This window comes from Oryza sativa, chromosome 5, assembly GCF_034140825.1.
Source record: "Oryza sativa Japonica Group chromosome 5, ASM3414082v1".
In the NCBI taxonomy this organism is placed as follows: Eukaryota; Viridiplantae; Streptophyta; class Magnoliopsida; order Poales; family Poaceae; genus Oryza; species Oryza sativa.
The window spans coordinates 12,114,890-12,186,978 of NC_089039.1; the positions used below are offsets into that span (position 1 = coordinate 12,114,890).

The following is a 72,089-nucleotide window of genomic DNA, read 5'->3' on the forward strand; positions in this document are numbered from 1 at the left end:
GAAGCTTATGACATGTGTAAGGTAAAATACAATTCTAACATATCAACATCACCTCAGGTTAATGAGAGTCCAAATAACTTTTATAAACATTTACATGCATTTAGGATTTAGGAAAGGGAAACACATATAAGACATAAGTCTTGCAAATTATCTAAAATAATTCATGCAAGATAAAATCGTGGAAAAATTCATGTAGGCTCTACTTAATGTTGGTATTTCTTAACGACATTACTAGAAATATAATTCCCAACAATGACGTAGAAATACTTCTGGTATATTATGGTTACAGAGTTCATCCGCAAGCGTATGGATATACCATTGTAGCATTTCACCCGAGAGTATTCCAAGGGTATCGTATTTATTTCATCCCGTGGGAAGATCATGTAGAGAGAACTCAACTAATAACTTATATATATTACTTGTGATAATCATATTCTAAGCTAGGGTTAAGATAATCCAAGGGTAGAGTGACACACAAGCATTACTACTCATCCTCATAATAATTAATCTAACCTAGGTGAAAAGAAAAAAAAGAAAGGGAATCTATTCCTATACCTCTAACATACATAGTATACATACATTCTAGTTAACTGGTATACTAGCTAATACCCTCTATCCGATGCCCTCCTGGTACTTCGAGAAGCCACCCTGACTGCCGAGTTCCTTACGACAGCCCGTCATGACCATCCAACCGGGGCTAAATACGGAGGAATACCCTCCCCAGGAAATTAACTTAGGATTATATATAGGCGAGGAGGAATACCCGTACTGAGGTGTCACCATCAGCGGCCCACCTCTCATCCGCAATATATAACCCCAAATAATGATATCCCGTAATCTAGACACCACGTCTAAACGACCAGATACTACTCTAATATCATCGTCATGACATAGAGTAATTGCATAAGCAAACACTATACCCGCACCAAAGCATCTCCCAGATAAGCTAGCCGTATATTCAGTATAACCAGAACATAATGTAAAGTAGGTACTCATATACTCGGAAAGTATTTCAATACCAGAAATGTATTTAGAAGAGTATTCTAATAAAAGTACAAAGCTTACGAAAGAGGAAAGGAAAGCTACTAGAGCCATACCCGAACTCTTCCGAAGGCTTCTGGACTCCTAATTCTTATTCTAATTCTATTCCACTAGCTAGATACTACTAAACTAAACTTGAGAGGAATGAGAGAGCTCTTGCTTGAGGTGTGTGTTGAAGTGAAGAGAGTGAACTCCTTAAATAGGCAGGTAATGACGGTTATGGTGGTTGGAAAAGTCGGTAATACTCTCCAACCGCCAAAGGGAGTGAATCTCCACCGTTCCCTCAAAACCCTGCATCCATCGGCTTCACGGGAGGTTCGGCCTAACCACCAGGTTCGGCCGAACCTGGGGCCTGCCCAACTAGCCCACATTTTGGCTGATGGCCTCCTCTGCTGCTTCACTTCGTAGACTTGTGAATTTTGGCCTGATTCGTCGTGTCAATTCTGAGTTCTTGGCCATTCATACATAAGTCTGGTCTTCGACATCGTCCGATTGATTTATCATTTAAGTTGATGACGATTCTCCTTCATTTTATTGTCATTCTCTGCAAAAGGTTAGTAGACCCAATACTAGTGGAATATTATTATTCTAACATATTTATGCATTGTAAGCATCACTAGTTCTCTCCTGTTTTAGTAATATTGACGGTCGAAACTGATCGATAACGACCGTCAACACTTAACATATACAACTCACTGTAATTTTGGTATAATTTAATAACTAAATTTGATACCTCGAATAAATCAGTCAAACCAATCAAATAATAGACTAATTATAATTCCTAATCGGCTAAAACCATACTTTGTCTAAAAGTGCATTTAACTACATGGAAGTGTATAGGAGAAATAATTTATTCAAATACTAGGTTAATTATCATAAATAAATATAATTTTCCAGAATTTATCTTCTATTTTTGGGTCTCCTTAAAATCCAAACTATTTTCCAAAAAGCCCCCTCTTCTTCTAATTTCTAGGAGTAATCTATCCATAATTTTTAAGTGCAACCAAAGAAAATGAAATCTAGGTATAATCATCTACCTCCAGTAAAATTAACACTAGTTAATCTGGTCCACACATTAAGTTATGAAGCTACAAAGTTAGAGGAGGAAAATAATTCCGGAAATTCGTCCAAAAACCAAACTCACCCATGTTTCTACCCACACCTCTCTCTTCCACCTAGTTTACCACGACCTGGGCGCGCTTGGCAGCCACTTGGGCTTGCCCTCTCCCTGTCCAACTCCTTTAACCGACCAGCAGGCATGAGAGAGGGAGGAGAGGCGTTCTGGGCGTGGCCGACGCGTGTACACGACGTGTCGCCGTCCTCAAAACGCCGAGCTCACTTTCAACTCTTCCCAGTTGCATCACCTCATCTCCATTACCACTTCTGTGTAGACCAAATCGAGAGAGAGGGATCGCCTCGCCTCCGCCGCCGTCATCCTTGCCGTCGGCCCTGAAGACGATGGCCATCGCCACCGCCATTGTGCCACGGTCATCGCCTTTCCACTTGCGTTCCATTATCACCTCTCCAAGCCTATTTGATTCCTCTAAGTTTCATCCCATTGGTGCAGCGGATCGTCGGGAATGTGGACCTCGCCATCGTTGCTCTGGAGCACGCACCGAGTGCCGCCGTCGGGTTCTTGTCGTCGTTCCGACCACTGTAGACCAAGCCAAGCCGAGCCGTCATGCCAAAATCTTCTCCTTGAAGTACTCCTCAAAACCCCTCAAGAAATCCCAGGCAATGGCACAGCAAGTGCGGAGATCGGCCACCGTCTTCTTCACCTCCGGTCGCCGACGACGCCATTGTGGATTCCGCCTCCTCCGGTGAGCCATTATTCGATTACTCGCGCGCACACCATCTCTCTGGCCTCAATAACGTCATGGACTCACATGCATGATAGTTCTTGGAGCCGATTGAGCCGTCGCCATTCACCCCGGATGTTCTTGCCGCCGCCGAGTCGTTCTGCTTGTGGTCATCGCTATCTGGACCTCGCCAAGTTTCTTTGGACGCTCGGTAAGCATCCTAGGATCCCATAGAGGCACATGCATGTAGCTAAATGTCGCGACCGAGAAAATTTGCATTTTCCCGAACGCTAGTGTATTAATCCCTGTCCCAGGAAAAGCCGGGGTACACCACACAAACATGATACAAAAGGCACATCTTTATTATATCGATAATATTTACATTATTACAAAGGCACTTAAGGCCTGATAATCAAAAATAAACAGCAACGGACTAGCGGGCCTACGGCTCCATCTTCACAGGCGCTCAACTGGGGTATAAGCCAGGACTCCACCTAAGACTTCTTTTCCAAAGCTTCTCTTACTGGAGCGGGGGGGGGAGATTGAGCAAGAATGAGTACAACCACAGTACTCAGCAAGTCACACCGGCAGATGCATGATTGATGCAAGGGGGTACAAGGGGTAATAATATAGGGGTTAAGTTTTGCAGAAAACGGCATTTAAAAGTCACTTAGTTGCCCAAAGCCATTTTATAAAGACGATCCTAGAGCTACACAATATTATTAATCAAGGCTGTGAACCCTCACGAACCTGCCTTAACCTAAGGCCTACAATGATTCAGACCGAACTGGCAACCCGACCCTGGGTCCCAGCTCGTCCCAAGCCAACCCAGGCCAACCATTCCACATTTTAGTTGTTAAGCAAATTTTAAGAATTAAAACACTAACTTGGGTACATTGCTAGGCTTGCCCATAACCGAGGGCGCGGCTATTCGAATAGATTATACTCTGATCAGAGGTGTACATCTTTACCCACAAGACACATCTTCCTCACGTGTAATGTCACATCGTGATTTTTGTTTCAGGATTTATAAATTATTTAATAAATTAATAATAGAATTTATAATAGAATGATCTTTAATTTACAAGTGAAGTTAAATGTGGGAAATAAAATTTCCTAAATATAAAGCATGGATGGATTTAATTTTTATTAAATTCTCCATGATTAAGTCAACTCTCTGAAATTTTCTCGGATTTTTCAGAGCTCGATTCCTAAATGATACAAAGAACAGTTCAGTAATTATTTGATCATTAATGATCTAATTATAATTGTTAAGAGCTTTTCTTGTTTAAAAATCCTTAAATTATAAATTGTTGTTTAAAAGGAATTATTAGAAATGATTTTAAAAGCTTAAAAGAGAAGATCTAATTTTAATTTCTTAAATCTCAATATAAAATTGGGCTAGATAAAATTTTATTAAATACTTTGCTTAATTCTATAATTCCTAGATTTTTCTGGGATTTATTTGAGCTAAGGAAGTATTTTTAATAAATGGAATTGCATTTCATGAATAATTTAAATAGAAAAAGGTTTTTAAAAGTCTTCTTTTGGCTTTGGGCCGAAAGCCGGCCCAAAACCCTCTCTCTTTCTCTCTCCCCGGCCCAAGTCGGCCCAGTCCGCCGAGCCGCCGCTCTCTTCTCTCTCTCAGTCGCTGACAGGTGGGTCCCACTTGTCAGGCCTGTCGTCAACCTCGCGCCGTCGCCCGGCCGAAACCCTAGCCGAGCCGCGCCGCCGCCGCTTTCCAATCCGCTCGATCCTTTCCCGATCCGGTGAAATCAATAGAGGGGAAATGATCTTCTCGATCTCCTCTACCTTTTCTCTTTTGGAATCATCACCTAATTCGGTTTGGAAATTCGTGGATTCGAGGTCGAATTGGATCGGTCTCTTTCCTCCAAACCCCGTTCTTTCCTTCCCGCCGCCGGTCGCCGTGGGCCTTCGCCGCCGTCTTCCAACCCCTTTAAAAGGATCCCTGAGCTCTCCTCTACCCGCCGCCACCCTCGCCTTCGCCTCTCGTCGCCGGTAGCGCCCTAGCGCCGTGTGACTTTGAGCCGCCGTCGTCGCCGTCGCTCCAGCCGTGCGCCGTCGCCGTTTCGGTCGTCGTCGTCGCTCGGGGAGGTCGCCATCGTGGTCGCCAAGTCGCCGCCGTCCTCGTCCGCCTTTTCGCCGCCGCCGAAGACCGCCGGAGCACCGTCGCCGCCGTCGACCCGATCTTCGTCGCCGCTTCGACCTCATCGCCGACGTCGTCCGTTGCTCCTCCGCCGTTGCTTTGGTCACCGGTGAGTTCGCCGTGCCGTCCGCTACCCGTTGGTGTCCTCCGTTTGCGTCGTCGCGCCGTCGTTCGCCGGCGAGCTTGCGCCGCCCGAGCCGCCGCCGGTGCTGACGTCATCGCTGACGTCATCGTTGCCGTTTCCCGTGAGCCGGTCGTGGACCGTTCGATCTCGGCCACCCGTTTTGGATCAAGTCGATCTCGGCCGTCCGTTCCCGTGAACCGTTGCCGTGCACCCGGTCCACCGCAAACCCTAGCCGCTGACGCAATAATCCTCCTTTTCCTTTTCAAAAATAATTCATTATTGCGTCATAATTCAATTAAAATCCATATAAGTGTTTTAATCCGATTTAATCTTTAAAAATTCATAACTAATTCATTGTAACTCAGTTTAATGTGGTTCAAGTTGCAAAAGTTGTATAAAATAAAGATCTACATATTAAAATTGTCCATAAATTGAATTAAATTTATTTAATTCTTTTTAAATGGGCTTTAATTAGATTTAATCTTGTAAAATTCATAATAAATTCATATGAAGTCAGAATGAGGCCGTTCAAGTCTCATAATTCATCTAAAATTATGATCTACATGTTTGCTTACTTTTTATGTACTGTTTATTTGGTTTTTATTAGTCTTTTTCTTCGTTTTGCGTGTTAGCTTGTCGTTTCCGTCGTTGCGAAGGTTCGTGAGTGCGTCGGGAGTGTTCAGAAGATTAATTGAAGACCGATTATTGCAAGGCAAGTCACACAGATCCTAAACACAATCCTTTGAGCATGTTGATCCTATATTTATATTCTCTATTTATTTCAACTGTGCATTTACTTTCGAATGTCACTGGGTGGTGTGAATCTATTCCTTTATTATGGCCTGTTTGCATTGATTACTTTATTCCTTGATACCTTGGGTTATCATAACTTGACTAGTTGAGCTTTATATATTGGTTCAGCTAGATATTAAATATGATTGCTTAGCCATGCTTAGAAACATTAGCACACTATTGGGATAACTTATGACTCACTATTATTTAATGATGGCTTAATGATAGTTCACGATGGTCAATCGTGATTGGTTAATTAATTACTTGCCAACTAAAACTTGATAATGGTGGGTTGTGAGCACATGGTTTTGAGAGTCGTGCTCATGGCAATTAAGGACCGGTTCGCGAGCTACTGTTGTGAAACATTAACCGTGCCAACCACAAGCCAGCGTGGGCAACGGCTTTACCTTTTGTATAACATGATTCATTGCGGAGCACCAGACTGAGAAGTGGCGGAGATAAGCCCACGGGGGTCGCTGGGGAGTCCATGCCTTGTTTTATAAGGGGGTGATTATGATCCAGGAATGGTGCACTGTGGTGAGTTGTGTTGTGCAAAGGGTATTGTCACAGCCTCTATTCGGATACTTTCCAGTATCGCGACGCATGGTAGACATGATGTTGAGGCTGTGTCTTGTGGGTATAGTGGTACACCTCTGGCCAGAGTAAAACTATTCGAATAGCCGTGCCCGCGGTTATGGGCGGGTTGAGCAATGTTTTTCGTGATTAGTCTCACACCTCTCACAATAATTATGGATGTTATACCGGGTAATAATTTGCTTAGCTCCTGGTTTGGAGTTAGATCTGTTCAGCCGGGTATGGTTGTTCAGGATGGTTGGGCCTGTGCAGCATGGGTGTGCTGTTCAGTGTTGATTAAAATTCCTGATTAATTACTCCAATGTTTTACTTCTCTTAAATGTTTTGCTAAATGCTGCTTTTGCAAATAAGCCTATATTATGCCATCCTTTGGTATCCTTGTGCACTTGCATATTTGCTGTGTGGCTTGTTGAGTATATCATATGCTCATTCTTGCAATAATCAATCAACCTCAGTTGAAGAAAAAGGATCCAGAAGGAGAAGACGTTTGGCTTATACCCCAGTTGAGCTGCCTGTGGGAGTGGAGCCAGAGCTTCGCTAGATTTTATTTTCCGCTGCAGTTTTCTTCATGATGAGGACTAAGTGCCTCATAAGTAAGTATTTATCGTTTTAGTTAATTTGATGAATCTGTATATTAAATTGTCAGTTTGTGTACCTCGGCTAATTCCTGGACGAGGATTTTATGCACAAATAAGTTCGGAAATTACTAGTGAATTTCCGGGCGTGACATGTAACCACGTGCCACATACCACCACGGTATACGGACGGAAGACGTGACATAATTCCCAACCCATCCTAGCCATAAACAAGAGTACCGACCCAACCCCACCTACGGCCGGAACCCCCGGGACAGGTAGGCAGGACTGAGCCCCTAGCAGCAGGACACCGGCCCTGTGCCCTGACATCTCGACTACCGGGCCGCAGCTCGTGTAGCCTTCATTTGCCCTAGAGATGTCCATCGACCCCCGACTTCGTCCATCTCCATCCGTGTACTTTTGTTTATAACCAGACTGAGCCACAAACTAAGCTTTACCCACTAGACATGTGGAAGTACGGTAGTGCTTTGCAACAGAGGCCCGAGCTTAATCCTTATAGTACCCGAGGTACGACTAACAAAACCCAACCATGCACCTCGAGCCCAGTCTAAAACCATTTTGGGGGTTTTGAATAGAGGGGGAGGTGTGTGTCCAATTCCAACATAAGCCAACCATTCCATAGTGTCTAGGTGATATGAATATTCCCAAAGTCTAGAGTTGTAAAACCACCTAATGTTGCCTAATTAACCAGCGAAGCATCTACCTAAAATCATACTAGTGGTACCATGAGTAGAGTGTCCACTAGTTGGTGTTTTGTTTATTCTAGGGTGAACAAGGTAATAATAACAATAACAATAATAAGGTCATAACAAAGGTACATAGGCATGGCTAGATAAAACAGTGATAACGCGTGAATTTAAATAAAGCGATAATGCAATAATTTAAATCAAAATAATTTTATAAACTAGGATTCAATATGTTCAAGGATGATGTGACTTGCCTTGCTCACTTTCCCAAACGTCGGCTTCAACCTCCACGAAGAGCGGATCTTCCGAAGCTGCAACGTCTACACGACCAACGGAAAAGAAAAGGCTTTTACTCTAATAAACTCCATATAACAAGCAGGAGCAAAGCACAAAAATGGGTTCTTGACTTCTTAAGGAAAAATTAGAGACTTGAACGGTCCAATTCCGAGTTCAAATGGCCAAGTTATGGCCATTTGAAGTTTATATGCTCTTTAAATGAATATTTGCGAATTTCTTCATTTAAATTTTAATTTAAAAAGGGTTTATTGCGTCAGCCGAGGGGAGGGGGCGCGCGGACCGGGTCCACGGGAGTGGGGCCCACGCGGCAGCCTCACGGTCCACGGTGGACCGGGCGAACCCGGGCTCGCACCGGCCGGCGCCGTGGGCCCCACGCGTCAGCCGCACCCGAGGGCGCGGGCGGCTGACTGCCGGGCCCCACGCGGCAGCCACTCGGCGCGCCCGAGGGCGGCCACGCCGGCGCGGTCGGCGGGAGGCGGCTCACCTACGCCCCGATGGTCGCCGCCGGCGACCACCGGCGCGGCGGAGCGGCGGCCGAGAGAGGGGAGGGAAGGGGGAAAGGAGGCGACGGTCCACGGCTCACCCCGGGGCGACGGCGTCGACGGAGGAGGCGGCCGGAGCGGAGGGAGGCGGCGGCGCGGTTCGGGTCGACGGGGTCGGCGGCGTTCCGGCGGTCGGCGGACTCGGCGAGGGGGTGGACGGGGTCGACGGCGGTGCGGCGAAGCCAGAGGAGGCGACGCCGGGGCGGGAGGCGGTCCGGGGCGACAACGGCGGCGGACCGGAGCTCGGCGGCGAAGGCGGAGAGAGAGAGCAACGTCGCAAGCTCGAATCCGGCGAGGAGGAAGGGCGGCGAGAGGCGGAAACGGACGGAGGAGGCGCGGAGAGGGTTTATATAGGGTTGGAAGGGGGAGAGAGCGGTCGGAGGGGAAGGAAACCGGCGAGGGAGGTCCGGCCGCCATCAATGGCGCCGGCGAGATTTGCAGGGGCAAATCCGCCCGTTTGAACGCGAGAGAGAGAGGGAAAAATGGGGGGAAAGGGAGAGGGGATCACGGGGAGTGATTCCCCCCACTTTATTGCACGCGGGGACGGCGGGAGGCGGCGGGATTCGCGGCGGCGGCGGCGCTAGGGCGCGGGGGAGGCGGCGGGAGCGGCGGGAGGAAGGGGATGACGGGTGGGCCCCACCCGTCAGCGAGGGTGGCGGGCGGGCCCGCCCGTCAGCGGCGCGCGCGTGGGGAGAGGCCGAGTGGGCCGTGGGGAGAGGAGAGAGAGGGGGAGGGAGATGGGCCGAGGGGGAAGGAGGGAGGGCGGCCCAAGAGAGAGAGAGGGAAGGAAAAAGAGAGGGAGGAGGGAAGGACTTTGGCCGCAGGCCGAGAGAGAGAGGAAGGCTTTGGGCCAGACTTGGCCCAAAGGGAGGAGGGGGATTATTTTTAGCTTTTTCTTTTTAAATAAACTTTGATCAAGGTTGTTGTTGCTTAATAAATAATTCCCATGCTCTGAAAATTCAAGTAAAATTTGAGGGCTCCTTTTAGACCAAGGAGAATTTAACAAAAATTTTCCGGACCACATTCGAATTTTTCTTGTACGTATTTTAGTGTTTGCTAATTTCTTTTCAAATTTTAATTAATTCTATTATTCCTTTTAGGGAATGATTTTTATTTCGGAATGAATTTATGAGGACGTGACACTAAACATCTAGATCAATGCTCTACCTCCACATGCACCGTCACCCGAGAACCACCGCCGCTCGCACTGCCGTCGCCATTAATTCCGATGACCAATGCTTGCAAGAATACCACCTATAGCCTTGCCTTGAACCCCTTTACATTTTATCCTTAGGTTGCACGCCGAGATCTGCCGCCGTTTGCCACCGGCGAGCTCGAGAACGAGCTCGGGCATGGCTAGCTCTGTGTCAGCTCAATCCAACGACCTCTGTTGAGAAGAATCAAAACTCTAGGTACTAGTTTGTAAAACCTACCTCACACACAGAACAGTCACAGGACTGCGGGATGATTTCCTGAAACACTAGGGGCCACTTTTGCATATTGGCCTGAGACTGACCTGTGGACCCAATCTATTTAAATTCTGGAAAAATCTAAATGAAATGCCTAAAGCTTTATATTTTCATCAGAAAAACATGTAAACTTGTAAAATCCTTAACAAATTGAAAACAACTCGTTTTACAGTAATACAAATTACTGTTAACTCATCGAATCATGAACTTTAGTGTTATTGCATAAAAACTTGCACTCACAGTACAAATGTAGCCTCTAAAATTGGTCTAAGATAAATCATACATAAAGCATATACAAACTTATAAAATGCATACAAAATTCATTTCAACTCATTTTAGAGCAAACTTAGTTTCTACAGATCTACCAACATGTTCTCTAAAAACAAAGTAAAATAAAACATATACATACTTTACATCAAATGCCTCTAAAAATTATCTTTAAAATAACTAGTTTTGCATAAGCTGAACTTTAGAAGTTTATATAAAATTCATCTTATATCCTTTTTGAGTAAACTCAAGTTCTGTAGAATCATAGAGTTGTGCACTTCAATGTTATAAAATAAAAAGACATACTTACAGTATAATAAAAACCCCTAAGCATTTATCTAAGGAATAAGCAACATGGAGCATACCTTAAATTGTAAAATTTGTAGAAAATTCATCTTTAGTCTAAATGAAGTGAACCAAATTTCTATAGAACCAGCAAGTAATATACTTCAACCTAGTAGAGTGAATTATAGCACCCTCTGTACAGACCATAACTCTAAACCTTAATTTGGTACAATAGGTACTAAACACATAATAGTGGTTAAACAATACATATGAATAAGTATATATATGCATGGTAGCTCCAAATAAATCCAAATAAAACTTGTTAGGACCAGTGGAGCCATAGTTCCATCCCCATCTACCAAAACTTAGATGAACTTAGCTCATGCAACAATCTTTAGGTTGATAAGTTAAGTAATTAACATAGAACATCCCTATTTATAAAATGTGTAGTAAAATAATATAAACTCTAAAATTATGAACTAAGATTATATTATTTAACTAAAATACTCATTTTATACAACACTAGCAAGTTAGAGCAAGTTCTGGACCTAAATCTCCAAAGCCATGTGCACATAGAGACTTTATGCCTATATGCCTAGAACACGTTAAAACTTGTAAAATACATAAAGAATTCATATTAACTCTAAAAATTATGAAACCAAATGTGTTAGTCTTAGAAAACACATACCTTCACCTCAGCAAACATAAACATAATAAGAATCACCTTACAACAGCATATCACAATAGTACATAAGTAAATACTACCCTATACCGAGCAAACTTCTAAAATTCATAACTCTCAAATAAAAAGAGATAAAATAGAAATTCTTTTACCTAAATTCATATTAGACCAGTACCTATCCATTGTGCACTAATCAAGCATTTTAGAGCATTTTGGATTTTTCGCATATTTCGGTGTTTAATTGCATAACGTGTACTTTGTATAGATGATTGCTTAAACGGTGAAGAAGTGAATTAGGTGCTGACATTTTCCAGTTGCAAGGCAAGTCCAACCTCCCTCTCTTTGATCACTTTGAACCTATGTTTTGGAGGTTATTGAAAATGTTTGCAAATCTTGCATGTCGATTGTACACTAATAAATTAAAATTTTGTTAAACTTGTTAGACAAATTCCTATTATTTGCATTATTAACTTAACCCCACATATATCCATATCCCTCATTCCTAACCTTAGGAATCATATCGTAATACTACTTGGAATATGAGTTACATTGTCACTAGTTTACTATATTGCTTAGCCATGCTTAGAATTGTTTTACTTATCACTTGGGCTCATATTAACATGAAAAATGATTTTATTAAGATTCTGGACAGAGATGAATAAATGAAGTATTTGACAAATAAAATGATGGAAAACATGGATTTTAGGTTTGGGCCTCATGTGGTACACATAAGGTGATTAGTTGTGTACCGATAGGGGGAGTGTGATCCCAAACTGACCTAAGGACTTCACTCAATGTCAGTTCATTTCGTATACAGTACAACCACATGTGCTAGTATGGGATAGCCCAAGCTTAGTAAATTATTTATGGTTTAGCCTTACATTCTGGTAGGCCCGTGTGTATGAGTTCGTATAATTCAGAGGAGCTTCCTATTTACCCCGACGTGGTAGTTTAGGTGACTAAGCGTGTCCAATACAATGTTATTGTGCCACGTGGCGGGTTCCCGTTGTGTCCGCCACCACAGTGTTAAGTTTAAGGCGTGGGCCCGCGACTTAACGGTTCTAGGTCATATATCGAGTATGGCTTAGGATGGAGTAACACATATCATGCTGGTGTAAGGCTAAATCATGAATTTTGGAAAAGTTTTGTTGTGGGTAATAAATCAGGTACTTATGTATCGCGTGCCATGCTCTTGCATGATTATTATTTCGCATCATGTGGGTAAAGTGTACAAACTCTGCAGAGTAAAAACTAATCGATTAACCGTGCTCGCGGTCATGAGCGGTGTGTGGATATCTATTGTGTATAGACTTGTGTTTATTCTTCTAAATGCTGAAATTTACCTTCAAATTGTGATGAGATTTGAGAATGATCTCCTTGCTGCCATGGATGGCAATGAGGTGCATATTTACACATGATTAATATCTACTTTGATGCCCATATGCTAAAATACTAGCTTGCTGAAATTTATTTGAAAGCAAATCTGATTTGAAATTGTTTTATGCAAATAAAACTTGCTTTATGCTAAAAAGAACCATATTATGCCTTCCTTGATTATATGCCTTGCAAGTAGAGTGTTAGGTTTGTCTTGGTGCTTGCCAGTACATTATTTCTAATAATGTGCTGACTCTTGTTGTTGAATTAACCTTTTGCTTGCAGGTTTTAGATTTAGTCTTTGAGTGATGCGGGTATTCGACTGCTTCTTCTAGGGCTTGAACTTAATGGGGGTAAACCCCTAGTCGGTTTGCTTCTGGATTGGGTAGACAAGCTTCCACTGTTCTATTATTTATTTGGCCGGTCGGCCAATGTAACTAAAGTAGATGTAGTTTATAATCGCTTTCATCTTATTTGTGTTTGCTATGTATAACCATGCTTGAGATGAAAGTGTGAATCTAGTGCACATCCTAGGAACTAGATTCACATGAGTATGAGTTAAGAATATTTGAGATGTTGTAGATCTTTAGCCATTTTTGTCAAGTCTCCTAAATGTGTAATACATCTGGTCGCCGCCTTCGAGTGGTTTGACTGGCACATCTCAGGCTGAAGTTGACTGACAGGCTAAAGGCCCAGCAATGTCTCCAATATTCCTCTCTCAAGGCGTTGGATATTTCATTATGCTTGTTTGATGACTTGAATTATTCATTTCATCTCTTAATTATAATAGAAGGTCCAGAGAGCCTACGACACTAATATAGTTATAATTGTAATTATTGCAGAGATATGGACATGCTCTAATGGATGTATCATTCGCCGAGGTATTTGCCGCCATATATGAAGAAGTATCTAAATTTATTGATATTGTTAAGGCGCATGCTGAGAAAAACAATAAGAGGTGGATATATTGTCCATGTGCTAGATGTAAGAATGAAATGTTATGGGCATATCTTACAACAGTAATGGAGCACTTAGTGAGTCGTGGATTTATGGATAACTACGTTATATGGACACATCATGGCGAACATGACGAAGATCGACCCAATGAAAAAAAAAAGATTGGCCGGATGTTGAAGACATGGATTACACGGATGGTTGTGGTGAAGACAATATTGATCTAGAGAAAATGGTATGCCATGCAGATCTGGAGGTGCTAGTTGGGTCGGCTAGAGGTTTAGATAATTTTAAAGCTTTGAAGAAGGCAGCGAAGGATGTTTTGAATGATAAGTCAAAGGGCCGTGATAGTGAGTTCCTAATATTATGGTAAGTTCTTGAACTTATGAGGTTGAAGGTGATATTTGGATGGTTTGATAGTAGCTTCGACAGTCTTCTTAAACATTTGAAGATCATGCTTCCGAACCCTAACTCATTACCATCGAACACATATTGAGCGAGGAAACTCATATGTCCCCTTTCCCTTCGTGTGGAGAACATTCATGCGTGTGTGTTGGTATTTCTTAAACTCACAGATAAAATCCGCAAGCGCACGGAAAATACCAATGTATTACTTCACCCGGGAGTATTCCAAGGTATCGATTTCCACAGGGAACGTGTGTGTCGGCTCTTCACCAGGTTCGTCTAATGACACGAAGCTAAGATTGGCTAAGGGTAGAGAGGATTTACTAGTGAGAGACAGTGTCGAATATGTGTACGTAGTCGGTTACAGTTTAAGACTTGGAGTTGTGATATGTATTAGGACCAAAGTATGAGTTGGACTCTATCCTATGATCTCTCATAAATAGAGGGGCATGCCTGTTGTAACCGAATGGCGACTTAGCATAGCGACAGGGAGCGGCTACCGGCGGTGTTTGGCCATGAGTCGTTGTAACTCTGATACACTGTATATGCTGGATCGGTGAGAAGCGCCCGTAATCAGTGCCCCGGAGATGTAGGCTACGGCTGAACTCCGTTACCAAATATCGTGTCTCGGTGTCGTCATCATGTTTGGATCTCCTATGGCGTTTTCTTCCGCGTTTAGTTACCGATGTCGATTCCGGGGCTTGTTTTAAACAAGTGGTATCAGAGCCCAAGGTTTGGAATCTGGAATAGTTTCCATGGGTCACATGGTGGGGAGGCCATGTAACAAGTCTTCGGGGTCACATGGGTTGATGTGACGGGGGAGATTGTTGGGCCCGATGTGTGACGGGTGTTGACGGTCGTTATCGACCAATTTCGACCATCAATATTACCCAATATATGAAGACTAACTATGCTTGGTATTTCTTAGCGACACTACTGGAAATATAATTCCTAGCAATAGCACTAAAAATAATCCTGGTATATTATGGTTCAGATGTGATCCGCAAGCGCACGGATATACCATTGTAGCATTTCACCTAGGAGTATTCCAAGGTATCGTATTTATTTTATCCTAATGGAAGATATAATAAGAGAGTACTATGCTAACAATTCATATATTACTTATATACATCAAAGTCTATGCAAGGGTTAATTCAGTTCAAAGGGTAGGTTGACACACAGAAGAAAGAACTATGAACTACTCTCTCTCTCTAAATATAATCTAGGCTAAGCGGAGAAAGAATAGGAAAAGTATCATTGTTGTACTTCTAGTATACATACATCTTTAGCCTCCTAGTAGACAGTCATGCAACCAATACCCCGTACCCAATGTCCTCCTGGTGTTTCGAGAGACCACCCCTGGTTCCGAGTTCCTTACGATAACCTGTCATGGCCATCCAACCGGGGTTAAATACGGAGGAGTGCCCTCCCCAGGAAATTGCACTTAGGATAATATACACATGCAGAGGAACACCCGTACTGAGCTGTCACCATCAGCGGCCAGCCTCTGAACCACTGTATATTACCCCAATTAATGGTATCTAATAATCTAAACACCGCGCTTACATTACTAGATACTACTCTACATCCTTGCAACCGACATAGAGCAACCGAATACGAGGACACTAAAACCACACCAATACACTTATCTGGAAAGCTAGTTACATGACTATATTGATTCAAGTATAAAGTAAAGTCGGTACTCAAATAATATGAATGGAATAAAATACCGAAAATGTATAAAGAAGAATATTCTATTAATTCAATAAGTCTTACAAAAGAAGAGAGGAAAGCTACTAGAGCCATACCCAAAATATCCTAAAGACTTGAGGACTATGAAGACTATTCTATTTCCTACTCCACTAGCACTAGAACTACTAAACTAAACTTGAGAGAGCTCTTGATCTTCTTCTTGAGGTGTGTGTGAGAATGAATGAGAGGAGGGGTATTTATAGGCCATGAGGTGCCTTGGGAGTGTGGAGATGCTCCAAGCATTCTAGGAGCATCTTTGCTCTCCTCATGACAAGTGGCATGATGAAGCATTCAAAGAGCATCTTTCACCCTCCGTGTGCCATGTGTCCATGCTTATGACGGTTTCCACCGGTAGAAACGGCCACAACCGTCATTAGGAAACAGTTACTACCGACCTCGGCTTGGGCCTGGGCTGATTGGGCTTAGCCATGATTTGGCCGAACCCTGGTCAGCTCCCCTAACGCTCATTTTTTTCTGCTAGACTGACAGGTGGGTCCCTCTGACGGTGACATCCATTTTGGGCCAAATTCAGATATATATAAATTGGACCTTTGGGCCTCCTAATGGATTTGTAGGTTACTGGCAGACTTTCGACCGATTGATCGATATGTTTCCACCGTCTTTCACTTTACTTTGGTAGCTTCTCCTGCATTGGTTAGTTTGCCAAGCACATAGTGGAATAGAATATTTTATTTGCGAAATAATGCGCCGTTGCTAGGGAAGATAAATGATTAAGAGTTTACTACATGCTAATAATTTTATATATTACCTCTATATGATCACTGTCCTTTGTTGGCAACCGTTGTTTGTTTTCTCTTTTATTTGAGAACAGGGTAGTGCATGATTGGTTTGGATTTGCTGATCAATTTCAAAGAGAATCCAAAATCACTCCTGAGAAGAGCCAGACCTAGAGTCATCTCTCCTCAAGTGACTTTATCAGCAACCGGATCAGCATACCAGCATCATCAACACTTAACAATACAGCTGAGAAGACACTTCGCGAGTTCGCTGATCTCTCCACTGGCAAAGTGCCCGTTGGACCCCGAGTCGGCATGGAGATGGTGACTTTTTATCTGAAAACCAGCCTAACCAACATAGCGCAGGCTAGCCGTTCTGTGGCAAGCCTAATGAGGATGCAAGTGCTCATATGCACAAATTCCTGGATATCTGTAGCACGGAGTCAGTCTAGATACTATGAGGCTCTGACTGTTTCCGTTTTCCCTCCTCGGAAGAGCAAAACAGTGGTTCTACGCCAACCGTGCAATGGTGAATACCCGGAATAAGTGCTCAACGGTATTCCTCTCAAAATTCTTTCCGATGGGCAAGACCAACGCTCTTCGTGGGAGAATATCCATCTTTCAGCAGACGAGGGATGAAACCATTCCTGAAGCTTGGGAAAGGCTGCAGGAGTACGTCACCACCCGTCCTCATCATGGGACGGACGAGTGGCTCATCCTACAGAATTTCTTCAACGGATTAATCCTCTCGTCCCAGGATCACCTGGGCGCTGCTGCTGGAGGAGCACTCTTCTCAAAGACGGTCAGAGATACCAATGGCTTGATTGAGAAGATGGTCTCAAATATGGGTTAGAGCGAGGAACGACTCCAAACCCGTCAACGCGGCATGCACACCATCAGAGATACCATGCCTATGCAGTTTGATAACTACTTTAATATTAGCTAAACACTAAAGAAACCACTATATATTGTTTGTCACCACTACACCCACCTCAATCCTACTTTGGGATATGTTGGTATTTCATAACATTACTAGAAATATAATTCCCAGCAATGGCGCAAAAATACTCCTGGTATATTATGGTTACATAGTTCATCCGCAAGTGCACGGATATACCATTGTAGCATTTCACCCGAGAGTATTCGAAGGGTATCGTATTTATTTAATCCCGTGGAAAGATCATAGTAGAGAGAACCATTCTAATAATTTATATGTTACTTTTTTTTAACGGTTAAACAGCAGGAGAGGCTCCTACTGTGATATATTAAAATAAAATATGTGCAGGAGAGAGATAGTAAGGGGGAAATAAAAACAGCAGAAAGAGAAAGAAGATTTTTAGCTAATAGATTGTATCCATGATTGCCAACTTGGTTTGATTAAAGTCTTTACTCTATGCACATGCCAAGTAAATTCCTCTTGAAACTGATGGGTACTCCGTTGAATATGAGATCATTTCTTCTAGCCCATAAGTTCCAACATCCAATTCTAAGAATTTCCATAAAAAAGGGGTGTGGAAATTGTCGTTGTGCTGTCATTATCATGCTCATGAATTCCATATTCAGGTTCCATGTTATACCAAGATGGTTCCAACATTGCTGAGCAAAATGGCAGGAGAAAAACAAATGGGTGTAGTCTTCTGTGGTTGCCGAATTGCAGATATTGCATATGGTTCCCCTTTGAGTGTTAAATCGCTTTCTTTGTAAGAGTTCTTTCGTATTTAGTCGATCCATCAGAAGTAACCACAGGAAAACCTTTATCTTCATAGTGTATTTACTTTTCCAAACAAGGGTAAGAGGGATATCTGGCTGAATATGAGCAAAAAAGAGGTCATACAGTCGTTTGGGTTGGTATATGTTTGGAGACCATATGTAATTCCATTGATCAGCTTCTTCAGATGGATTAGCAAGGGCGATGTGATTTGTTAACTCATGCCATTGACTAATAGCTTGCTCTGGGATAGGGATGTGGAAAAGTTGTTCAATATTGCTTGATGAGAGGTTGAAATTCCTGAAAGATATGTCCTCCTGTCTTGGATAAGAAAAAAATGAGACTGAGAGTGTCTTGCAGAATTTGACCATTCCAATTGTCTTTCCATACAAGGGTTGTGTTTCCAATCCAATAGCTACAGTTGTGATTGCTCTGAAAATAGGGATGAGCCTAAAAATGTCCTTCCACCAAAATGACCCTTTTTCCTTATGTTAATGGGGTGGTTTGTCTGAGTCAGCGTAATATTTGTTCCGAATTAACTTTACCCATGGTAGATCTTTGCAATTAAAAAATCTGTCAAGATGTTTGATGAGGAGAGCAATATTCTGCACTTCTAAATTCAGAATTCCCAACCCACCCTTATTTTTAGGCTTACATACCAGATCCCAGGCTGCCAGTGTCATCTTGCTCTGTCAATATGCTGAATGATCTTTTTTGGGAGTTTTAGGGTGCACATATAGTAGGTTGGGAGAGCTGACAATACTGAGTTGACCAAAGTCAATCTTTGTCCCTGATTGAGATATACTGAAGTGGATGGTAATCTTCTTTCGATTCTGTCTACTAAAGGTGCAAAATCAATGATTCTTGGCTTGTTAATGCCCATTGGTAATCCCAGATATGTAAAAGGCATTGAGCCTACAGAGCATCCAAAGGTGCCAGGTAGAATTTCCATATTATTCCCATCCACATTTATGGGCAGCATACATGACTTGTGATAGTTTATCCTGAGGCCTATGCAGACAGAGAAGGATTGAAGAAGAGCTTTGAGACATAAAACTTCTCTTCGTTTGGCAGGCATGATTATCAAGGTGTCGTCGGCATACTGGATTATTGGGTAGGAGTTGGAATGTGTTGTGATAGGAGGAGAGATGATACCAAGTTCCTTTGCTTTATTGATGATGGATTGAAGGAGATCTGCTGCCAACACAAAAAGTAATGGGGATAGAGGATCTCCTTGTCTTACTCCTCTTTTACAGGTGAACTGTCTACCAGGTACTCCATTGAGTAGGATTGAGGTGGATGCAGTGGAGAGAATTTCTTTGGTCCAAGATAACCAAGTTTGATCAAAACCTTTTGCTTGAAGGATTTTTAGGATAGCTTCAAGTTCTACTAGATCAAAAGCCTTCTCAAAGTCTATTTTTATAATTATAATTTCTTTCTTGCTCTGATGGCACTGGTGGATGTATTCAAAACTCCAAGCCACACAGTCCTGAATTGTTCGACCCTTAATAAACCCATATTGATTTTCATGAATCAGGTTCAGAATAACTGTATGCAATCTGTTAGCCATAATCTTGGAGGTGAATTTCAAAGCAAAGTTTTGCAAGGCAATTGGTCTGTAGTCATTAGGGCTTTCTGGGCTGGGCTTCTTTGGGACTAGAGTGATGAAAGAATTGTTTAAGTTTTGTATTGATGTTCGATTACTGAAAAAGTGGTCTGCCAGAGCATAGAAATCTTCAGAAATTATGTGCCAGCATTTCTGGAGGAATAACCCGTTGAAACCATCTGGTCCTGGAGCTCTGTCTGTTGGCATGTGTTTAATGACTTGGTCCATTTCATCTCTGGTTGGGATAGCAGACAGGAGATTCAAATCAGGGACTTGCTGTATTAGTTGATTTAGGTCAAAAACAAAGTGAATGGGCTTAGAGGTGCCCATTCTGTCTTCGAAGGTATTTAGCAGCACTTGAGCCTTTTCTTCATGGGAAGAAACTATTCTGTCATCCACCTTTAAATGTGAAATTTTGTTTCACCTATGTCTGTCTGTAGCTGCAGCTTGGAAGTACTTTGGGTTTTCATCCCCAAACTTAACCCATCTGATTGTGTATCTCTTTTTCCAGAATTCATTCTTATATTTCAGTAGTTCAAGAATATGATCTTTTAGGATGGCTCTGTAATTCCATTCCTGAATGGCCAGCTCTTTGCTCCTCAATATTGTCCAACATTAGTAGAAGTTCATTGCAGTTTGAAATAAGTGAGTGCAGGTTAGATAGTCTCTTGCTCCAGATTTTGAGGCCTCTTCTTACATTTTTCATCTTTCCATTCAGACAGATAGCTTTATTATTTCCTCTAACAGGAATGTTCCAGAAATATGTGACTACATCCAAAAAACCCGGCATGTTTATCCAGTAGTTTTCAAATCTAAAAATTTTAGATTTGGGAACAGAGGTTTCAATAGAGATATTACATGGGGCATGATCTGAGATATATTTTGCCAGAGCTGTGACAGAAGTATGGGGAAATTTCAGACTCCAAGCAGGGGAGGTAAAGACCTAGTCAAGTTGCTGTAACAGGGGCTGATCTTGCATATTACTCCAGGTGTAAGACACTCCTTTTAGGGGGATCTCAATTAAACCAATGTTACTAATGATTTCATTGAAAATGAGAATTTCATTCATGTCCCCACCAGGTAAATTTCTATTTTGCACTGAACGAATGAAATTGAAATCCCCCATTAGAATCCAGTTCTGATCTATGTCCATTTCAATGTTATTTAGCCAGGTGACAAACTCATCTCTCAATTCCCCAGCACAAGGGCCATAAATATTAGATAAAAACCAGGTTTCATGCAGAGAGGAGTTTCAGACAAACTGGACCGTGATGGCATAAGGTAGATTTTCAATCAAGGATCCAGTTAAAATGCTGCTGTTCCAGATAATAATTATTCCCCCTGAAGTTCCATTAGATGGATGAAAGATGAATTTATCAAATCTTCTAGGGCAGAATTTTCTGATGTATGAATGATCAAAATGTTCTCGTTTTGTTTCTTGCAGGCAGATTATTGAGCATGCAGATTCTGAGATCTTTTCAGAGAGGGCCAGCCATTTTTGAGCTGAATTTATACCCCTGATGTTCCAACACAAAATGTTACAGTTTATATTATTGTTATAATTCATTTGACCAAATTGAGAGGAAGCTGATATGGTTGCAGATCATATTAGATATAAACCTTGTGCGTTTTACGCTTTGCATTTTTCCGTTTTTCTGTTGCATTGCATGCGCGTGAGCTCCGGTTTGTGGACGCCGCGCGCGTAGGGGTCATGGCGTTGGAATAGCTGCGCGTGGCCGAGATCAGCGGGGGCATGCGCACGTCGCGAACTCGTGGGGATGGACGCGAGCGATCCGCGGCGTGGGCCGGTTCCATAGCTGGATTTTTCCTTTCTTGCATCTTCGTTTTGCTATAAATAAGGAGAAGAAAACAGAAAAGCTGCAGGAAGTTTTACGAAGCGCCAACTCTCGTGTGTCTCTGCTCATTTTCAGATTATCTACAGTGTCGCGTGCGTTGTATTCGTCCGGTGTTCGTTCTCGCCCGCTCGCTGATTCGTTGGGATTTCCTGACAATTGGTATCAGAGCAAGGTTTAGGGCTTGGACGCATGATCGTGCTCTTGAAGTTGCACTCATGCCTCGCCGTCGCTCGTCGTCCCTGACGAAGCGCACTCTAGGAGGTTCCGGCAGCCACGCCTCGGGCAGCGGCGGGAACGACCGCGGGTTGGTGATTCACCGCGTGGTCAAGGAGGCGGGAGGCGCGGCGAACTACCCCGTGCTCACGAAGACAAACTACAACGAGTGGTCTTTACTGATGAAGATCAAGCTGCAAGCTCGATGCTTGACTGCTTGTGGGGCACCATTGATCCGGGAGGGGTCGCAGTGGAGCTCCATGAAGATCGAATGGCGTTGGACGCCATTTGCAGCGCCGTCCCCGTCGAGATGATCTCGACGCTAGCGACCAAGGAGACGACGAAGGCAGCGTGGAACTGCATCAAGACCATGCGCGTAGGCAAGCCGAGTGCACAGAAGCTGCGCTCCGAGTACGAGGCTCTCGCGTTCCGCGACGGGGTGTCGGTCGAGGACATCGCCATGCGGCTCAACACCATCGTGACGCAGCTGTCCACGTTGGGCGACCCTGAGCCGGACGACAAGGTTGTCGAGAAGTACCTTTGTGTCGCTCGGCCTAGGTTCTCACAACTCGCTCTTTCCATGAAACATTGCTCGACATCTCCACTTTGTCCCTGGAGGAGGTCACTGGACGCCTCAAGGCGGCTGAGGACTCTGGCCAGTCGTCGTCCTCGTCCTTACCAGGTGGCAGCGGCAAGCTCTATCTCACCGAAGAAGAGTGGCTTGAACGTCACAAGAAAAAGGAACAGGAGGCGAAGAAGGGCAATGGCGGAGGCAACACCCGTGGCAAGCGCCGCGGCGGGCAAGGGTGCAATGGTAGTGGTGGTGGCGACAACGCTAGCCCGGTGCGCAAGAAGGACAAGTGCCGTAATTGTGGCAAACTTGGCCACTGGGCCAAATATTGCAGGAGCAAACCAAAGCAGGAGCAAGCGCACGTGGCCCAGGAGGAGGATGAGCCCACGCTCATGCTCATGACGGGCGGCTGCATTGATGTGGTGGAGGAGACGGGCGCGCCGTGCGCGACACCGTCGCCGCCCGCATTGCGGCCTCGCCCAGACGTCATCGAGTTTGTGGAGCAGAAGGTGATCGCCGCGCTGGACGACGCCACCGACCACGACAACAAGCGCTAGATCCTCGACACCGACGCGTCGAACCACATGACCGGCTCAACACCAACGTCACCGGCAATGTCCGACTCGGGGATGGCTCGCTCGTCCACATCGGAGGGCGCGGCACCATCCTATTCGCCTGCAAGAATGGTGAGCGCCGCATGCTTCACAACGCCTATGTTGGTATTTCTTAACGACATTACTAGAAATATAATTCCCAGTAATGGCGCAGAAACACTTCTAGTATATTATGATTACTGAGTTCATCCGCAAGCGCACGGATATAGCATTGTAGCATTTCACCTGAGAGTATTCCAAGGGTATCGTATTTATTTTATCCCGTGGGAAGATCATGTAGAGAAAACTCAACTAATAACTTATATATTACTTGTGATAATCATATTCTAAGCAGGGGTTAAGATAATCCAAGGGTAGAGTAACACAAGCATTACTACTCATCCTCATAATAATTAATCTAACCTAGGTGGAAAGAAAAGAGAAAGAGAATCTATTCCTATACTTCTAATATACATAGTATACATACATTCTAGTTAACTGGTATACTAGCTAATACTCTCTATCCGATGCCTTCCTGGTACTTCAAGAAGCCACCCTTGACTGCCGAGTTCCTTACGACAGCCCGTCATGACCAACCAACCGGGGCTAAAGTCGGAGGAATACCCTCCCAAGGAAATTAACTTAGGATTATTGTCACGCCCGGAAATTCACTAGTAATTTCCGAACTTATTTGTGCATAAAATCCTCGTCCAGGAATCAGCCGAGCTACACAAACTGACAATTTAATATACAAATCCATCATAATAATAACGTTACACACTTACAAAAGAAAAGAAAACAGCAGCGGAATAACAGTCTAGCGATGGCTTCAGCTCCACTCCCACAGGCAGCTCAACTGGGGTATAAGCCAAACGTCTTCTCCTTCTGGATCCTTTCTCTTCAACTGCGGTTAATTGATTATTGCAAGAATGAGCATATGACATACTCAACAAGCCACACAGCAAATATGCAAGTGCACAAGGATACCAAAGGATGGCATAATATAGGCTCATTTGCAAAAGCAGCATTTAGCAAAACATTTAAGAGAAGTAAAACAGTGGAGTAATTAATCAACACTGAACAACACTGAACAACACACCCATGCTGCACAGGCCCAACCATCCTGAACAACCATACCCGGCTGTACAGATCTAACTCCAAACCAGGAGCTAAACAAATTATTACCAGTTATAGCATCAATAATTATTGTGAGAGGTGTGAGACTAATCACGAAAAACATTGCTCAACCCGCCCATAACCGCGGGCACGGCTATTCGAATAATTTTACTCTGGCCAGAGGTGTACCACTGTACCCACAAGACACAGCCTCAACATCATGTCTACCATGCGTCGCGATACTGGAAAGTACCCGAATAGAGGCTGTGACAATACCCTCTGCACAACACAACTCACCACAGTGCACCATTCCTGGATCATAATCACCCCCTTATAAAACAAGGCATGGACTCCCCAGCGACCCCCCGTGGGCTTATCTCCGCCACATCTCAGTCTGGTGCTCCGCAATGAACCATGCTATACAAAATGTAAAGCCGTTGCCCACACTGGCTTGTGGTTGGCACGGTTAATGTTTCACAATAGTAGCTCGCGAACCGGTCCTTAATTGTCATGAGCACGACTCTCAAAACCATGTGCTCACAACCCACCATTATCAAGTTTTAGTTGGCAAGTAATTAATTAACCAATCACGATTGACCATCGTGAACTATCATTAAGCCATCATTAAATAATAGTGAGTCATAAGTTATCCCAATAGTGTGCTAATCTTTCTAAGCATGGCTAAGCAATCATATCTAATATCTAGCTGAACCGATATATAAAGCTCAACTAGTCAAGTTATAATAACCCAAGGTATCAAGGAATAAAGTAATCAATGCAAACAGGCCATAACAAAGGAATAGATTCACACCACCCAGTGACATTTGAAAATAAATGCACAGTTGAAATAAATAGAGAATTTAAATATAGGATCAACATGCTCAAAAGATTGTGTTTAGGATCTGTGTGACTTGCCTTACAATAATCGGTCTTCAATTAATCTTCTGAACACTCCCGACGCACTCACGAACCTTCGCAACGACGGAAACGACAAGCTAACACGCAAAACAAAGAAAAAGACTAATAAAAACCAAATAAACAGTACATATAAAGTAAACAAACATGTAGATCTCGATTTTAGATGAATTTAGCAACTTGAACCACTCAAAACCGAGTTACGATGATTTAGTTATGAATTTCTGAAGATTTAATCTATTAGAAAAACAGGAAAAAGAAAAACGATGATGACGTCATGATGACCTCATCAATGGCCGGACCAAGATGGCGACCTCGCCGGAGATTGGATGGTCGGCTGCGACTTTGGAGGACATGAACACGTAGAGGACGACGAGACGAACCCAACGGTACTCACCCTCGAACCAAACGACGAACGACGACGGCCGGCGACGAGGTCTAGCGGCGGCGCGGCTTCGGTCGTCGGCGGCGACGGGGCTCCGGTGACCGGCGACAGCGGGGAGAGAGCGGCCGAGCTTCTCCACCCTCTCGCGCACCTAACGGTGGTGACGGCGACCGGCGGCGACGACGGAGGCGGCGGCGCGACGCGGATGGAGCTCGGCCGGCGACGACGGCGGGGTGGAGCACGTGGCGGCGGCGCTACGAGGCACGGGAGACCACGGGAGAGGGGGCAAACGAAAGAGGAGGACTAGGGGGTCCTATTTATAGCCTTGGATTGAAGAGATTGGACTCCTCCCGCAAGAAATCGATCCGGGAAATCAAAAACTCGGTTTTGGAGATAAACTCGAAAACGAGTTCGATTCGGATAAGATACTCAACGATTAGCTCCGATTTTGGGGGTAAAGATAGAGGAGGATAAGAGGAATATTTTCCCTCAACTAATTTTAGAAATACACAAGGGGAAAGGTCAGATTTGGAGGAGAAAAACCGAGCCAAAACGGTCTCAGTTCGGCTGCTAGAGGTAGAAGATAAACAGTGTTGAGGGAGGCAAATTAGACTTTTCGTCTTGGGCTGGCTGAAAACAAAGCAAAGAAAGAAAGAGGGAAGGGGGGAACTCGGCTGGGCCGACTTGGGCTGCACGGCCGTGCACACAAAAGAGGGAGATGGGCCGGAAAGGGCCCAAGACTAGGAAGAGGATTATTATTACTTTTCCAATTAAATTAATCAATGAAATGATCTTTGAATTGTTAAAAATACTTCCTATGCTCAAATAATTCCAAGAAAAATCTTGAACATACTTGGACACCCAAAGTATTTAAAAATATTAAAACCAGACCATTTAATGATTAATTTAATATGTGGGTAATTACTGAAATGCTCTTTGTATGATTAAAAATTAGGAATTGAGCTCCGAAAAATCCGATAATATTCCAGAGAGTATAATTATCCATGGAGAATTTAATAAAAAATTAAATCCATTCATGCTTTATATTTAGGAAATTTTATTTCCCACATTTAACTTCACTTGTAAATTAATGAACATTTAATATAAATTCTAATAATAATTTATTAAATAATTTATAAATCCTGATACAAAAATCAGGATGTGACAATTATATATAGACGCGGAGGAATACCCGTACTGAGCTGTCACCATTAGCGGCCCACCTCTCATCCGCAATATATAACCCCAAATAATGATATCCCGTATTCTAGACACCATGTCTAAACTACCAGATACAACTCTAATATCATCAAAGCATAAGCAAACACTATACCCACACCAAAACATCTCCCAGATAAGCTAGCCGTATATTCAGTATAACCAGAACATAATGTAAAGTAGGTACTCATATACTCGGAAAGTATTTCAATACCATAAATGTATTTAGAAGAGTATTCTAATAAAAGTACAAAGTTTACAAAAGAGGAAAGGAAAGCTACTAGAGCCATACCCGAACTCTTCCGAAGACTTCCGGACTCCTTATTCCTATTCTAATTCTATTCCACCAACTAGATACTACTAAACTAAACTTGAGAGGAATGAGAGAGATGGGGGTTCGGCCGAACCCCCTGGTTCGGCCGAACCATGGGCTAGCCCAAACCAGCCCATCCTCGGCTGACGACTTCCTCTATTGCTTCACTCCGTAGACTTGTGAATTTTGGTCCAATTCATTGTGTCAATTCTGAGTTCTTGTCCCATTCGTACATAAGTCTGGTTCTCGACATCGTCCGATTGATTTATCGTTTGTGTTGATGTCGATTTTCCTCCACTTTATTGTCATTCTTTGCAAAAGGTTAGTAGACCTAGTACTAGTGGAATATTATTATTCTAACAAACATATGCATTGCAAGCATCACTAGTTCTTTCCTGTTTTAGTAATATTGACGGTCGAAACTGATCGATAACGACCGTCAACAAAACCCCCCAAGCTTGAACCTTTGCTCGTCCCGAGTGAAGGACGAAAGGAAACAAAGACTTGGTTGTTGATCAGGAGTTGCTACTATGCTGCGTATCTCAAAAATACAGGTGCAAGGTATATGTACTCTCTCTCAGATTAAATAATCTTTGGCACGTTGGCTTACCCTTACCCCTGATTCCCACGAGACACTGCTTCTCCTTGCCTTGGGCGGTTGAAAGACAGAACAACAATTAGAGCACCAATCACCCGATCTTTATTCAACTCTTATTCCGGAAGTTTTCAAATGATTTCGGAAAAGAAAACCAAGTTCCTCAAATGATTCACTCAGTCTCTCTAAGTGTATCATTTTGAATTCCTCACCAAAAGATGCCTTTTTTATTCCTACTCTATGGTTTTGATATGTGGAGCTTGGTAGGGATCAAACATGGCATACTTGCATTCACATTTGTTACTAAGTCAAAAACTTAGACTAAAGCAGATAACTAAACATACTCAAGATCAAGATCGTGCATAATGTGTGTGTGGTATATAGTGGAAATGGTATATGAGGAAGAAAAAAAACAAAATGCTTCTCCTTTGTGCTTTCTTTCTTCTCTCAAAAATCCTTCTTTTATTTATTAGGAGAGGGCATGGCTACATTTCTCTCTCTTTTTTTTTCAATATCATGCACATGCTTGATGGAGCATAACTTTTTTTTTTCATAACCATGCCTTTCTCTCCTCTTTTTTTTCTTTTTTTTTCAAAAGGATTTTCCTTTTCGGGAGAAGAAAGCACATGAAAGCATGGAGGATTTATTTTGGTGGAAATATGGATATGGAATGGAATATTGCTTAGCTCCCAGTGTAGGAGTTTAGCATGTGCATAAAAGTGGGTGTATGATCTTGATCATAGAGCATGAGAAGTATCTGTACAAGTCACAAGAGTTTGACAAAGTTCAATGGAATGTCAAGTAACCAAAATGTATATGGTTTAATCATGATAACACATTTTTGGCTCTGGTAGCAATTTATATCAAATGAGGAACTTTCAACATCTGGAATTCAAGCCAAAATAGTATCAGGATCATAGCAACTCATATTTACTATCTCATATCTCGCGACAACCTAGACTTGATCAGCAAGTGCAGCCCATTTATCTCAGGTTTCCGGATAATTGTTGGCTACTCATATTTAACCTTTAAGAGAGTATTTACCAAGAACCCATATATCAGAGATATAAAACAGAGCAACTATTCATCATTTCAACAAAGAGAACTAGCTTGTCTTACCTAGCATGAATCAAACCTATCCTATCTTTTTATTATTTTCTATTTTGCAAATTTTTATGTTGTTTTCATTTTTTATAGGATGCAATTGGAAAGCAAATATGCAATTGGAAAGGGAAATATGCAATGTGATACAAGTTACCTCAGTGGGGGGAGCGTCGCTCCCCCCAAGCTTGGCTTTCGCTCAGGGTCCTTGATAAGGATTGAACCCCTGAAAGCGAAAGTATGCCTGAAGGTCATCATGCTGTTGCTGCATTATGTTGTTGATGTTGGTAAACTGAGCATTAGCAGATTGTTGCCATTCTTGCGTTTGAGCTATGTGTTTTGCGAGGTCATGCTGGATCTCCCCCGTCTGCACATCAAGGGTGTTCATCCTCCTAGTGATTTCACCCAAGTCCCAACGAGTGGAACTCAAGCGCCATTCACATGGGGATGGAGGCATACCACTTGATATAGGAGGTTGATTGTCCCCAGTGGATGTCATGAGGCGCATGCCACCGGTCCTCACTGGCGCTTGACCGGGTTGAGACCCCGATGATATGGCGTGGAGCTTGGGTCCATCCAGGTGCATCCCCAGTTGGTGCCCAACCTGCCTCATACATCTATACGGGTGTCGAGGATGATGAACTTCCTTGTTCGTTCCTTGTCATGTTGCGCGTCTCCCTGTATGTTCCACATGCACGAGATTCTTCTATGGTCTGCAGGGGAATGGTTAGTTCATGGCAGTTGTACAAATGATACCCCGCATTTGGCAACGAGATTTCATTTGTACAACCGGGGAAAAAGTATATCAAAGATCCATCTGCTCCATGTTTCAAAATATGCCCTTGCACTAGATAGGCCTCATCAATACGCGGATGAGCGGCTGAGATAAAAGCAATTTGGTCGCTAACGACCCCTAGCCCTTTTGCTATCCAAGTAATCAGACAAGTGCACTCAACAGGAGCAGAGAACTTTATACTTTCTAACCATTGTCTTATCATACATTACACAGGAGAAATTTTGATCTTTCTAACCATGGCAAACATGATAATTAATTCATCTCCCCTAATGGGTCTCAGATCACTTCTAGGAAACAAAGTCATAGCAATCCATTTGTGCATGAGCCTAAGTGTAGGATTATGGATATCATTCGTTCTAGGTTTCTTGCAAATTGGAGCACTAGAAATATCTTCCCAAAACCTATTTTTCTCGAACCCAGAAATTCCTTTCTGGAGATCAATTTTACAGGAATCGTAAAAACCAAGAAGTGTACTCAAGCCCTTCCATGTGAGTGTTGTCACATCCTGATTTTTGTTTCAGGATTTATAAATTATTTAATAAATTATTATTAGAAGTTATATTAAATGTTCATTAATTTACAAGTGAAGTTAAATGTGGGAAATAAAATTTTCCTAAATGTAAAGCATGGATGGATTTAATTTCTTATTAAATTCTCCATGGTTAATTATACTCTCTGGAATATTCTCGGATTTTTCGGAGCTCAATTCCTAATTTTAATCATACAAAGAGCATTTCAGTAATTACCCACATATTAAATTAATCATTAAATGGTCTAATTATAATTTTGTTAAGTACTTTGAGTGTTCAAGTATTTTCAGGATTTTTCTTGAAATTATTTGAGCATTGGAAGTATTTTTAACAATTCAAAGATCATTTAAGTGATTATTTTAATTGGGAAAGTAATAAAATCCTCCTCCTCAGCTTGGGCCATTTTCGGCCCATTCCTTCCTTTCCTTCCTCTCTCTTCCGCCGGCCCAACCCGAGCCTGCATCCTCTCTTCTTCTCTCAGCCAAAGTCCGGTTTTGCTCCCTCTTCTAATCAGGCTGAGAAAAGAAAATCCCGGCAAGAAGTCTACTTTCCCTCCCTGCGCTACTGTTCATCTTCCAGCTCAGGCAGAGCCCGAGCCAGCCGTGCCGTGCACAGTGCCGCCGCCTCCTCCTTCCAAATCTCGCCTCCCCGTTGCTCCTTTTTCCAATTTAGTTGAGGGGAAATATTCCTCTTATCCTCCTCTATCTTTACCCCCAAAAATCGGAGCAAATCGTTGAGTATCTTATCCGAATCGAACTCGTTTTAGAGTTTATCTCCAAAACCGAGTTTTTGATTTCCCGGATCGATTTCTTGCGGGAGGAGTCCGATCTCTTCAATCCAAGGCTATAAATAGGACCCCCTAGTCCTCCTCTTTCGTTTGCCCCCTCTCCCGTGATTTCCCGTGCTCCGTAGCTCCGTCGCCACCGCCGCCTAGTCCGTCGCCGCCGCCGGCCGAGCTGCAGCCGCGCCGCCGCGCCGCCTTCGTCGTCGCCGCCGTTTGCCGTCGCCGCCCGTAGGTGCGCCAAGGGGTGGAGAAGCTCGGCCACCCTTCCTTTTCCGTCGCCGGTCACCGGAGCTCCGCCGCCCCGTGCAAGCCGAGCCGCCGCCGCCGCCCCTTCGTCGCCGGCCGTCGTCGTTCGTCGTTTGGCTCGAGGGTGAGTACCGTTGGGTTCGTTTCGTCGTTCTCCACGTGTACGTGTCCTCCAAAGTTCCGGCCGACCGCCCTATCTCCGGCGAGGTCGCCATCTTGGTTCGGCCATGGATGAGGTCATCATGATGACATCATCGTTTTTTCTTTTTCCTGTTTTTCTAATAGATTAAATCTTCGGAAATTCATAACTAAATCATCGTAACTCGGTTTTGAGTGGTTCAAGTTGCTAAATTCATCTAAAATCATGATCTACATGTTTGTTTACTTTATATGTACTGTTTATTTGGTTTTTATTAGTCTTTTTCTTCGTTTTGCGTGTTAGCTTGTCGTTTCCGTCGTTGCGAAGGTTCGTGAGTGCGTCAGGAGTGTTCAGAAGATTAATTGAAGACCGATTATTGCAAGGCAAGTCACACAGATCCTAAACACAATCCTTTGAGCATGTTGATCCTATATTTAAATTCTCTATTTATTTCAACTGTGCATTTATTTTCGAATGTCACCGGGTGGTGTGAACCTATTCCTTTGTTATGGACAATTTGCATTGAATGCCCTATTCCTTGATACCTTGGGTAATAAATTGATTAGCTTGAACCTTATGTATTGGTTTGGTTCAGCTAAATGTTATATATATAATTGCTTAGCAATGCTTAGAAACATTAGCTCACTAATGGGATGAATCATATATACTACATTATTATTTATGGTTTAATGGTAGCTCACGATGGTCAATCGTGATTGGTTAATTAATTACTTGCCAACTAAAACTTGATAATGGTGGGTTGTGGGCACATGGTTTTGAGAGTCGTGCTCATGACAATTAAGGACCGGTTCGCGAGCTACTGTTGTGAAACATTTATCGTGCCAACCACAAGCCAGCGTGGGCAACGGCTTTATCTTTTGTATAGCATGATTCAATATAGTGCGCCAGACTGTGAAGTGGCGAGAAGTCCACGGGGGTCGCTGGGGAGTCCATGCCTTGTTTATAAGGGGGTGATTATGATCCAGGAAAGGTGCGCTGTAATGGATTATGTTGTGCAAGGGGTATTGTCACAACTCCTTTCCGAGGTACCGTGGTGGTATTGAGGCACATGGTGACATGATGTGGGGTTGTGTCTTGTGGGTACAGTGGTACACCTCTGGCCAGAGTAAAACTATTCGAATAGCCGTGCCCGCGGTTATGGGCGGGTTGAGCAATGTTTTTCGTGATTAGTCTCACACCTCTCACAATAATTCTGGATGCTATAACTGGTAATAATTTGTTTAGCTCCTGGTTTGGAGTTAGATCCGTACAGCCGGGTATGGTTGTTCAGGATGGTTGGGCCTGTGCAGCATGGGTGTGTTGTTCAGTGTTGACTAAAATTTCTGATTAATTACTCCACTGTTTTACTTCTCTTAAATGTTTTGCTAAATGCTGCTTTTGCAAATGAGCCTATATTATGCCATCCTTTGGTATCCTTGTGCACTTGCATATTTGCTGTGTGGCTTGCTGAGTATGTCATATGCTCACCTTGCAATAATCAATCAACCTCAGTTGAAGAAAAAGGATCCAGAAGGAGAAGACGTTTGGCTTATACCCCAGTTGAGCTGCCTGTGGGAGTGGAGCCGGAGCTTCGCTAGATTTTATTTTCCGCTGCAGTTTTCTTCATGGTGAGGACTAAGTGCCTCTTAAGTAAGTATTTATCGTTTTAGTTAATTTGATGAATCTGTATATTAAATTGTCAATTTGTGTACCTCGGCTGATTCCTGGACGAGGATTTCATGCACAAATAAGTTCGGAAATTACTAGTGAATTTCCGGGTGTGACAAGTGTGAACTCCTTACGGAAAAAGTGAAAAGAAATATCATCTTCTATTTCTTTCAAAGTGCACAGAAATTGCAAAGTAAGCAAACGAGAACCAGGCTTATCTACCACAGCAAATCTCTGCCAACCAACAGCTTTCCAAATAGAACGAAATTCAACATCCATACCTATCTTTTTCAGCAATTCCGGTGAGTATTCTCGCGTGTGAGCATACTCCCGGTCACTCAGCATGTAGTAGGCTTGTCTCCCCCGATCACTGACATGGTCGAGGTCAACGTCGCTCAGGAGTTGTTGCGGAGCGTCGGCGTCTTCCATCGAGGCATCGGCTGATGAATGAGTATTAGACTCGTCATGACGACTTGATGGAGAGCCCGACCCCTTGAACAGACGAGACAGTTGCCTCCTCATACTACACAATGGAACAAGAACAAGTCAACTCGGCGGGGGTTAGAAATGACAAGAGTTTCACCCACCGGTTAGTTTCACCAAAGCAACTTGTACATATGCAACTAAATGATTTGAACTTGAGGAAAACTATCAAAGCATGAATGAACTTGAGAACAAACTTTGGAGAGGGAATGAAAATGGGTTGAAATGGGGTGGAATTCCCTCTCTCGGCCGGCTGGCTTTTATAGGGTGACCACAACGGTCGGAACTGACATGTGGGATCCACTAGCCGTTGCCTCAAAAAGTGAGGCAGCCGACCGTTGCCTGGCCGGTTATGCTGAACTAGGGTGTTCGGCCGAACCCCTGGTGGGCCCAACCGGCCCCACTTTCGACCGTTGGAATACAACGGTCAATGTGGCCGTGGCATAGTGAATTTTTGTTGGAGATTTTATTTTGGTTTGCTCTGAAAAATTCAATTGAAGAACTTCCTCGAAATTCAAAAGTCCTAAATGCAATTTTGAAATTCAAATATGTGATGATGCAAAAATTTAAATTGTTGAAAACAAATATGCGGATACATACCAATTTACCTGTTGGCGAAGGTCGCGTCATTTAAAGTCCGACATGCAAGACCGTACCTCCTTCTGATTCAGTTCACGGATTTTCCACCCGTCTCTGGAGGTGATGGAGCGGGCGTCTTTGGCTTCTTCCTCCACACCTTCATTGATTTCGGTGCGGAAGACGGCTTCTTCTGAGCCGGCTGCTCTAACTTCTTAGCCGGTACAGGTGATTTTACCGGTCTCCTCCAATAACGGTTCCTGGGTATTGTTGTTTCTTTCTCCTGGAAGTTCTGCATAAACCTTACCAGGCTATCTGTCTTGGGAGGCTCCACTTCGACCTCTTGAATGTTCTGCGGGTTTGGCCCGTACTTGATTCTGACCATGGAGCATTGTTCCGTCCTTGGTTGAAACTCAAACTTTTCCTCCTTCCCGTTGATATGGAAACTGATACTCCCCGTTCCCACGTCAATGTTGGCTCCTGCGGTGCTAAGGAACGGACGACCTAGGATGAGTGGTGTCTCCTTCCCCGTGTCCATGCCCAGTACCACGAAATCAACTGGGATAAAGAAATCCCGTATTTTGACTGGCACATCCTCCGCTATCCCCGCCAGGTAACGGACTGGCGAGTCAGCCAGTTAGAGGCGCATCGGTGTTGGTGCCAACACCGTGAAGTTGAGCTTGTCAAAGACGTCTTTTGGCATGACGCTGACGCTGGCTCCAAGGTTGCACAAGGCCTAGTCGAATTGTTGTGCCCCGATCGAGCAGGTGATCGTAGGACACCCCGGATCTTTCTTCTTCTCCTGGAGCTTGTGGAGTATGTTCCATCAGCTTGACCACCTCCGTTGTTGGGAGTGGTCTCTTGTTGTTGAGTATGTCCTTGAGATAACGGGCGTATGTCAGCACTTGCATAGCGTCCAACAACGGCACGTTGATATGGATCCTTTGGATCACTTCAACAAAACGAGCGAACTGCTCATCCACTGACGGTTTCCTACTCCGTTGAGGAAATGGCAGCAGCCTCGTGTCGCAGTACTCCTGCGGCACTGTCTTCTCTGGCTAAATCTCCTTGCCAGCCGAGTCAGTAGATGGCGTTTCTTTAGACATCCTGTTAACGACCAAATTTGGCAATATCAGCATCGGAGATGAAGATTAGACCGAGGCGGAATCAAAGACGAAGATTGTTTTGGAAACAGAGTAAGAATCGGCTGGAGTCCAAATCGGCTACGACCAGGATCAGCTGAGTCCGAATCAGACTGGTTAAGCCGATATAGCCGATTCCGATAATATAACTTGTTATACGTCATTGGGTTGAGTTGGTATGCTTCAAGATAATTGCCGTGCATGGATAGAGTCCTGAGAAGGCAATTGTATCTATTAATTAGGATATTTTATGTAATTTCCATAGAGATATTTGTCGCGACCGAGAAAATTTGCATTTTCCCGAACGCTAGTGTATTAATCCCCGTCCCAGGAAAAGCCGGGGTACACCACACAAACATGATACAAAAGGCACATCTTTATTATATCGATAATATTTATATTATTACAAAGGCACTTAAGGCCTGACAATCAAAAATAAACAGCAGCGGACTAGCGGGCCTATGGCTCCATCTTCACAGGCGCTCAACTGGGGTATAAGCCAGGACTCCACCTAAGACTTCTTGTCCAAAGCTTCTCTTACTGGAGGGGGGGGGGAAGATTGAGCAAGAATGAGTACAACCACAGTACTCAGCAAGTCACACCGGCAGATGCATGATTGATGCAAGGGGGTACAAGGGGTAATAATATAGGGGTTAAGTTTTGCAGAAAACGGCATTTAAAAGTCACTTAGTTGCCCAAAGCCATTTTATAAAGACGATCCTAGAGCTACACAATATTATTAATCAAGGCCGTAAACCCTCACGAACCTGCCTTAACCCAAGGCCTACGATGATTAAGACCGAACTGGCAACCCGACCCTGGGTCCCAGCTCGTCCCAAGCCAACCCAGGCCAACCATTCCACATTTTAGTTGTTAAGCAAATTTTAAGAATTAAAACACTAACTTGGGTACATTGCTAGGCTTGCCCATAACCGAGGGCGCGGCTATTCGAATAGGTTATACTCTGATCAGAGGTGTACATCTTTACCCACAAGACACATCTTCCTCACGTGTAACCACGTGCCACATACCACCACGGTATATGGACGGAAGACGTGACATAGTTCCCAACCCATCCTAGCCATAAACAAGAGTACCGACCCAACCCCACCTACGGCTGGAACCCCCGGGACAGGCAGGCAGGATTAAGCCCCTAGCAGCAGGACACCAGCCCTGTGCCATGATATCTTGACTACCGGGCCGCAGCTCGTGTAGCCTTCATTTGCCCTAGAGATGTCCATCGACCCCCGACTTCATCTATCTCCATCCGTGTACTTTTGTTTATAACCAGACTGAGCCACAAACTAAGCCTTACCCACTAGACATGTGGAAGTACGGTAGTGCTTTGCAACAGAGGCCCGAGCTTAATCCTTATAGTACCCGAGGTACGACTAACCAAACCCAACCACGCACCTCAAGCCCAGCCTAAAACCATTTTGGTGGTTTTGAAAAGAGGGGGAGGTGTGTGTCCAATTCCAACATAAGCCAACTATTCCATAGTGTCCAAATGATATGAGAATTCCCAAAGTCTAAAGTTATAAAACCACCTAATGTTGCCTAATTAATCAGCGAAGCATCTACCTAAATTCATACTAGTGGAACCATGAATAGAGTACCCACTAGTTGGGGTTTTATTTTCCTAGGGTGAACAAGATAATAATAACAATAGCAATAATAAGGTCATAACAAAGGTAAATAGGCATGGCTAGATAAAACAGTGATAACGCGGGAATTTAAATAAAGCGATAATGCAATAATTTAAATCAAAATAATTTTATAAACTGGGATTCAATATGTTCAAGGATGATGTGACTTGCCTTGCTCAGAGAGAACGGCCTTCCGAACCTTCGGCGACGACCACGAACCATGCTTCGGGAACCTCCGGAATGACAGAAGCTACGCGGAGCACACAAGAAAAGCTACAAGCCTATAAAGAAGCAATAACAATATATAAAAAGAAAGCACACGGTTCTTTAGGTTATAACAAACATTAGGAGACTTGAACGGGTCGATTTAGAGTTCGTATGACCAAGATATGATCATCCGAAGTTTAATGCTATTATATGGAGATTTGCGGATTATTGTAATTAGGTTTTGCAACTATAAAACATGTGGAAGCGCTAGCCTGGAAAAGACAGGAAGGCTGCGCTGTTGACATGCGGACCCCACATGTCAACCTAAAGGACCGCGGTAGACCGAGTACACAGAGACGGTCCACGGGTCGACGGAAGCGGACCTCGTGTGTCAACCGAGGCGAGTGGCCAACAAACGGACTCCACTAGACACCACACGGGCTGCACACGTGGAAACCACGCGGCTACCGAGCGGGCACACTAACACGGACACTACACGGTCACCACCCGCACACGTGAACGACTACCGACACCGGTACACGGGTACCGGGGTCGACAACCGCACAACGGGTACGGGGCGACACCGAAAGGACGAGGACGGGGCAGCGAGAGGAGAGATCCTTACCACCACGCGACGAGGCGTGGGAACGACAACGATGAACGGGCGCGGCGGAGACGGACGGCGAGGGAACGACTTCGGCGGCGATCCTTGAACGAAGGCGAGACACGGCCGGCACGAGGCTTGACGACGCGGAGGCGAGGACGAAGACGATGATGGGGCTGCGGCACTTGACGAAGCGAGGACGACAAACGAGAACGGCTTGACGGAGGGACGAACGCCACGACGACCGGGAACGACGAGAGGGTGACGACGACGACGACCGGGGCCGGCGAGGAGGCGACGAGGGCAGCCGGCAGCGGCTGCACGGAGACGAGGACGGCGCGGAACATGCCGCTGTGATGCCGACGACGGAGGCGGCGCCGCGAGACGACGAGCCGGCGAGGAGGAACGATGACGACGACGACGAACACCGGCGGGGTTCGGTCGAAGGGGAGGCGAGGCCGAGGGCGACCTTGCCGCTGCGATGCCGGAGGTGGTGGTGGCGCAGCGAGCCGACGAGCCGGGGAGGAGGGAGGGGCGGCCGAAGGGACGCCGGCGACGAAGAGGATGGAGAGGCCGGCGCGGGCGACGGCGGTCTCCGGACGAATCAGAGGGTAGGCCGGGGTGGAGGTTGACACGGCGACGCCGAGGGAGGAGACGGCGCGGCCGGCCCGCTCTTGAGCGGTGCGGCAGGGGCGGCTGGAGGCAGTGGGTGGTGGCAATGCCACCGGTTGCCGGCGGGGACGCGCCTCCGGCGGTCACCGCGCGAAACGGAGGGCAGGTCGGGGGAGAGGAGGCGGCTGCGACGCCAGGGAAGGCGGCGGCACGGCCGGCCGGCGCACGGGCGAGGAGGGAGAGGCGGCTGGAGGCGGCTGACGCGGGGGAAAGAGAAGGGCGACGGCGGGGAGGGGTGATACGACCACGGGGAGGCTCGGGATGAGGCTAAAATGATAGAACGGAGGATGGGGATTCCATTTTATAGGCGTGGGGAGGGAGCCGGCCACGGGAGGAGCGGGGAACGGCGGCAGAAAAGCCGGCCGGCGGCCATGGAAGGCAGCCGAGGAAGGCGCGGGCGTTCCCGACGATTGGGGGCACGAATCAAGGGGGAAATTAGGGGGAATTGAAGAGGAAGGAAAGGGGATTAATTCCCCCTAATCAATTTGGAAAGAGCCGGCTTGAATGGGGCGGATTTGGAGGAGGAACGGCGCTAGGGTTCACGGGAGAGAGAGGAATGAGGCCGGTGGCTGGAGGTCGGGGACGCGCCTGACAGGCGGGACCCATGCGGGAGGCGCGCGGTCAACGCGTGGCAATGGCGCGCACGCGCGCGCACGTGCGCGGCACGGGTGGGAGGCGCGGCTCGGCCTAGGGGGGCCACGGCTTAGGCCGGGCGGGAAGGAGGGAGGGGAGGGGCGGCCTAGAAGGAGGAGGAGAGGAGGGAGTGGGTCGGGAGGGGAAGAGGAGGCCCAAGAGAAGGAGAGGGTTATTTTTAGGTTTTTCTTTTTAATAAACTCTGATAATTGTTTTTGTTGCTTAATAATTATTTCCGGTGCTCTGAAAATTCAAGTAAAATTTGAGGGCTCCTTTTAGACCAAGGAGAATTTAACAAAAATTCTCCGGGCCACATTTGAATTTTTCTTGTACGTATTTTAGTGTTTGCCAATTTCTTTTCAAATTTTAATTAATTCTATTATTCCTTTTAGAAAATGATTTTTATTTCGGGATGAATTTATCAGGACGTGACAAATCCACCCCCCTTACAAGAATCTCGTCCCCGAGATTCGAGGAGGCTAGCAAGAAGATAGGTTGGGCGGTCTTCTCTTCTTGTCTGACTTCTTCCGTCGCGTCTTTTATAACAAACTTGCCTAGCAAAACTTCTCCACTCTGGACTGCTTGTCTCGATCTCCTGTTGCAGATGGAATCTTCTCTTCACCCGACTTGTCCCTGGTTGCACCTTTAACTGACTCAGACTAGGCTGCGGTAGTTGAGGATGGGGTTTCAGTTCCAGAACTTCTTATAATTCATATCTTTGGCGTCAATCTCATACAAGTTACCCACTTCACGTTATGCGTCGACATCAGCTTGTCATTACTAGGATACCATGCTTGTCATCATGAGAATATTATGTTTGTCATTTACTTCTAACTTACCACTGAATGCTTTGGACTATGATATCACGCTTATCCAGCATACCATGTTTGACAACTTGTCACTAACTGCATCATATTAGCTTTCCTGGTCTCCGGGTGCTGGATACTACTGCTATTCGATGCAAGGGTCGATAACTTTTGCCTTTGAATTATGTTTCTCAACAGAACCAACTTATCCCACTTGACATGCTTTGACGTCTTCCCAAATGGCTTTACTGCTGGACTTCTTATTGTCTGATCGTTATCCTGCCAAATCTGAAGCTTCGTTGTTAGATGTGATTTTAATCTGACCTCTGTAGACTATCTTTGAACATATCACTTGGTTCATAACTGGGAATAGCTCCCACGAACAAGCAACTCGGATTCACTTTCTTTATGTTCAGTTTACTTTCCACTATTCTCTTCATGTTGTCATCATTTAGCATTCAAAGTATTCCTTTACACATTCAACCCTGATGTGTTCTTTTCAGATTTCTCTTATCAATCACCTTTCGACCTACTTCTTTCCGACTAGAGAACTGAGGTCCTTTGGCCTGCTGCCTTTCAGTGAAACCTTGAAATGTTTCGCCAAAAGCTGTACTGACTGTCATTGCCTTTGATCCGAAAAAGACACATCTGAAACTCTTAGTCCAAACAAATGTCTTTTTGGTTAATCGCTTGATTTTCTTTTTCATCATCAGGTTGGTTATTAACTCGAGGTTAGAACATAGTTCCTCTGAAATGAGACCCTAGGTCTTCTTTATCAGTAAACAATTATACACATGATCACATATCCGCATCTTCCAAAAGAATCCTCATAGAACTTGTCTGTATTACACATTTCTCCCTTATTACATGAACACAAGGCATTGCCTTAAACCAAAAAGGGAAGGTGCTTAACATTGGTACATTGTATCCTCAACATGAATCATCCATAAACATAGTAAACTCACTGCTTATAGACATGAATATATTTATTTATTACATGATTGCTGCAAACTTTCGATTACACAATGATAAGTAGCGAACTGAAATCCACAAACGTGGCTGCTCATTTTGATTCTGGAGAGATATAGCTGGCATTGTTCTAGTGACTGCATCATCCTTGATTGGTTCTGTGATGATGTGATAGGACTGCATATTGCTATCATTCACGGGAGAAGCTTCCTTCTGATTGCTGTTTGAAGCGGATGACGGTCTTCTGCTTGGTATCGCCCTCCTGAAGTTGATTGCCCTTTGCTCGGCCTGGAGTAGGTCGGGGAGAGACACAACTTCTTCCATCGACGACAATTCTTTGCTGAGGCTGTCGGTGCAGAGAATGGTTGGTGCTGAAGGTATTATTGCTATGATTTATTGCAGAGTCAGGTAGAGCAGGAGGAGCATTGGTGTTGTGGATGATATTGTCGATGTTGCTGTTGGAGCTGACTAGCTGATGAGACAATCGTAGGGTTGTTCGTTGGATTTCTGCGGTCTTGGTCAACAACACATTGAGTTGGCAATCCTTGGGCACATGGTTTGTACCTTCGCACAGAAAACATGTGACCTTGCGGGTGGGACACTCCCCTGGTGGATGGTCTTCTTCACAATGAGGGCAGAGTGTGAGACACCTGCTAGCAATGTGTCCAATTTCTCCACAACGGGTGCATGCCTTTGATTCCATCTCTTCCTCGCCGAGATGTCGGGGAGACTCATCTTCATCATCCGAGGAGACTTGATCATGCCGGAACCTCCGGGACAGGTAGGCAGGACTGAGCCCCTAGCAGCAGGACACCGGCCCTGTGCCATGACATCTCGACTACCGAGCCGCAGCTCGTGTAGCCTTCATTTGTCCTAGAGATGTCCATCGACCCCCGACTTCGTCCATCTCCATCTGTGTACTTTTGTTTATAACCAGACTGAGCCACAAACTAAGCCTTACCCACTAGACATGTGGAAGTACGGTAGTGCTTTGCAACAGAGGCCCGAAGACCGGTCCTTAAATGGCCGAGGTGCTACTATCAAAACCATGCACCCCGAGCCCAGCCTAAAACCATTTCGAGGATTTTGAATAGAGGAGGAGGTGTGAATCCAATTCCACAATAATCCAACAATTCCATAGTGTCCAGGTGATATGAGTATTCCCAAAGTCTAGAGTTGTAAAACCACCTAATGTTGCCTAATTTAACCGGCGAAGCATCTACCTAAGTTCATACTAGTGGTACCATGAGTAGAGTGTCCACTAGTTGGGGTTTTGTTTAACATAGGGTGAACAAGGAAATAATAACAATAACAATAATAAGGTCATAACAAAGGTAAATAGGCATGGCTAAACAAAACAGTGATAACGCGGGAATTTAAATAAAGCGATAATGCAATAATTTAAATCAACATAATTTTATAAACTGGGATTCAATGTGTTCAAGGATGATGTGACTTGCCTTGCTCGCTTTCCCAAACGTCGGCTTCAACTTTCACGAAGAGCGGATCTTCCGAAGCTGCAGCGTCTACACGACCAACGGAAAAGAAAAGGCTTTTACTCTAATAAACTCCATATAACAAGCAGAAACAAAGTACAAAAATGGGTTCTTGACTTCTTAAGGAAAAATTAGAGACTTGAACGGTCCAATTCCGAGTTCAAATGGCCAAGTTATGGTCATTTGAAGTTTATATGCTCTTTAAATGAATATTTGAGAATTCCTTCATTTAAATTTTAATTTGAAAAGGGTTTATTGCGTCAGCCGAGGGGAGGGCGCGCGGACCGGGTCCACGGGAGTGGGGCCCACGCGGCAGCCTCACGGTCCACGGTGGACCGGGCGCACCCGGGCTCGCACCGGCCGGCGCCGTGGGCCCCACGCGTCAGCCGCACCTAAGGGCGCGGGCGGCTGACGGCCGGGCCCCACGCGGCAGCCGCACGGTGCGCCCGAAGGCGGCTACGGCGGCGCGGCCGGCGGGAGGCGGCGCGCCCGCGCCCCTATGGTCGCCGGCGGCGGCCATAGGCACGGCGGAGCGGCGGCCGAGAGGAGGGAAGGGAAGGGGGAAAAGAAACGGCAGTCCACGGCTCACCCCGGGTCGACGGCGACGACGGAAACGGCGACCGGAGCGGAGGAAGGCGGCGGCGCGGCTCGGGTGGACGGGGTCGACGGTGCTCTAGCGGTCGACGAGCGAAACGGAGGGGTGGACGAGGTCGGCGAGGATGCGGCGATGCCGAAGGAGGCGGCGCCAAGGTGGGAGGTGGTCCGGGGCGACGACGGCGGCGGACCGGAGCTCGACGGCGACGGCGGAGAGAGAGAGCGACGGCGCGAGCTCGATTCCGGCGGGGAGAGAGGGCGGTGAGTGGCGGAAACGGTGGTGGGGAGCTCGGGGAGGGTTTATATAGGGTTGGGAGTGAGAGAGGGCGGCCGGAGGAGGGGGAAATGGGCGCGGGAGACCCAGCCGCCATTAATGGCGCCGGCGAGGTTAGGGGAGGGGTTTCCAAACGAATCCGAGGGAGAGAGAGAGGGAAAAATGGGGGGAAAGGGGGAGGGGATCCCGGGGAATAATTCCCCCCTATTGATTGCACGCGGGGAGGACGGGGGCGGCGGGATTCGCGGCGGCGGCGGCGCTAGGGCGCGGGCGGGGCGGCGGGAGCGGCGGGAGGAAGGGGATGACAGGTGGGCCCCACCCGTCAGCGAGGGCGGCGGGCGGGCCCGCCCGTCAGCGGCGCGCGCGCGGGGAGAGGCTGGATGGGCTGCGGGGGAGAGGAGAGAGGGGGAGAGAGATGGGCCGAGCCGACCCAAGAGGGAGAGGGAGGGAAAGGGGACTTTTTAGAGTTTTTCTTTTTATAAAATCATTTTAACTTTGTTTATTTCTTAACAATTATTATTTGTGCTCTGAAAATTCCACTAAAATTTATTTACGCATTTTAGGCTTTTAGGAAATATACAAAAATCCTCCAAGCCTTATTTGACTTTTAACTTTACACATTTTAATTGTTGGAGGCTTGCACACAGATTTTAATTATTCTAGGCATAATTTGAAGGATATATTTTAGGGTCTTTTTGGGACGCGACAGCAATCTTTCGGAAATTATATTTACCAGTGGTTTTATTTATTCAGCCTCATGAGTCCTGGCACTATAGGAAGTTATTGTAGTAGAAATATTGATTCCAAACAGTACCTAAGTTCATTTGATTCTAGTATCTAACTATATCGTACAATACTACTAATAGTATAAAAAAAAAGAGAGGTCCAAGAACAATTAACAGAAACTGCATTATGTCAGAAGAGGCATATCACAAGATGAAGATGTGTACCTGAGCGCAACCAAGTCAAGGAGGAGTGGTCTGATGAGTGACCTGAGTCTGTCCAAATGCTATCATCTGTCAAATGAGGTTCTGAGTATCTGCTGCTGACTTTTGAGTATCTGTTATTGCCTTCTTTAGGTTCTCAATCTCCTCATCTTGTTTCTGAGCTTTTGCCTCAGATTCTTCTGCCTGGGCTTCCAACCTCTGGACCTTTTGGCGAAGTCCTGCAGATTCTTCCGTCTCAGCCTCCAATTGTGCTTGTAGCTCCTGCATCTGCGGTGAAATAGATTTTGGAGCAGCAATAGGCTGTTGAAGTCCCACATTACGAAGGAATGTGCTTGACTTTGTCAACACTTAGGCAACAATATCTGTGCAAATCATTTCCTGCTCCCCTTCATGTACTGGTCTTCTCAAAATGGCTTCCTTATCATCCTAGCAAGACAATGATTTGTCAGGTTTGTATTTATGTATACGGTTCATTATGCAACCTACTAAAGAAAAAAAGGAGAGATACTTACTGCAGCTTTCTTGGCATCATCACTAAAACCCTTAGTTTTGCTGCAATGTGTCAACTTGAATAGATCAATTGCAGTGAGCTCTGTATCTTTGTATTTTTCTTGCTTCTGGAATGTTCACAAACATATAATGACATTAGCAATGCATAGATTAAATATACACATAAGAGAAAACATGTTCCAACACATGCATGCTGTCATACAACCGGTTTATATTCTTACCGCGATGTAGGCTGCTGCAATGTAAGACCGAGATCCAGTACACTGGTGAAACTTAACATTTTCACGGTTCTGTTTCAGCTTTGCACATTTTTCCTAGACATGACACAAGTGTATATCATAAGTAATACAACAAATATTGGAAACAGTAAAAACAATATGGTGTTATATGAGCAATCTGGTCATGCACAGTTCATTAAATGTAATGTTTAGTACTATCAAATCATGGATGATATGAGCTAATTACTGATATGAGCATTTTATTGAATGTAATGTTTACTACAGTTAAATCATGATGAATGAGCTAATTACTGATATGAGCAGTCCATTGCAGATTATGACCTACAAATAAATTAAGGAGCAATGCTGTCAATATGAAACTAGGCCTACAAATAAACCAATGATATTGCAGTTCAGGCTAAAAATGATAGTAAAACTGTACAAATATATTCCAGCAACCAAAATGATAGTTGAAAACCTGACTGGAACAAAGCATCACATTCTAGCAAACCGACTGGAACAGTGCAGTAGGAAACCTGAAGGACCAAGAACTATGCAAAGCAACAGAGCACATTCATAGCAGCTTGAAAACACATCACCAGCACACATATCTCAATTAAAGAGTTTACATAATTGAGTTCACAGCCCATAAGTTCATCAGCTTAAAAGACACATTAGGATGTAGTGCTCGAGTCCCAATAGTGGACTCACAGAAAACCAATATTGGCATAAACCATACCTTGTGTTTTGGGTTTGACCACATGTCTACCAATTTTCTCCATTGTTCATCAGTCATAGACGAACATGGTGATGTAGTCCTAACTTGATTTGCCGGTACCCCATCGAAGTATTTCTGCTTGAGCTTAGCGTGCTCCACCATTAGCATGTCAGCACACGCTGAAGTTACATCATTCTCCTTTTCACCAGTCAAGCTTAAGTTTACCTATACATTGAATAGCATAACATTAGTATTTAAAAAAGCAAATGATGAAATTAGCATATATTGAACTAGCCGAATAGCGTCTTAAAGATAGTTTGCCAATGAAGTTGTCCAATTGGTCCTTGAATTGGACTTTGTCGTTCTTGTATCCTTTCCAACTTGTAAGTATGGGTACATGCTGCTTGACTATGATCCCACCCTCAGAAGCCAACTTTGACTGTGACTATTGTCACAAAGAATGGGAAAGGCACATGGTGACATTTGTTTATGACTAAATTACAAGTTAGTCACAAACGCTTGTCATCCAAAGAAAAATTGTCATAAACGCATTACTACTGTGACTAAAATGTGTTTTGTCAGATGAAATTTGTCATAGAAGGCCAAATTTCTTGTAGTGGAGCTTAGCAAGAAGCGAAGTGGACATTCGCGTGGTCAATGGAGCAATAGTTGCTGCTATTGTTGTCGGCACTATGCCATTATCTTTACCGTCAGGATTAGTTTTGGAGTTAAATAATTGTTATTGTATTCCCACTTTGTGTAAGAACGTTATCTCTGCTTCTTGTTTGCAAGCAGAGGGTTATGGTTTTAGATCAGTGGACAATGGTTGTTCAGTCTATTATAATGACATTTTCTATTTCCATGCACCCATGATGAATAGCTTATACATTGTGAATCTTGATGGATGTTCAGTCTATAACATTAATGCGAAAAGGAACGTCCTAATGATTTGATTCCCACTTTTATTTGGCATTGTCGCTTGAGTCATATAAATGAGAAACACATGGAGAAGCTTCATAGAGATGGATTTCTACACTCTTTTGGTTTTGAATCATTTGAGACATGTGAATCTTGTTTACTTGGCAAAATAACAAAGGCACCTTTCATAGGTCAAAGTGAAAGGGCAAGTGAACTATTGGCACTAGTACATACTGATGTATGTGGACCAATGAGCTCAACCGCCAGAGGTGGTTTTGGGTACTTTATTACCTTTACCGATGACTTTAGTAGATATGGTTATGTCTACTTAATGAGGCATAAGTCTGAATCCTTTGAAAAGTTCAAGGAATTTCAGAATGAGGTACACAATCATTTGGGCAAGACAATCAAGTATCTACGATCTGATCGTGGTGGAGAATACTTGAGCCTTGAATTTGGCAATCATCTAAAGGAGTGTGGAATTGTTCCACAGCTCACTCCGCCAGGAACGCCTCAATGGAACGGGGTGTCTGAACGGAGGAAACGTACATTGTTGGACATGGTGCGATCAATGATGAGCCAAACTAATCTCCCATTAAGCTTTTGGGGTTACGCTCTAGAGACAGCTGCGTTCACACTTAACAGGGTTCCATCAAAATTTGTGGATAAGACACCATATGAGATATGGACAGGGAAGCGTCCCAGTTTGTCTTTCCTAAAGATTTGGGGCTGTGAGGCCTATGTAAAACGTTTGCAATCGGACAAACTCACACCTAAATATGATAAATCCTTCTTTGTGGGGTATCCTAAGGAAACGAAAGGATGTTATTTTTATAATCGGAAAGAAGGCAAATTGTTTGTCGCCCGACACAGTGTTTTCTTGGAAAAAGAGTTTATTTCAAGAAAGGATAGTGGGAGCATGATGCGACTTGAAGAAATTCAGGAAACACCGGAAAATGCTTCAATGTCCACACAACCACAACAAGTTGAGCAAGATGTTATTCAACACGTTGTTGACGGAAAACACGAGGCCTGGTAGATCTGCATAACTCCAGTGCAGGTCCAAAACCCGCCTTTGGGTATGCTAGCGTGCCAGTTGATTTGATCCTGCAATCAACAAGAAATAAAGACAAAGAAACCATGGTTAAATCCATAAATGATAGCCGATCGGCTATGTGCCGATGACGTATTATTTATCTTTGAGCCGATGTCATATGTAAATAGATCGGCGGTTATAAATAGATAATAAAGAACTAAATCTACTCGATCGGCTGTGGATATTAACAACATATAATCTTGATGTCGATGTATACTTAAATCAAGTGATTGGGATAGATCGGTCGTGATGCCGAGACAGTATAAATCACTTAGATCGAAATATATATTAACAACTAGACTATATATGTTCATAGCATAGCCGATCAGATAGATCTAGCATGTATCGGCTAATACTCCCATACGACTCTATGTTAAGATGTTAAAACAAGCAGGACATACCAGACAGAAGTTTAATATACTTAGATGCAATAAAATCTTGACATAAAGGGCAGATTTAACATATCAATAAAACATATAGAGCAAATGTAGTTAAATCAGATAAGATCGGCTGAAACTCCGATACTACCCTAATCGGCAACCAGAAGAGCAGGCTAGAGATTGATATTCTAAGCACGACTTAATAGATCAAATTCAACTGATGCAGCATTAAGTATGAAAAGAAGAGCAATATCTAGACAATCAAGCCGCTGGAAGTTTCATAAAGTGCTGGATATCTTATATAATCCAAATCAACGTCGATGTTTAACCTAATCGGCTGCCCTCTACCGACAGATGTCAGCCGATTGTAGGTTAAATAGCGATATTGCTGGAGATTATGTAAGATATATGATAACTCGACGAATTACATAAACAAGATTAGAGTATCATAAAGATGGAAGCACTAATCCCGAGAACGCAAGCCGTCATAATAAGTTTTACCTCTTGTTGAAGATCGAAACCGATGCAGCTCAACCCGAAAGCAAGAACTCGTCGAAATAAAACTAAAGCAAAAGGGTGGCGATGCGCCGAAATTATATTGAACGTGTGTGTTAATTGATTACATAGGGTTTAGGGTCTATTTATACCTGAAAATTACAAACTATGTCCATATCGGACATGACTCTTATCTCTAACAAACTCTAAGATACCATAAGTCTTCACACCAGACTTTTGCCCCAAACATATGTCTAAGGAAATTACATAAAATATCCTAATTAATAGATACAATTGCCTTCTCAGGACTCTATCCATGTGCGGCAATCATCTTGAAGCATATCAATTCAACTCGATGTTGTACACCAAGTCGTATTGTCGGAATCGGCTGTATCGGCTTACCCAGTCTGACACGGACCCAGCCGATCCTGATCGTAGCCGATCTGGACTCCAGCCGATTCTTGCTCTGTTCTCGAATCGATCTTCGCCTTTGACTCTGCTTCGATCTAATCCTCTTTTCCGATGATGATATTACCAAATTTGGTCGTTAAGACATGCCCCCCAAGTCCGGAATATTTGGTAATGTTTCGAATTTGCTGTATATCGACTCCGAGCAAGTTTCGCACTTTGCCGTTTTCCGACCGTTACTCCCGTGCTTTAAATACTAACCGCCACCCTTGAGAAATCTCACACCGTCCTCTTCCGTTTTCACCGCTGAAACAAACTTTGACCTCTCTCTCTCCGGCGACTCCACCAATGCAAAAGGCGATTCCATCTCCAGCCGGATCTCCGCTTGTGGTGATGTCGTCCTCCGCCAGCCCGTCTACCGCGCCATCGGCCGAGTACGCTGAGGTAAGTTCTCATCGGCTAGATCCCTTTTCTTCGCATGGAATCGATTTCCCCCTTCCTCATCTTGTTTTCTTCTTCTCGATTCCTTTGGATTTGCAGCACCTGTCACGACCGGAAATAACCCAACGGGCGTTCCTTACGTGCGTGCATTATTCCTTGTCCCAGGAGGCAAGGTACACCAAAAGTTGATACAATTCAGAGTTTAACAAGTGGAAGCGTAATTAATTAATTTATTACATGGGCGGCGAAGGCCCAGCACACAAGAAGACAAACGAAAAACAGCGGAAGACTAGGGCGACGACCACAGGCGCTTGACGGCAGGCACGAGCTAGACACCAAAGCCTTCATCATCCAAGGGCTCCTCTTCTGGGTTTGGGAAAAAATGAGCAAGACTGAGTACAACCACCGTACTCAACAAGACACACTCACAAGTGCAGAATAAATGCAAGGGAGTACAAGGGAGCCATAATATAGGGAGTTAGGGTTTGCAGTAAACAGCATTAAAAGTCACTTAGTTGCTCAAAGCTACTTTGTAAACACGGTCCTAGAGCTATACAATATTATTAACCAAGGCCGTGAACCCACACAAACCTGCCTTAACCCAAGGCCTACGATGATTCAGACCGAACTGGCAACCTGACCCTGGGTCCCAGCTCGTCCCAAGCCAACCCATGCCTACCATTCCACATTTTAGTTGTTAAGCAGGTTTTAAGAATTAAAAACACTAACTTGGGTACATTGCTCGGCTTGCCCATAACCGAGGGCGCGGCTATTCGAATAGATTATACTCTGATCAGAGGTGTACATCTTTACCCACAAGACACATCTTCCTCACGTGTAACCACGTGCCACATACCACCACGGTATACGGACGGAAGACATGACATAGTTTCCAACCCATCCTAGCCATAAACAAGAGTACCGACCCAACCCCACCTACGGCCGGAACCCCCAGGACAGGTAGGCAGGACTGAGCCCCTAGCAGCAGGACATCGGCCCTGTGCCATGACATCTCGACTACCGGGCCGCAGCTCGTGTAGCCTTCATTTGCCCTAGAGATGTCCATCGACCCCCGACTTCGTCCATCTCCATCCGTGTACTTTTGTTTATAACCAGACTGAGCCACAAACTAAGCCTTACCCACTAGACATGTGGAAGTACGGTAGTGCTTTGCAACAGAGCTCCGAAGACCGGTCCTTATATGGCCGAGGTGCTACTATCAAAACCATGCACCCCGAGCCCAGCCTAAAACCATTTTGAGGGTTTTGAATAGAGGGGGAGGTGTGAATACAATTCCACAATAATCCAACCATTCCATAGTGTCCATGTGATAAGAGTATTCCCAAAGTCTAGGGTTGTAAAACCACCTAATGTTGCCTAATTAACCAGCGAAGCATCTACCTAAAATCATACTAGTGGTACCATGAGTAGAGTGTCCACTAGTTGGGGTTTTGTTTATTCTAGGGTGAACAAGGAAATAATAACAATAACAATAATAAGGTCATAACAAAGGTAAATAGGCATGGCTAGATAAAACAGTGATAACGCGGGAATTTAAATAAAGCGATAATGCAATAATTTAAATCAAAATAATTTTATAAACTGGGATTCAATATGTTCAAGGATGATGTGACTCGCCTTGCTCACTTTCCCAAACGTCGGCTTCAACCTCCACGAAGAGCGAATCTTCCGAAGCTGCAACGTCTACACGACCAACGGAAAATAAAAGGGCTTTTACTCTAATAAACTCCATATAACAAGCAGGAACAAAGCACAAAAATGGGTGCTTGACTTCTTAAGGAAAAATTAGAGACTTGAATGGTCCAATTCCGAGTTCAAATGGCCATGTTATGGCCATTTGAAGTTTATATTCTCTTTAAATGAATATTTGCGAATTTCTTCATTTAAATTTTTATTTAAAAAGGGTTTATTGCGTCAGCCGAGGGGAGGGGGCGCGTGGACCGGATCCACGGGAGTGGGGCCCACGCGGCAACCTCACAGTCCACGGTGGACCGGGTGCTCCCGGGCTCACACCGGCCGGCGCCGTGGGCCCCACACGTCAGCTGCACCCGAGGGCGCGGGCGGCTGACGGCCGGGCCCCACGCGGCATCCACTCGGCGCGCCCGAAGGCGGCCACTCGGCGCGGACGGCAGGAGGCGGCGCCCGCGCCCCTATGGTCGCCGGCGGCGGCCATTTGCACGGTGTAGCGGCGGCCGAGAGAGGGGAAGGGAAGGGGGAGAGAGCGGCCGGAGGGGAAGGAAACCGGCGCGGGAGGTCCGGCCGCCATCAATGGCGCCGGCGAGATTTGCGGGGGCAAATCCGCCCGTTTGAACGCGAGAGAGAGAGGGAAAAATGGGGGGAAAGGGAGAGGGAATCACGGGGAGTATTTCCCCCCACTTTATTGCATGTGGGGACGGCGGGAGACGGCGGGATTCGCGGCGGCCGCGGCGCTAGGGCGCGGGGGAGGCGGCGGGAGCGGCGGGAGGAAGGGGATGACGGGTGGGCCCCACCCGTCAGCGAGGGTGACGGGCGGGCCCGCCCGTCAGCGGCGTGCACGCCCGGAGAGGCCGAGTGGGCCGCGGGGAGAGGATAGAGAGGAGGAGGGAGATGGGCCGAATTCGTCCCAAGGGAGGGAAGGGGGACTTTTTAGGGTTTTTCTTTTTATAAAATCATCTTAACTTTGTTTATTTCTTAATAATTATTATTTGTGCTCTGCAAATTCCACTAAAATTTATTTACGCATTTTAGGCTTTTAGGAAATTTACAAAAATCCTCTAAGCCTTATTGGGCTTTTAACTTTGCACATTTTAATTGTTGGAGGCTTTCACATGGATTTTAATTATTCTAGGCATAATTTAAAGGATATATTTTAGGGTCGTTTTGGGATGTGACAAACCTACCCCCCTTAAATGGAATCTCGATCCCGAGATTCGGAAGAACTGGCGAAGAGAACGGGATGGGCTGCCTTTAGCTCGTCTTCACGCTCCCAAGTAGCTTCTTCCTTGGCGTGGTTGCTCCATTGGACCTTGCAAAAACGGATTACCCGGTTCCTGGTCCTGCGCTCCATGTCGTCCAGGATTTTCACTGGCCTCTCCACGTAGGTCAAGTCTTCGCGAACTTCAATCTGCTCTGAGTCGGCCTGCTCGGACGGCACTCGAAGGCATTTCTGGAGTTGCGACACATGGAACACATCATGCACGTTGCCCAAGGAGACGGGCAGCTCCAACTGGTAAGCGACTTCTCCGCGTTGAGCAATGATACGGAAAGGACCCACAAACCGAGGTACGAGCTTCCCTTTCGTCTGAAACCGGTGTACGCCTTGCAACGGCGTGACCCGGAGATACACAAAGTCATCCACTGCGAATTCCAGGTCACGGCGTCGGTTGTCTGCATAACTCTTCTGCCGAGACTGGGCCACCTTTAAATTCTCCCGAATGGTCCTGACCTTCGCTTCAGCTTCTCTCAAGATATCGGTCCCGAACACTTGGCTTTCCCCAACATGGTCCCACAATAGTGGTGTCCGGCATTTGCGGCCATACAACGCTTCGTACGGTGCCATCTGTATGCTGGCTTGGTAGCTGTTATTATAGGAGAACTCGGCGTAGGGGAGACTCTTATCCCATGTCTTCCCAAAATCTAGGACACATGCGCGAAGCATATCTTCTAGGATCTGATTTAGACGCTCGGTCTGTCCATCTGTCTGCGGGTGATACGCGGTGCTGAAATTTAAGCGGGTACCCAACTCTTCTTGGAGCTTCTTCCAGAAATGAGAGGTGAACTGGCTTCCCCGATCAGATACAATTTTCTTAGGAACGCCATAGAGACTCACGATCCTAGCGAAGTAGAGTTCAGCTAGTTTGTTCCCTCCATAGGTGGTCTTCACGGGAATGAACCGAGCTACCTTGGTTAGTCGGTCCACGACTACCCATATAGAGTCATAACCACCTTGGGTTTTTGGAAGTCCGGTGATGAAATCCATCCCAATTTCATCCCATTTCCATTCTGGTACTTGTAGAGGTTGGAGAAGTCCGGCCGGCCGTTGATGCTCTGCCTTGACACGCTGGCACACATCACAAAGGGCCACGAACTCTGCAATTTCCCACTTCATACTAACCCACCAGTATTTCCCTTTCAAGTCTAAGTACATCTTCGTACTGCCAGGGTGGATGGAATAAGGACTTTCGTGAGCTTCCTGAAGTATCAGCTGTTTAAGTTCCTTGTCGTCCGGAACTCATACACGATTTCTGTTCCATAGGGTTCCATGTTCATCTTCTGTGAAACCAGTGGCTTTACCTTGTTTCATATTCTTGAGGATCCCATGCATATCTGGATCATTCTTCTGAGCCTCGCGGATTTGATCGAGCAAGGTAGGCTTGGCTTCCAGCCTAGCCAAGAATCCACGACTAACTATGCTTAGGTTCAGGGCTTCCATCTGTTGATGAAGTTCCGGTGGAATGCCACGGACGCCAAGAGTGTTGCAACGGCTTTTTCGACTTAGAGCGTCGGCGACCACGTTGGCCTTACCAGGGTGATAGTGGATTCCCACATCATAATCCTTGATGAGTTCTAACCATCTTCTCTGCCGAAGATTCAGATCCGACTGGGTGAAGATGTATTTCAAACTCTTATGATCGGTATATATTTCGCAGCGATTTCCAATGAGATAATGCCGCTAGATTTTTAGAGCATGAACCACAGCGGCCAACTCCAAATCATGGGTAGGGTAGTTGCCTTCATGAGGCCGTAGCTAGCGTGAGGCATAGGCTACCACATGACCTTCCTGCATGAGCACGCACCCCAATCCTTGGCGCGAAGCGTCACAGTACACCATGAAGTCCTTGCGAGTATCCGGTAAGATTAAAACGGGCGAGGAAACCAGCTTTTCCTTGAGAGTTTGGAACGCCTTCTCGCATTGCGGGCTCCACACAAATTTTTCTTCTTTCTTCAACAACTTTGTCATGGGTCGAGCGATTTTGGAGAAGTTCTCGATGAACCTCCGGTAGTATCCTGCCAAACCCAAAAAGCTGCGAACCTGAGTAACTGTCTTGGGTTGCTTCCAATCAGCGACGGCGGTCACTGTTTCGGGGTCCACAGCAACTCCTTTAGTAGATATCACGTGCCCTAAGAATTTGACTTCGGACAACCAGAACTCACACTTGCTAAGCTTGGCATACAGTTGATGTTCCCACAACTTTCCCAACACCAGACGGAGATGCTGCTGATGGTCTTCCTCTGATTGTGAGTACACCAGAATGTCGTCAATGAAAACCACAACAAACTTATCCAAGTACTCCATGAACACTTTGTTCATTAAGTTCATGAAGACGACAGGAGCATTGGTTAGACCAAACGACATTACCGTGAATTCATACAGTCCGTATTGCGTGGTGAATGCGGTCTTCGGGATATCTTCTTCACGAATATGCAATTGGTGATATCCAGAGCGAAGATCAATCATGGAGAATACAGTGGCACCTTTAAGCTGATCGAACAGATCATCGATTGTCACGACCGAAAATAACCCAACGGGCGTTCCTTACGTGCGTGCATTATTCCTTGTCCCAGGAGGCAAGGTACACCAAAAGTTGATATAATTCAGAGTTTAACAAGCGGAAGCGTAAATAATTAATTTATTACATGGGCGGCGAAGGCCCAGCACACACAAAGACAAACGGGAAACAGCGGAAGACTAGGGCGACGACCACAGGCGCTTGACGGCAGGCACGAGCTAGACACCAAAGCCTTCATCTTCCAGGGGCTCCTCTTCTAGGTTTGGGAAAAATTGAGCAAGACTGAGTACAACTACCGTACTCAACAAGACACACCCACAAGTGCAGGATAAATGCAAGGGAGTACAAGGGAGTTATAATATAAAGGGTTAGGGTTTGCAGTAAACATCATTAAAAGTCACTTAGTTGCTCAAAGCTATTTTGTAAACACGGTCCTAGAGCTATACAATATTATTAATCAAGGCCGTGAACCCACACGAACCTGCCTTAACACAAGGCCTACGATGATTCAGACCGAACTGGCAACCCGACCCTGGGTCCCAGCTCGTCCCAAGCCAACCCAGGCCAACCATTCCACATTTTAGTTGTTAAGAAGGTTTTAAGAATTAAAACACTAACTTGGGTACATTGCTCGGCTTGCCCATAACCGAGGGCGCGGCTATTCGAATAGATTATACTCTGATCAGAGGTGTACATCTTTACCCACAAGACACATCTTCCTCACATGTAACCACGTGCCACATACCACCACGGTATACGGACGGAAGACGTAACATAGTTTCCAACCCATCCTAGCCATAGACAAGAGTACCGACCCAACCCCACCTACGGTCGGAACCCCCGGGACAGGTAGGCAGGACTGAGCCCCTAGCAGCAGGACACCGGCCCTGTGCCATGACATCTCGACTACCGGGCCGCAGCTCGTGTAGCCTTCATTTGTCCTAGAGTTGTCCATCGACCCCCGACTTCGTCCATCTCCATCCGTGTACTTTTGTTTATAACCGGACTGAGCCACAAACTAAGCCTTACCCACTAGACATGTGGAAGTACGGTAGTGCTTTGCAACAGAGGCCCGAAGACCGGTCCTTATATGGCCGAGGTGCGACTGTCAAAACCATGCACCCCGAGCCCAGCCTAAAACCATTTTGAGGATTTTGAATAGAGGGGGAGGTGTGAATCCAATTCCACAATAATCCAACAATTCCATAGTGTCCAGGTGAAAAGAGTATTCCCAAAGTCTAGAGTTGTAAAACCACCTAATGTTGCCTAATTAACCAGCGAAGCATCTACCTAAATTCATACTAGTGGTACCATGAGTAGAGTGTCCACTAGTTGGGGTTTTGTTTAATCTAGGGTGAACAAGGTAATAATATCAATAACAATAATAATAAGGTCATAACAAAGGTAAATAGGCATGGCTAAATAAAACAGTGATAACGCGGGAATCTAAATAAAGCGGTAATGCAATAATTTAAATCAAAATAATTTTATAAACAGGGATTCAATATGTTCAAGGATGATGTGACTTGCCTTGCTTACTTTCCCAAACGTCGGCTTCAACCTCCATGAAGAGCGGATCTTCCGAAGCTGCAGCGTCTACACGACCAACGGAAAAGAAAAGGCTTTTACTCTAATAAACTCCATATAACAAGCAGGAACAAAGCACAAAAATGGGTTCTTGACTTCTTAAGGAAAAATTAGAGACTTGAACGGTCCAATTCCGAGTTCAAATGGCCAAGTTATGGCCATTTGAAGTTTATATGCTCTTTAAATGAATATTTGCGAATTTCTTCATTTAAAATTTAATTTAAAAAAAATGGTTTATTGCGTCAGCCGAGGGGGGAGGGGCGCGCGGACTGGGTCCACGGGAGTGGGGCCCACGCGGCAGCCTCACGGTCCACGGTGGACCGGGTGCACCCGGGCTCACACCGGCCAGCGCCGTGGGTCCCATGCGTCAGCCGCACCTAAGGGCGCGGGCGGCTGACGGCCGGGCCCCACGCGACAGCCACTCGGCGCGCCCGAGGGCGGCCAAGCCGGCGCGGCCGGCGGGAGGCGGCGCCCGCGCCCCTATGGTCGCCGGAGGCGGCCATAGGCACGGCGGAGCGGTGGCCAAGAGAGGGGAAGGGAAGGGGGAAAAGAGGCGGCGGTCCTCGGCTCACCCTAGGTCGACGGCGACGACGAAAAAGGCGGCCGGAGCGGAGGAAGGCGGCGGCGCGGCTCGGGTCGACGGCGTTCCGGCGGTCGGCGACCGAAACGGAGGGGTGGACGAGGTCGGTGAGGATGCGGCGAAGCCGAAGAAGGCGGCGCCGAGGTGGGAGGTGGTCCGTGGCGACGACGGCGGCAGACCGGAGCTCGACGGCGACGGCGGAGAGAGAGAGCGACGGCGCGAGCTCGATTCCGGCGAGGAGGAAGGGCGGCGAGAGGCGGAAACGGACGGAGGAGGAGCGGGGAAGGTTTAAATAGAGCCGGGTCGAGAGAGGGTGGCCGGGGAAGGGAGGAAACCGGCGCGGGAGGTCCGGCCGCCATCAATGGCGCCGGCGAGATTTGCGGGGGCAAATCCGCCCGTTTGAACGCGAGAGAGAGAGGGAAAAATGGGGGGAAGGAGAGAGGGGATCACGGGGAGTGATTCCCCCCACTTTAATGCACGCGGGGACGGCGGGAGGCGGCGGGATTCGCGGCGGCGGCGGCGCTAGGGCTCGGGGGAGGCGGCGGGAGGAAGGGGATGACAGGTGGGCCCCACCCGTCAGCGAGGGTGGCGGGCGGGCCCACCCGTCAACGGCGCGCGCGCGGGGAGAGGCCGAGTGGGCCGCGGGGAGAGGAGGGAGAGGGGAGGGAGATGGGCCGGGCCGGCCCAAGAGAGAGAGAGGGAAGGAAAAAGAGAGGGAGGAAGAGAGGACTTTGGCCGCGGGCCGAGAGAGAGAGAGATCTTTGGGCCAGACTTGGCCCAAAGGGAGGAGGGGGATTTATTTTTAGTTTTTCTTTTTAGTAAACTTTGATAATTGTTGTTGTTGTTTAATAAATATTTTTGGTGCTCTGAAAATTCAAGTAAAATTTGAGGGCTCCTTTTAGACCAAGGAGAATTCAACAAAAATTCTCCGGACCACATTCGAAATTTTCTTGTACGTATTTTAGTGTTTGCCAATTTCTTTTCGAATTTTAATTAATTCTATTATTCCTTTTAGAAAATGATTTTTATTTCGGGATGAATTTATCAGGACGTGACAAATCCACCCCCCTTACAAGAATCTCGTCCCCGAGATTCGAGGAGGCTAGCAAGAAGATAGGTTGGGCGGTCTTCTCTTCTTGTCTGACTTCTTCCGTCGCGTCTTTTATAACAAACTTGCCTAGCAAAACTTCTCCACTCTGGACCGCTTGTCTCGATCTCCTGTTGCAGATGGAATCTTCTCTTCACCTAATTTGTCCCCTGGTTGCACCTTTAACTGACTCGGACTAGGCTGCGGTAGTTGAGGATGGGGTTTCAGTTCCAGAACTTCTTATAATTCATATCTTTGGCGTCAACCTCATACAAGTTACCCACTTCACGTTATGCGTCGCCATCAGCTTGTCATTACTAGGATACCATGCTTGTCATCATGAGAATATCATGTTTGTCATTTACTTCTAACTTACCACTGAATGCTTTGGACTATGATATCACGCTTATCCAGCATACCATGTTTGACAACTTGTCATTAACTGCATCATATTAGCTTTCCTGGTCTCCGGGTGCTAGATACTACTGCTATTCGATGCGAGGGTCGATAACTTTGCCTTTGAACTATATTTCCCAAGAGAACCAACTTATCCCACTTGACATGCTTTGACGTTTTCCCAAATGGCTTTACTGCTGGACTTGTTATGGTCTGATCGTGATCCTACCAAATCTGAAGCTTCGTTGTTAGATGTGATTTTAATCTAACATATGTAGATTATCTTCGAACATATCACTTGGTTCATAACTGGGAATAGCTCTCACGAACAAGCAACTCGGATTCACTTTCTTGACATTTAGTTTATTTCCCACTATTCTCTTTAGGTTGTCATCATTTAGCATTCCATGTATTCCTTTACACCTTCGACCTTGATGAGTTCCTTCCCATTGGATCATCTCCCAATACATGACATTGCCTGGTAACCGGTGCCTGCACTTTTCACTCCGTGTAGCATCTGATACCGAGTTGAATATTTCACTCCTTGCCTTCATGGAAACACTTTTACCTAGGTCATCTCGCTTACTCATGATGATTTTTTTTTACCTCAATGACAAGGTGACTGTTGCGGGGCGATTACTATCAGGGGTCTTCCTTGAGCGATGCAGAGCATGGTTTTGTTTATCCTTTATCAATCACCTTTCGGCCTACTTCTTTCCTGCTAGAGAACATCTTTGCCAATCTCTTTTATCAATCATCTTTCGGCCTATCTCTAACAGGTGGTACTCTTTAATGTGGGTTGTGGACACTTCTGGTGGCGATGAGGTCCTTTGGTCTACTGCCTTTCAGTGAAACCTTGAAGTGTTTCGCCAAAAGCTGTACTGACTGTCATTGCCTTTGATCCGAAAAAGACACATCTGAAACTCTTAGTCCAAACAAATGTCTCTTTGGTTAATCGCTTGATTTTCTTTTCCATCATCAGGTTGGTTATTAACTCGAGGTTAGAACATAGTTCCTCTGAAATGAGACCCTAGGTCTCCTTTGACAGTAAACAATTATACACATAATCCCACATCAGCATCTTCCGAAAGGGTCCTCATAGAAGTTGTTTGTATTACACATTTCTCCCTCATTACCTGAATACAAGGCACTACCTTAAACAAAAAGGGAAGATGCTTAACATCGGTACATTGTTTCTACTATGGGTTATGATTAACACGAGGCCTCATAGGTATGGCGTTTGCTCCAGTGACCACAAGGCGAGTGACTTGTCTTCTTCTTGCATAATGGCCGGAGTGATGACGCAGGTTACGCTTCGGCTGTGGACAATCTCTGGAGAAATGACCTGGTTCTTTGCAGTTGTAACAAATAAATGTCTTCTTTACTGAGTTGTCCGTCTGGGAACGATCATTCTGACTTGGAGTTGGAATTGGTGGTTGGAAATCCTTGCTAACATTGGCATCAGTGGTACCATAGTTGCTATCACCATTGGAGTCTTTCTCAGAGTCAAAATTGCTAGGGTTGTCATTCTGGGTGCCTTCATTGATACTATCGTCGATATCTTGGTGAATGCTGTTGACATTGCACGCTTGATCTAAGTGGTCATGAATGGGGCAAGAACCATGGTTGTTGGTGGTATCATCAGCATTAGTATTGCTAATGTTGTTGTCTGCATTGTGTCCATCTTCTTGGGGTAGGAACTCTTCATGCGCAACAGAAGATCCGGTGATCTGAAGTGGCTCAGTGCGCTGTCTTTGGTTACCACATGGAAATACTGGGATGTTGACAATCCTTCTCTTGCAGTTCGTCATCCGATTATGCTCACTTTCGAGTTGCATGGCTTTGTCCACAAGTTTCTCAAAATCTTCATAATCCTCTAGGAGTAGTTGCACTGCAAGCTCATCTTTTAACCCCTGGAGAAACTTCTCTTGTTTGTCTTCATCCGTTTCCACATCTTCTGGTGCATAGTGAGCCAAACGATAGAACTCGTGCAGGTACTCTATGACGGTCAAATCTCCTTGCTTCAGGTAGCGAAACTCTCGTTTTCTTAGTGTGATCATTCCTGCGGGAACATGTGATCTCTTGAATACAGATGAAAACTCGTCCCAGGTGATGGTATGTCCTTCTGGCCGTGATGCTTCGTAGCTATCCCACCACTCTGAAGCCGGTCCAACCAACTGATGAGTTGCGAAGCCAACCCGCTCCTGGTCGGTGCACTGAATCAACCCTAGCTTCTTCTCGACTGTGTGCAACCAATCACTGGCTTCCATAGGATTGACGGCAATGGCAAAGGTTGGAGGCTCAGTTTTGAGAAATTCTGATAACTTGCACTGTTGCTGGACTGTAGGTACTTGAACGTTGGTTGCCCCTGCTGGGTTGTTCCAATTCTGTAATAGTTGAAAGGTTGTTGCCAACATGTTGGTTTGGTTAACCACAATTTGGATTAGCTCTGGTGAGGTTTCGTTGATGCTTTTCTCATTCCCATTGGCTTGGGTTCTTGAGTCATCGGATCCATCATTCCTATAGCCTTTGTTACCAGTGTTATCCATCTATCACAAGGTAGAGGTTGAGAGGGGAAGCATACAAGGAAAGAATAGACCAGAACTAGGGACAAGACCTTAAAGGAACTAACTCTTTTTGTTGATGTGTTGTTTGTTTTGCTTATTCTGCAGGTTGATTAAGCAAAAAACCTAGCATGGTTACATCACACCCCACTGATGCAAACCACACGCTACACACACAAGCAAGGAAACACGCGACTAACGACTCTACCCTAGAGGGTGGCTTAGGTTCTGCGGCGGGTTCTCCAAGATCTTAACTTCGGCTTCATAGCTGGCTTCACTGCTTCCTCCACTTCGCTAGTGAATCCTGCAGCCTTCTGGAGCTTCGGCAGACAATTGACGACATCTTCTTCTTCACAAAGCTGACCAACTAGTACTAGTCGAAATCCGAACAAGGAAGAAGGGAGTAAACATTTTGCAAATAGCATTAGGGGAAGGAGAAAAAAAAAAGGAACTTTCGCAAATAGTTTTATTTATAAAATATGTCCTTAGGTTTTATCCACTTAGCTTAACCTACAGTCGAGATGGCTCTGATACCAACTTGTCATGATCGGAAATACCCCAACGGGTGTTCCTTACATGCGTGCATTATTCCTTGTCCCAGGAGGCAAGGTACACCAAAAGTTGATACAATTTAGAGTTTAACAAGCGGAAGCGTAAATAATTAATTTATTACATGGGCGGCGAAGGCCCAGCACACACAAAGACAAACGGGAAACAGCGGAAGACTAGGGCGACGACCACAGGCGCTTGACGGCAGGCACGAGCTAGACACCAAAGCCTTCATCTTCCAGGGGCTCCTCTTCTGGTTTTGGAAAAAATTGAGCAAGACTGAGTACAACCACCGTACTCAACAAGACAAACCCACAAGTGCAGGATAAATGCAAGGGAGTACAAGGGAGTTATAATATAAAGGGTTAGGGTTTGCAGTAAACAGCATTAAAAGTCACTTAGTTGCTCAAAGCTATTTTGTAAACACGGTCCTAAAGCTATACAATATTATTAATCAAGGCTGTGAACCCACACGAACCTGCCTTAACCCAAGGCCTACGATGATTCAGACCGAACTGGCAACCCGACCATGGGTCCCAGCTCGTCCCAAGCCAAACCAGGCCAACCATTCCACATTTTAGTTGTTAAGCAGGTTTTAAGAATTAAAACACTAACTTGGGTACATTGCTCGGCTTGCCCATAATCGAGGGCGCGGCTATTCGAATAGATTATACTCTGATCAGAGGTGTACATCTTTACCCACAAGACACATCTTCCTCACGTGTAACCACGTGCCACATACCACCACGGTATACGGACGGAAGACATGACATAGTTTCCAACCCATCCTAGCCATAGACAAGAGTACCGACCCAACCCCACCTACGGCCGGAACCCCCGGGACAGGTAGGCAGGACTGAGCCCCTAGCAGCAGGACACCGGCCGCAGCTCGTGTAGCCTTCATTTGTCCTAGAATGTCCATCGACCCCCGACTTCGTCCATCTCCATCCGTGTACTTTTGTTTATAACCAGACTGAGCCACAAACTAAGCCTTACCCACTAGACATGTGGAAGTACGGTAGTGCTTTGCAACAGAGGCCCGAAGACTGGTCCTTATATGGCCGAGGTGCAACTGTCAAAACCATGCACCCCGAGCCCAGCCTAAAACCATTTTGAGGATTTTGAATAGAAGGGGAGGTGTGAATCCAATTCCACAATAATCCAACAATTCCATAGTGTCCAGGTGAAAAGAGTATTCCCAAAGTCTAGAGTTGTAAAACTACCTAATGTTGCCTAATTAACCAGCGAAGCATCTACCTAAATTCATACTAGCGGTACCATGAGTAGAGTGTCCACTAGTTGGGGTTTTGTTTAATCTAGGGTGAACAAGGTAATAATATCAATAACAATAATAATAAAGTCATAACAAAGGTAAATAGGCATGGCTAAATAAAACAGTGATAACGCGGGAATGTAAAGAAAGCGGTAATGCAATAATTTAAATCAAAATAATTTTATAAACTGGGATTCAATATGTTCAAGGATGATGTGACTTGCCTTGCTCACTTTCCCAAACGTCGGCTTCAACCTTTACGAAGAGCGGATCTTCCGAAGCTGCAGCGTCTACACGACCAACGGAAAAGAACAGGCTTTTACTCTAATAAACTCCATATAACAAGCTGGAACAAAGCACAAAAATGGGTTATTGACTTCTTAAGGAAAAATTAGAGACTTGAACGGTCCAATTCCGAGTTCTAATGGCCAAGTTATGGCCATTTGAAGTTTATATGCTCTTTAAATGAATATTTGCGAATTTCTTCATTTAAAATTTAATTTAAAAAAAAATGGTTTATTGCGTCAGCCGAGGGGGGAGGGGCGCGCGGACCGGGTCCACGGGAGTGTGGCCCACGCGGCAGCCTCACGGTCCACGGTGGACCGGGTGCACCCGGGCTCACACCGGCCGGCGCCGTGAGTCCCACGCGTCAGCCGCACCTAAGGGCGCGGGCGGCTGACGGCCGGGCCCCATGCGGCAGCCACTCGGCGCGCCCGAGGGCGGCCCAGCCGGCGCGGCCGGCGGGAGGCGGCGCCCGCGCCCCTATGGTCGCCGGCAGCGGCCATAGGCACGGCGGAGCGGCGGCCGAGAGAGGGGAAGGGAAGGGGGAAAAGAGGCGGCGGTCCTCGGCTCACCCTAGGTCGACGACGACGACGAAAAAGGCGGCCGGAGCGGAGGAAGGCGGCGGCGCGGCTCGGGTCGACAGGGTCGACGGCGTTCCGGCGGTCGGCGACCGAAACGGAGGGGTGGACGAGGTCGGCGAGGATGCGGCGAAGCTGAAGGAGGCGGCGCCGAGATGGGAGGTGGTCCGGGGCGACGACTGCGGCGGACTGGAGCTCGACGGCGACGACGGAGAGAGAGAGCGACGGCGCGAGCTCGATTCCGGCGAGGAGGAAGGGCGGCGAGAGGCGGAAACGGACGGAGGAGGAGCGGGGAGGGTTTAAATAGAGCCGGGTCGAGAGAGGGTGGCCGGGGAAGGGAGGAAACCGGCGCGGGAGGTCCGGCCGCCATCAATGGCGCCGGCGAGATTTGCGGGGGCAAATCCGCCCGTTTGAACGCGAGAGAGAGAGAGGGAAAAATGGGGGGAAGGAGAGAGGGGATCACGGGGAGTGATTCCCCCCACTTTAATGCACGCGGGGACGGCGGGAAGCGGCGGGATTTGCGGCGGCGGCGGCCCTAGGGCGCGGTGGAGGCGGCGAGAGGAAGGGCATGACAGGTGGGCCCCACCCGTCAGCAAGGGTGGCGGGCGGGCCCGCCCGTCAGCGGCGCGCGCTTGGGGAGAGGCCGAGTGGGCCGCGGGGAGAGGAGGGAGAGGGGAGGGAGATGGGCCGGGCCGGCCCAAGAGAGAGAGGGAAGGAAAAAGAGAGGGAGGAAGAGAGGACTTTGGCCGCGGGCCGAGAGAGAGAGAGAGATCTTTGGGCCAGACTTGGCCCAAAGGGAGGAGGGGGATTTATTTTTAGTTTTTCTTTTTAGTAAACTTTGATAATTGTTGTTGTTGTTTAATAAATATTTTTGGTGCTCTGAAAATTCAAGTAAAATTTGAGGGCTCCTTTTAGACCAAGGAGAATTCAACAAAAATTCTCTGGACCACATTCGAAATTTTCTTGTACGTATTTTAGTGTTTGCCAATTTCTTTTCGAATTTTAATTAATTCTATTATTCCTTTTAGAAAATGATTTTTATTTCGGGATGAATTTATCAGGACGTGACATCGATCCGGGGAGAAGGGTACTTGTTTTTGATAGTGACTTCATTGAGAGCTCTGTAGTCAACACACATCCTCTTTGTCTTGTCCTTTTCCACAAAAATCACGGGAGCACCCCAGGGGGAAGTGCTCGGCCGTATATATCCCTTTTCTTTCAACTCTTCCAACTGTCTCTTGACTTCGGCCAGTTCATTTGCTGCCATACGGTAGGGTCGCTTGTACAGAGGAGTGGTTCCTGGAGCAAGATCTATCCGGAACTCAATCTCTCGCTTGGGTGGCATACCGGGTAGTTCTTCCGGAAGCACATCTCCGAACTCACTAACGATGGGGATTTCTGACAGTCCTATCTGATGAAGTTCTGAACTGCCGACAGAGGTTGGGGGTGCAAAGAAAACAACCGGTTGTTCCGGCCCTTGGTATAGAGTGATAGTGCGTCTTGTGCAATCCACTACTCCTTGGAATTGAGCCAACCAATTCATCCCAAGGATCAAAAGCAGGTTTTAAGAATTAAAAACACTAACTTGGGTACATTGCTCGGCTTGCCCATAACCGAGGGCGCGGCTATTCGAATATATTATACTCTGATCAGAGGTGTACATCTTTACCCACAAGACACATCTTCCTCACGTGTAACCACGTGCCACATACCACCACGCTATACGGACGGAAGACATGACATAGTTTCCAACCCATCCTAGCCATAAACAAGAGTACCGACCCAACCCCACCTACGGCCGGAACCCCCGGGACAGGTAGGCAGGACTGAGCCCCTAGCAGCAGGACACCGGCCCTGTGCCATGACATCTCGACTACCGGGCCGCAGCTCGTGTAGCCTTCATTTGCCCTAGAGATGTCCATCGACCCCCGACTTCGTCCATCTCCATCCGTGTACTTTTGTTTATAACCAGACTGAGCCACAAACTAAGCCTTACCCACTAGACATGTGGAAGTACGGTAGTGCTTTGCAACAGAGGCCCGAAGACCGGTCCTTATATGGCCGAGGTGCTACTATCAAAACCATGCACCCCGAGCCCAGCCTAAAACCATTTTGAGGGTTTTGAATAGAGGGGGAGGTGTGAATCCAATTCCACAATAATCCAACCATTCCATAGTGTCCAGGTGATAAGAGTATTCCCAAAGTCTAGAGTTGTAAAACCACCTAATGTTGCCTAATTAATCAGCGAAGCATCTACCTAAAATCATACTAGTGGTACCATGAGTAGAGTGTCCACTAATTGGGGTTTTGTTTATTCTAGGGTGAACAAGGAAATAATAACAATAACAATAATAAGGTCATAAAAAAGGTAAATAGGCATGGCTAGATAAAACAGTGATAATGCGGGAATTTAAATAAAGCGATAATGCAATAATTTAAATCAAAATAATTTTATAAACTGGGATTCAATATGTTCAAGGATGATGTGACTTGCCTTGCTCACTTTCCCAAACGTCGGCTTCAACCTCCACGACGAGCGGATCTTCCGAAGCTGTAACGTCTACACGACCAACGGAAAATAAAAGGGCTTTTACTCGAATAAACTCCATATAACAAGCAGGAACAAAGCACAAAAATGGGTTCGTGACTTCTTAAGGAAAAATTAGAGACTTGAACGGTTCAATTCCGAGTTCAAATGGCCAAGTTATGGCCATTTGAAGTTTATATGCTCTTTAAATGAATATTTGCGAATTTTTTCATTTAAGTTTTAATTTAAAAAGGGTTTATTGCGTCAGCCGAGGGGAGGGGGCGCGCGGACCGGATCCATGGGAGTGGGGCCCACGCGGCAGGCTCACAGTCCACGGTGGACCGGGTGCACCCGGGCTCACACCGGCTGGCGCCGTGGGCCCCACACGTCAGCCGCACCCGAGGGCGCGGGCGGCTGACGGCCGGGCCCCACTCGGCGCGCCCGAAGGCGGCCACTCGGCGCGCCCGAAGGCGGCCACTCGGCGCGGCCGGCGGGAGGCGGCGCCCGCGCCTCTATGGTCGCCGGCGGCGGCCATAGGCACGGCGAAGCGGCAGCCGAGAGAGGGGAAGGGAAGGGGGAAAAGAGGCGGCGGTCCACGGCTCACCCTAGGTCGACGGCGACGACGAAAAAGGCGGCCGGAGCGGAGGAAGGCGGCGGCGCGGCTCGGGTCGACGGGGTCGACGGCGCTCCGGCGGTCGGCGACCGAAACGGAGAGGTGGACGAGGTCGCGAGGATGCGGTGAAGCCGCAGGAGGCGGCGCCGAGGTGGGAGGCGGTCCGGGGTGACGACGGCGGCGGACCGGAGCTCGGCGGCGACGGCGGAGAGAGAGAGCGACGGCGCGAGCTCGATTCCGGCGGGGAGACGGTGCGGCAAGGGGCGGAAACGGGCGAGGGAGGCGCGGGGAGGGTTTAAATTGGGTTGGAAGGGGGAGAGAGCGGCCGGAGGGGAAGGACACAGGCGCGGGAGGTCCGGCCGCCATCAATAGCGCCGGCGAGATTTGCGGGGGCAAAGCCGTCCGTTTGAACGTGAGAGACAGAGGGAAAAATGGGGGGAAAGCGAGAGGGAATCACGCGGAGTATTTCCCCCCACTTTATTGCACGCGGGGACGGCGGGAGACGGCGGGATTCGCGGCGGCGGCGGCGCTAGGGCGTGGGGGAGGCAGCGGGAGCGGCGGGAGGAAGGGGATGACGGGTGGGCCCCACTCGTCAGCGAGGGTGGCGGGCGGGCCCGCCCGTCAGCAGCGCGCGCGCCCGGAGAGGCCGAGTGGGCCGCGGGGAGAGGAGAGAGAGGGGGAGGGAGATGGGCCGAATTCGGCCCAAGGGAGGGAAGGTGGACTTTTTAGGGTTTTTCTTTTTATAAAATCATCTTAACTTTGTTTATTTCTTAATAATTATTATTTGTGCTCTGAAAATTCCACTAAAATTTATTTAGGCATTTTAGGCTTTTAGGAAATTTACAAAAATCCTCTAAGCCTTATTTGGCTTTTAACTTTGCACATTTTAATTATTCTAGGCATAATTTAAAGGATATATTTTAGGGTCGTTTTGAGACGTGACAGCACTTCTCCAATCTAGTTGCAATTCCTAGCTTGTCGCATGAAAACCATTACTTTCTTGGTCCAATCTGTAATCTTGACCCCACTGATTTTATCATTGGTGAAACCAACAGAATCCCCTTTAGATTAGCCAACCCTAATCTGGGTCACTGGAAGAACACTTTTAAGTCTTGGCCATCTTTCGAGAAAACCACTCCTGAGAAAAGTTGGACCACATGGTACAAGCGTGTATCGGCTAGTAAGAAAGTCCACTGGGATGAGATCGGGATCGGCCAAGCACTTGCCCTCACCATAGCCAATTCCGCTAATGACGAACCTCTGATGGCTGCCTCCACCTATTTCTAGTCCAACACCATCAATGCCTTCTTGTTCAACCAAGGGCCGATGACTCCAACTTTGATCGACATTACCATGATCACCGGTTTAGATGTAACTTCATCGGCTAATCCTATGAGCATGAACACCAAAAACCAATTTGACTTCAGGACCAAAAGCATAGGTGGCTGGTCTAGTTATGTGGCAGCATATATGGGCCAAGGATCTATTACTCCTCGAGAGCATGTGGCCTTTTTACTCATGTGGCTAGAAAAGTTTCTTTTCTGTGGATCCAGTTGTGGCCCTACAACCAACTGGCAATTTGTAGCCGAAGCCCTAGTATCAAAGAAACAATTTCCTTTGGGCAAAATCCTCCTCGGCTATCTATACCAAATGTTGAACAATGCATCGGCCAAGATAGCCGTCGGCTCAGTAGTTGGGGCAGGTGGACCATGGTGGCTGCTGCAGACCTGATTAAACCTGATGGTCATGAAAGTGGTCAATCGGCCATCTATGATAGAAGCAGAATTTTCGAGGTTGGAGCCGATTGTGGAAGATGATGGAGCAGAACGCACTCAACGTAAATGCATGTCATATGGAGAATACGCATCTACACCAACCGATGCTGGAGCAAAGCTGTCGGCTGAGCTGCTCAAAGATTGGTTCTGCAGCTTTTATGAAGGCTTTCAGAAAGATGCCCGGGTTTGGTTTCCTTATGAGGACTCAGCAGATCTCGAACTTCCATCAGACTTTAGATTTGAAGACATCAATCATGAAAAATACCAAAAATCCAGGGAAGTTCTCACAGCTGCAATCAGCCCACGCATCCTTCCTGTCGGCATTCATCAGGGAAGAAACATCCAAGTCTCTTATGAATTTTACCACCCAATGAGCTCGGCTAGACAACTTGGATTGGGCCAACTCCCAATCGGCTTATTCTTTGCCGACAAGATCCAGTGCCGAGGAGAAATCTCATCAACTCTGATGATGGATCGGCTGCTTAACCTCCAAGGACCCTCTCTGGGCAGCATTGAAAATATTGAGTTGGCAGGATTCAAGAGCATAAACTTTGACAGATGGTGGGGTGAATGGAAGCTACTTTTATTTCACCAATCGGCCTCGATGTACATGACAGATCTATTCCCCGATGTCATACCGCAGGTAAACCTTGTCATTATCAACCTGAATGATTGTCAGCCGATTCATTACTTGACTAATCTTTTGTTCTTGTTTTGCAGACAATCGACTCTTCCCCTCCACGCCAGAGATATTGAATATGCTACAGGTCTAATTCCCAATGGAGGTGGACCATCTCCCCCTGTCATCGGCTATCATGCCCCCAGGACTTCAACTCTCCTCCAAGGCCTAATCAGAGAACCAGCCAATGCAGGCAAGAAAAGAAGAACTAGGTCTTCAGCTATGGACGCATTAGCTCTAGCTCCAAAGAAAAGGGCCAAATCCAAGAAAACCAAGCCGACTGATGACCTGCCTGCCTTGGATCCATCCATCGAACAATCTCTGGATGAAGAAGAAATTGGCGAGGATGTTGACCAGGTTGCAGCTGAGGTAAGCGATACTGAGAAAACATCATCGGCTTCGCCCAAGCAAACTCCTCTGACCCCTTCTGCTCCAGCCCATTTTTCAAGGGTAAGCAACTTTTCAATTCTTTCTATTTCTTCATTTATAGCCGATTACCCACTGATTCTATAGTTGCAGAAGAAGAAAGCGGCCGTGAAAAAGAAACTAGCAGCAACAATTCTCAATCCGGCTCCACCAGTAAGATATCCTTAATTCTTTTACTAGTCAATCTCAGCCGATTTTATATAACACTTGTCTATTTTACAGCCCCCTCCTCCTCCTTCTCCTTCCATACAACAATCATCAAGTGACCGAACTCCATCGGCTATGGGAAGTCATCATATTGAGGAAGAAGAACAACCAGCTGCTCCTGCTATCCTAGTAAGTTTTCTTTTAAACATCAAATCTCGGATCGACCGTAATTTCCTTTGCAGGCCTTAGCCGATCTGTTCTCCTTCGATATTAAAGATTATCTTGACGAAGAAATAGAAGAAGATACCACCAGCAAATCTCTGGTTCCCTTGTCTGATGACGTAAAGAAAACACTCGAAGATATCTCTCATCAGCTAGAGGCCTCTTCTTTAGATAGCTTGGTGGTAAACCGTGGGCCGATTAGGACTCGTCTACATGAGATCCAAGCTCTAATCCCAGATGAGCTAGCCGATATCCTTACTCCAGCGGTCTATCTTGAACAACATCAATTCAAGCTGGAGAAGGCCAAGTTAAGACTAGCCGAATGTCGGGAGCGCAAGGATATCGAAGCTATAATCCAAACCAATCGGCAGCTTGTTCATGAAGTGAAGACCAAACTTGATCAGCTATCTGAGGGTCCGATTAAGTCCAATATTGATCGGCTCAAAGCTCGCAAGATTGAGCTCTTGGCACAACTTGAAGAATGCAACACCGAACTGGATATGGAACATAAAAAGCTGGCCGATCTCCCAAAGTCTATCGAAGAACAGAAAGTAAGACTCAAATCGGCTATCAAGAATGTTGCTGATCTGACCAAGTCATTGAAAATCATCCCTGGAACCGATGCTCAAGACGCCCAAGCCATTGAATGCAAGCTGTCATAACAAGTTTTACCTCTTGTTGAAGATCGAAACCGATGCAGCTCAACCCGAAAGCAAGAACTTGTCGAAATAAAACTAAAGCAAAAGGGTGGCGATGCGCCGAAATTGTATTGAACGTGTGTGTTAATTGATTACATAGGGTTCGGGGTCTATTTATACTCGAAAATTACAAATTATGTCCATATCAGACACGACTCTTATCTCTAACAAACTCTATGATACCATAAGTCTTCACACCAGACTTTTTCCCTAAACATATCTCTAAGGAAATTACATAAAATATCCTAATTAATAGATACAATTGTCTTCTCAGGACTTTATCCATGTGTGGCAATCATCTTGAAGCATATCAATTCAACCTGATGTCGTACACCAAGTCGTATTGTCGGAATCGGCTGTATCGGCTTACCCAGTCTGACTCAGACCCAGCCGATCCTGATCTTAGCCGATCTGGACTCCAGCCGATTCTTGCTCTATTCTCGAATCGATCTTCGCCTTTGACTCCGCTTCGATCTAATCCTCTTTTCCGATGCAGATATTACAAAATTTGGTCGTTAACACACGTTAAACAAGTTGTTGTTGAACCAGTTGTGGAAGCACCGGCTTCACGAAGGTCCGAAAGGATACGGCGTACACCTGCGAGGTATGCATTGTTAACTACAGGACAACATGATATATTGTTGTTAGACAACGATGAACCTACTACCTATGAGGAAGCAATGGTGGGACCAAACTCTAAGAAATGGCTTGGAGACATGAAATCCGAAATAGAATCCATGCATGTCAATCAAGTTTGGAACTTGGTTGATCCACCTGATGGTGTAAAAGCCATTGAGTGCAAATGGGTCTTTAAGAAAAAGACTGATGTAGATGGAAATGTTCGCATCTATAAGGCACGATTGGTGGCGAAAGGTTTCAGACAAATTCAATGTGTTGATTATGATGAAACTTTCTCACCAGTCGCCATGCTAAAATATATTCGGATTGTTTTAGCGATTGCTGCCTATTTCGATTATAAGATAGAGCAAATGGATGTCAAAACAGCTTTCCTCAATGGAAATCTCGATGAGGATGTGTACATGACACAACCCAAGGGATTTGTTGATCCACAATCAGCTAAAAAGATATGCAAGTTGCAGAAATCCATTTATGGGTTGAAGCAAACATCTCGGAGATGGAATATCCGTTTTGACGAAGTAGTCAAGGCGTTGTTGGGCTTTGTCAAAAAAGAAGAAGAGCCTTGTGTATACAAGAAGATTAGTGGGAGCACTAGTGTTTCTAATCCTATATGTAGATGACATATTGTTGATTGGGAATGATATGCCTATGCTTGAATCCGTTAAGACATCGTTGCAAAATAGTTTTTCAATGAAGGACTTCGGGGAAGCAGCATATATTCTGGGCATAAGGATTTATAAAGATAGTTCAAAGAGGCTAATTGGATTAAGCCAGAGTACATAAATTGACAAGGTGTTGAAGATGTTCA

At 45.8% G+C, this 72,089-nt stretch overlaps 2 protein-coding genes, 3 long non-coding RNA genes and 1 other non-coding gene across 7 annotated transcripts in view; 2 read left to right on the plus strand and 4 right to left on the minus strand.

The window, feature by feature from the left end:
- Window positions 1-17,158: 17,158 nt before the first annotated feature.
- Window positions 17,159-17,265, minus strand: LOC112939133 (small nucleolar RNA R71). Its single transcript, XR_003242675.1, has one exon. It is a non-coding gene; the product is annotated as a small nucleolar RNA R71 (small nucleolar RNA).
- Window positions 17,266-21,757: 4,492 nt separating this feature from the next.
- On the plus strand, window positions 21,758-29,588 carry LOC9266127 (uncharacterized). Of its 2 annotated transcripts, none has more exons than XM_066310686.1 (2): window positions 21,758-23,203; window positions 27,462-29,588. In XM_066310686.1, exon 1 carries the CDS (start codon window positions 22,152-22,154, stop codon window positions 22,917-22,919), a length of 768 nt encoding a protein of 255 aa, XP_066166783.1. In that variant the 5' UTR covers window positions 21,758-22,151; the 3' UTR covers window positions 22,920-23,203; window positions 27,462-29,588. The 2 variants fall into 2 exon arrangements, with proteins under 2 accessions (XP_066166783.1, XP_015638938.1); XM_015783452.3 differs by having other exon boundaries at window positions 21,760-23,203; window positions 28,850-29,588.
- On the minus strand, window positions 23,718-26,147 carry LOC136356566 (uncharacterized). The gene is made up of 3 exons (XR_010741487.1): window positions 25,539-26,147; window positions 25,142-25,221; window positions 23,718-24,014 (listed from the first exon to the last, which is right to left on the minus strand). It is a non-coding gene; the product is annotated as an uncharacterized lncRNA (long non-coding RNA).
- A 1,040-nt stretch (window positions 29,589-30,628) lies between the features above and the next one.
- On the plus strand, window positions 30,629-33,103 carry LOC136356454 (uncharacterized). The gene is made up of 3 exons (XR_010741278.1): window positions 30,629-31,233; window positions 31,552-31,631; window positions 32,761-33,103. It is a non-coding gene; the product is annotated as an uncharacterized lncRNA (long non-coding RNA).
- Window positions 33,104-41,770: 8,667 nt separating this feature from the next.
- LOC107280940 (uncharacterized) lies at window positions 41,771-46,338 on the minus strand. Its single transcript, XM_066310397.1, has 5 exons — window positions 45,433-46,338; window positions 44,697-44,789; window positions 44,478-44,582; window positions 43,969-44,391; window positions 41,771-42,180 (listed from the first exon to the last, which is right to left on the minus strand). Exons 1-4 carry the CDS (start codon window positions 45,577-45,579, stop codon window positions 44,314-44,316), a joined length of 423 nt encoding a protein of 140 aa, XP_066166494.1. The 5' UTR covers window positions 45,580-46,338; the 3' UTR covers window positions 41,771-42,180; window positions 43,969-44,313.
- Window positions 46,339-70,678: 24,340 nt separating this feature from the next.
- LOC107281065 (uncharacterized) overlaps window positions 70,679-72,089 on the minus strand; it is a 4,436-nt gene continuing 3,025 nt past the window's right edge. The window contains exon 4 of the long non-coding RNA XR_001545960.3: window positions 70,679-71,239. This is a non-coding gene — a long non-coding RNA (uncharacterized lncRNA). The remainder of the gene's footprint in view (window positions 71,240-72,089) is intronic.

Coding starts and splice junctions, on each gene's coding strand:
- LOC9266127 (XM_066310686.1), top strand. CDS start 22,152: ATGCTTGACTGCTTGTGGGGCACCATTGATCCGGGAGGGGTCGCAGTG.
- LOC107280940 (XM_066310397.1), bottom strand. CDS start 45,579: ATGCTAATGGTGGAGCACGCTAAGCTCAAGCAGAAATACTTCGATGGG. Junction 44,583..44,696: donor TTGCAGCAGCCTACATCGCG/GTAAGAATATAA, acceptor TGAACATTCCAG/AAGCAAGAAAAATACAAAGA. Junction 44,392..44,477: donor ATGATGCCAAGAAAGCTGCA/GTAAGTATCTCT, acceptor TTGTCTTGCTAG/GATGATAAGGAAGCCATTTT.